At 40.7% G+C, this 72,089-nt stretch overlaps 1 protein-coding gene across 1 annotated transcript; it reads right to left on the reverse strand.

Moving 5' to 3' along the window:
* Positions 1 to 689: 689 nt before the first annotated feature.
* drd4b (dopamine receptor D4b) lies at positions 690 to 29,335 on the reverse strand. The gene is made up of 4 exons (XM_060940423.1): positions 29,093 to 29,335; positions 14,905 to 15,017; positions 14,068 to 14,666; positions 690 to 934 (listed from the first exon to the last, which is right to left on the reverse strand). Exons 1-4 carry the CDS (start codon positions 29,333 to 29,335, stop codon positions 690 to 692), a joined length of 1,200 nt encoding a protein of 399 aa, XP_060796406.1.
* Between the last annotated feature and the right edge of the window lie 42,754 nt (positions 29,336 to 72,089).

Below are 72,089 nucleotides of genomic sequence, written 5' to 3' on the forward strand. Positions count from 1 at the left end.
TTCAGTTGCTTAGAAGTTACTCTGGGGTCTTTTGTGAGCTTGCAGACTATTCCATGCCTTACTCTTGGAGTGATCTTTGTTGCTTGACCACTCCTGGGGAGGGTAACAATGGTCTTGAATTTCCTCCCTCCATTTGTACACAATCTGTCTGACTGTAGATTGGTGGAGTCCAAACTCTTTAGAGATGGTTTTGTAACCTTTTCCAGCCTGATGAGCATCAATAACGCTTTTCCTGAGGTCCTCAGAAATCTCCTTTGTTCGTGCCATGATACATTTCCACAAACATGTTTTGTGAAGATCAGACTTTGATAGATCCCTGTTCCTTAAATAAAACAGGGTGTCCACTCACACCTGATTGTCATCCCATCGATTGAAAACACCTGACTCTAATTTCACCTTCAAATTAACTGCTAATCCTAGAGGTTCACATACATGTACTTTTGCCACTCACAGATATGTAATATTGGATCATTTTCCTCAATAAATAAAATTTGACCAAGTATAATATTTTTGTCTAATTTGTTTAACTGGTTTCTCTTTATCTATTTTTAGGACTTGTGAAAATCTGATGTTTTAGGTCATATTTGTGCAGAAATGTAGAAAATTCTAAAGGGTTCACTAAATTTCAAGCACCACTGTGAATATGTGTGGTTTTTTTTAAATCCAATATGGTCATTCTTTCCATTAGTTCATGGCATCATTATAGTTTCATCGATTCTTCTAGCCGAGTAACAGCAGGTGCTGTGTAGAAACTTGTGGAAAAACCTGCGGAACTCAGTATTGAAGACGGTGTAGATGATGGGGTTCAATGCACTGTTCACGTAACCCAGCCATGTGACTGTGCTCATTAAGTAGTATGAGATTTCACATGTCTCACACAGGGCCCTCATCGTGTGAACCACGAAGAATGGAGTCCAACAGAAAAGGAAGGCACCTGGAGACAAAGAGAATTAAATGAAACTACTCTAATATTAGAAGACATGATTCAAAATGCAACAGGCTTGTTAAACTTTCAATATTGGTGATATTCCAGCTCAGTGAACACACACTGTTGAATTTATTCTTATTCAGGACACACATAGTGAGGACCTGATACCAAACTTGTGCATGCTGCTCTCAGATTCAGGTCTCAGAAATAACTATGGTGTGCCTCATTTATGCATGATTCTGACCTTGAACCACAATATGTCAGGCTGTAATTTATTTTTAATTAATTTCATTAATTCACTAATTTACTAGCGTTATTCCTTTAAAGTCTAAGAAAGGTGATTTTTTTTCCCTCTCACATGGAGGACATTGGAAGGTATGTGATCTTAAATTGAGACCTTGCTTACCTCAAGGAGCAAATTGATTTTTATGGATAAAACGATGAATGCATGATTACAGTGAGATGAAATCATAACAGATGAATGCTTGGTCAGCTTATCCTTCAAACTGTATTTATGTTTTCTTCACAGGAGAGTGTGTCAGTTTAACAAAAAGTATTGATATCCTTTTTTAATTCGACAACTCAAAAGCAAGATAAAATAACCTACATTATGATTCCATGATGGGCGGCACGGTGGTGTAGTGGTTAGCGCTGTCGCCTCACAGCAAGAAGGTCCGGGTTCGAGCCCCGTGGCCGACGAGGGCCTTTCTGTGCGGAGTTTGCATGTTCTCCCCGTGTCCGTGTGGGTTTCCTCCGGGTGCTCCGGTTTCCCCCACAGTCCAAAGACATGCAGGTTAGGTTAACTGGTGACTCTAAATTGACCGTAGGTGTGAGTGTGAATGGTTGTCTGTGTCTATGTGTCAGCCCTGTGATGACCTGGCGACTTGTCCAGGGTGTACCCCGCCTTCGCCCGTAGTCAGCTGGGATAGGCTCCAGCTTGCCTGCGACCCTGTAGAAGGATAAAGCGGCTAGAGATAATGAGATGATTCCATGACTGTGATTATGTTGAACAACCCCAATTTCAAAAAAGTTGGGACACTGTCAATAAAAACAGAATGCAATAATTTGCAAATTATGGAAACTCTATGTTTCATTGAAAATAGTACAAAGACAACATATTAAATGTTGAAACTGAGACATCTTTTTTTTTAATTCTCATTTTGAATTTGATGTCTGTCACACGTTTAAAAAAAAAATACACTTCATAATGTGCCAAATGTTTGAAATGGGAGACAGGTCTGGACTGCAGGCAGGCCAGTTTAGCACCCAGACTCTTTTACTATGGAGCCATGCAGTTTTAACATGTGCAAAAAGTGGTTTGGCATCGTCTTGCTGAAAGAAGGAAGGCTTTCCCTGAAAAAGATTTTGTATGGATGGCAGCATATTGCTCTGAAACGTGTATATATCATTCAGCATTAATGATGACTTCCCAGATGTACAAGCTACCTGTGTCATGTGCACTAATGCACCGTCATACTATCACAGATGCTGGCTTTTGAACTGTGCACTGATAACAAGCCGGATGGTCCCTCTCCTCTTTAGCCTGGAGGATGTGGTGTCCATGAGTTCTAAAAAGAATTTCTACTTTTGATTTGTCAGACTTCAGGACAATTTTCCACTTTGCCTCAGTCCATCATAAAATAGCTTGGGCCCAGAGAAGATGGCGGTGTTTCTGGATATTGAAATTGAAGTCTACATAAATAGAATTAAATTTGTGTAATTGACTTTTGTGAGATTTGTAAATCATTTATCATATTTACAAATATACTACATATATGTATAGTCAAGAGAATTTGAATTAATAATGATGTAACATGTGATGTAACCTTGTGAATGGCATTTTCGCATGTCTTAAAACCTTCTATATTCAACAGCTTGAATGAAATAGTTTTCTTCAGAGCACCAACTTCATATTTGGTACATATATCAATTAGACCTTGCTCTTTTCACTGATCTAATTTGTTTTCTGGTAGACCTTGTCAGATTTTTGCTATAAGCATTCAAAATACAGATGCGACAAGCTTTTTTTCCATTTTTAGGGGCCTATATATGAGACAAGTATAATTTTTGTCACAGATATAACATGTTTTCCTGATAGTACTATAACATGTCTTATAGATTAAAAAGAATCAGACATCTGATGTCATTAAATCTGGAGATATAGAGAGCCAAAAGTGCTACCATGGACAAATGCGCATTCCAGGAAGCCATATTTGGCATGCCATAAATCTGCAAATAATGTCACATACAAAGGTCTCCTTCTGTGTACAGAGCCTTATTATGTCAAAGAATCATGTGTGCAAATTTGAACCATTTAGTGTGAACAGTTCAAAAGTTATTAGCCATTGAACTATGGATGTTTGATTGTAATACTTGTTTTTATGCTAAATATGGGGCCACGCCCCCTTTTTGAAAGCTTAATATCTCCAAAACTAGTGGAGATATTGGCCTAAAATTTTGCACAGTAATTACTGGTATTAGTTACAAGGGCATCAAAATAAAAAATTATGAGGCAAATCTCAGATGGTAAGTCGGGAGCCTTCTGGTGATTTGGCACAGAATTACCCAGTTAACGTATCATAACTTTTGGACTTAAACCCTAAACTCTGAATACACAGTGTTCATTTGTGTTCAGTTGAAATTATGTAATGACTTGAGGTATTCCTTTAACAATTGCTGTAGTCAGACATCTGGAAAGAGATATATTACATCATTTTTAAATCCTGGAACAAACCGTGAAAAGGCAGCATGCTCTGACCGCAGCATGCCCCCCCCCCCCCCCCCCCCCCCCTTCTTATAAAGGATGAGAAGTCTGAGTTTTAGAATTAGCCAGCATTACAGCACAGTTTGCACAAAAAGCTTTGGATAATTCAGTAATGCCAACGGCGACACACATATTTATTCTGCATTATGCAACTGTGACACATTGTGAAAATGACCTTACTGTCCAAATTCAAATAACGCCATGAAAAGCATGGCCTGAATGCATAAATTGGATTTATGAATGAGTTTTCTGTATGTCATGCTAAATTATTCAAAAAACGACGATGATGGGATTTCTATATATATCCACTAATGGAGTTGGACTCTGATACAGCAAATGTGACATTGTAATATGACGTATTTTATGTTCTTTTCAAGGTGCAGATATAAATTAATAGCACTTGATTGGTTTCATCTTTATATACAAAGTGGTTGATTAAATTGGGGGGGCAATTTGATTTAATGCATACTATATATATCTGGTTTCGTGTATTATGAGAAATAATTACCTCAGGATTTTAGGGGATAAAAATCCAATAATGGAGGTTAAATAAAAAAAAAAATCAAATGTGTCTTATTTGAATTCATATCTACAAGGCATCTGTAACTACGAAAGGTAAGATAATGTAGCTAAATGTGTTTCATGAAGAAATGTCTTATATATCCGGCCTTCAGTTACATGTTACATGATTTAAAAAAAATAAATAAATAATTTTTAGGTACTGGTATACTGAAAGCAGAGTAAGATTGAAATCTTTATTGCATGGCACTATAGCCTGCACCCACTACACTGTTAGAAACAGGGGTACAGTAGGAGTCCATTTCTGTCCCCCAAGGTACAATCTACACTAATGTACCCCCGAGGGCTCATTGCTAGACCTCAAGGTAACTTTGTGTAGCTTTTTAGGGACAAAAACGTACATATACACTCGTGGTCAGAAGTTTACATACAGTGACATGAATGTCATCTTGGATATGAATGTCAGCAATATTTGGGCTTTCAGTAATTTCTTTGAACTGTTCTTTTTCTGTGGCAGAATGATTGAACAGCATAAATCTTTAATTAAAAAAAACACTAGAATTTGGTACACAGGTTTTAATTTTCCTTGGGTTTTCTGAAATCAACACAGGGTCAGAATTATACATACAGGGTCAAAAATTTACATACGCTCACTTAGATTATTAAATCAGAGGTGCTGAAACTTCCCAAATGTCTCTTACCTTACCAAGGCCAAGGTCTCTTAACTTCCTGTTAGTGATCATGATTGACTACAGATGGTAGCTTCTCTGTGCCTTCATAAAAAGGGTTTGTTTACAGCACTCATTGGACTGACCAACACACAGTAAAATGGGAAGGTCCAAGGAGCTCAGTGCAGATCTGAGAAAGAGGATCGCAGATATACACAACTCCAGAATGTCTCTTGGAGACATTTCTAAAACAACTGCAAATTCCAAGATCAGTTCAAACAATTGTATCCAAGTTACTGTGAGGTGTAGTCACTTTGCCAAGCCACTTTGCTTCAAGAAAACCCAAACTGTCACCCTCAGCTGAAAGGAAATTGTTTTGGATGGTCAGGAACAACCTGGGAACCACCATGGCACATCCCTGCCAGAAACTTGAACATGACTTGGGACCTGGGAGTTACAACAGGGCAGTGAACCCAAACATGCATCAGAGCTGGTTGTGGAGGATAAAGCAGGCTAATATTAAGCTTAAAACAAGTCCTGACTTCAACCCTATTGAAAATATATGGACTGTGCTTACGGAGTCGAGTCCATGCCAAGAAAAAAAAATTAATTGAACTCTACCAATTCTACCATGAAGAATCGTGAAATATCCAACCAGAATTCTGCCAGAAGCTTGTTCATGGTAAACAAAAATGTTTGGTCAAGGTGAATCTTGTGAAGAGACATTTTACCCAAATATTAGGTGTGCTGTATGACACTGTATGTATAATTTTTGACACTGTATGTATAATTTTGATCCTGTGTTAATTTCAGAAAACCCAAAGAAAATTAAAACTTGTGCACCAAATTCTAGTGTGTTTTTTTTTAATTAAAGATGTACGCTTTCATTCTGATCATTCTGCCACAGAAAAAGAACAGTTCATAGAAATTACTGAAAGCCCAAATATTGCCATGACATTCATATCCAAGATAACATTCATGTCACTGTATATAAACTTTTGACCATAACTGTATGTTCCCAAGCAGTATATAAAGGGTACAAATAATTACCTTAGAGGACACTACCCCAGCAACAAGCCATCATTCTCCTAAAGGTACAATAACGTACTTTATTTTCTGAGAGTGTATAATGCGTATCAAGACTCCAGGGCTTGTGTAGAGGGAGAAGTTAATCATCTCAGGCCCAGGTATTAATTTTTCATTTTAATAAACTCCATAATTACAATGTACACGAAAAAGCAATACCGGATTTATGAACCGTTAGATACAATCAGTTAATTTACTCACTGAAAAGGTGACAAACAAGCCATGTAATGACAACGCACGCATGAAAATGTCCAGGATGAAAACAGCTTGTTGAGACACCATGAAAACCTGACAGACATTAGGTAGAAAATGGATTTAGGTAGAAAATCATGAGGAGTGTGAATGCAGAAGATGCCATGTGAGAGCTTTGATATTTTTTGGGGGTGGGTGGGTCTATGTTTCATTTAGAGGTGTCACCTCCAGCATAAGTGTGATTAAAATTATTTTTCATTCTGAATCATGAGATGGTTTGACCCCTGGCAAGACATGGGCCAGGAGAAAAACTAATATGAATCTCACAAGCAAGGATTGGTTTGATATAAAGAAAATTTCAGGAAGAAACTACAGTGGAGATAGATTTTTTTTTTCACCTAAGTATAAAAACAGGACAAGTTATCTATATTAAGCATTTAATTTTATTTATTTATTTTTTAATTTTATCAAATGTGAAGGGGCGGCACGGTGGTGTAGTGGTTAGCGCTGTCGCCTCACAGCAAGAAGGTCCAGGTTCGAGCCCCGTGGCCGGGGAGGGCCTTTCTGTGCGGAGTTTGCATGTTCTTCCCGTGTCCGTGTGGGTTTCCTCCGGGTGCTCCGGTTTCCCCCACAGTCCAAAGGCATGCAGGTTAGGTTAACTGGTGACTCTAAATTGACCATAGATGTGAATGGTTGTCTGTGTCTATGTGTCAGCCCTGTGATGACCTGGCGACTTGTCCAGGGTGTACCCCGCCTTTCGCCCGTAGTCAGCTGAGATAGGCTCCAGCTTGCCTGCGACCCTGTAGAAGGATAAAGCGGCTAGAGATAATGAGATGAGATCAAATGTGAACATGGATGAATGAATCCTTGTGTATGAGTCCATGTTTTTCTGGTACTGGTCAATATATTGATACCAAACAGAGTAACCTACTTAATCAATTACGTGCATCATGGAACATGTTATCAAAAATTGCTACTCCTCACTGAGTTTTCAATGGGTTTTGATTCTGATTGTTTTGTTTGGAAGATCTAATCAGTCTGCACACAAGTTACTCCCTGGTTTTGTGATTTCTCATTAACAAATTGCTAATTAGGCTGATTAATTAACTTTCAGGAAAATCGCCACTCCACCCTGAGTTTTCAATGGGTTTTGATTCTGATTGTTTTGTTTTGAAGATCAAAAATTGTTCTAATTTTTCCCATGAAGAGCAACATAGTTAATTATAAAAGAGTCTGGTTTCTCCTGGTACGGCCACGTGAGCTACTGGGTCGCTGACGCTCTGGTTTAACTCTATTTATGCTGGTTGATCTTGTGTGTTGCGAGCAATTAGCTTGGAAAACAGGGTTTTGAATGCAAGTCTGGTTAAAGCCAAACAAAACCCCAAAAATAAACTCTGTTTGCCAATCACGCCAAGTGCCCTGATGTGCCAAACTCTCCCCCTGCACATTTTAATTAAAAATAAAACTTTATAACAACTACTTATCCATTTTAAAAGTTGCAATATTGCTAAAAATAGGTTTACCTGGGCGTGGCCATTTGCACTGAAAGTGGATATCCGCTTGTGATGTAGCTTGCACACTAGTACACTGTCTACATTAGTAACACAGAGCCATTGACTCAGATATTTCCCGTAATTTTTTTGTAGCTTTGCTGTGCAGACATGGAAAATGTTCCTGAACAAAAAGCAATTCAATCGTATATGTCTGAACCAGAATATCAGCCTGGGGAGGAAGAAACAAACAGTGAAAGTGATTCCAGCGAAACCAGAAGCGATGAAATGCGGACATTTCTACACTTGGTCCTTCAAAGTAATAGCCTTTCTAGGATTGGGGATGGCAAACCCCCCCCCCCCCCCCAATGATTTCCCTTCACAACATTCAAGCTTATTTTTACATCCAAACTCTTGACACTCGGGCATCTTCAGGGTTGTTGACAACAATTTAGAAGCGATGTATCCACTAGATCTCAGCCTCGGTAAATCATGCAGTGTGTGAGTGATGTCACAATCTCGGATTCACTCCCATAGTTTGCACTCAAAGTGTGATATTTGAACCTCGGAGAAAGCAAGATTGCAGTGCTCAGGGAAGTTTTATTTAAAAAGAAAAATAATCTGTACACAGTATACAGGTACAAATATGAACAAATGAATAATCGAACATGTCTTGTAGGGATATTATCTGTCAGTATAAAGGAGTTTATTTTTTTGGGTTTTGTGCTTGATGCTTGTGTCACACATTGGCGTTTCAGCCTTGCGTATGTACGGTGTATCAGGATATGTGGCAGTAAGAAAGGAACGTCACAGCATCGCCAGCTTACGTAACTAATACTCTAGGATGCGTAACACGATCTCCTTGTATGCTAGGGTGTGGCATATTTTTAAGTCCGCGCTTAAAAATCCATAGTAGCTTTGATACATCATGTGTACACCATAAAAACGAAAGCTATGCAGCAGTGACGAGGCGGGAACGTTGCTTGAACACCTATTATGCCGTGCAAACGCTTTAGTTGACATATGTCTGATGAAGGTGGCTCCGGGGCTAGCTGGGTGGATGCGGCAATGTCTTCCCTCTTCCTTTGCCCTTCTTGGGTCCTGACTTCTTCACTGGCATGATGCTTTCTTGACTGTGACAAATGACAACGAACACAGCATGGGGCCCCCTTTTATACCCACCTGTGAATGCCGCAGATACACCGCAGGTACGCAGCAGCAACATCAAACGTCAGAACGAAACGCCACGCCAATTAAACGGTTACGCAGCGGTAACGCATCATACGCCATGCATATGCCTCAGTAGGCCATAACTGTACATCCCTTGAACCCCATACAAACCCCAGATATGCCACAGTAACACCACATATACACGGTATACGTCACAGGACTTTAATTTTGGACAAAATACGCCTCATTTCTTGGCGTTTGACCCACACGCCGCTTATGTGGCAAGATACGAGACAGTGTGACACAAGCATTAAGGATGGTCTGAATATAAAACTTTTACACCCAGTAAATATAATGAAGCAAACTGGTAAGGTTATGGTGTGGATTTACAAAAGTGAGAATTTAACATTGCAGGTAATTTAATCCAGTTAGCACTGGGAGTAAAGACATATTAAACATATCTGAGTTCGGAGTCAGAAATGTTGTGTTTCATAAGCATCAAAAAAATATGTGCACCTTTCAGTATGCCAGAATTGTTGTTTCTATAAATATATATATTTTTTGTGAAAGACTAATATGCCTGTACACAAAACCTACTCAAAGAAGTATTCATGAAAAATGTAATCTGTCTGGCCGACATGAGTCACAAAATGACTCAAATTATTTATGCAGAGAGTTTTGGAGTTTTTATCCTTCACATTTTCTGAGATCACATTAGACAACAATGACACATTGCCTCTGGTAGTTTCTCAAGAAACTGAAAAATATTATTTTCGCTGATTTTCAGCTGCTATGATATTCTTTAAAAAGTTAGATTTGCTGTTCAAAAATCCTGTTGTATGTCAACATCATTCTCCATACCACTTTGGAGTGGCACAGTCCAAAGAAAAAGTGAAAGAAAAACATCTCTCTGCACACTATATATCTTTTTGGATACATCTTTTTGTCCATATATGGATATCTTCTAGTCGAAAAACATTGTTGTTATATTTATTTTCCACATATTTTGTTACCAGCTAGCCAACATGAGCTACCGTAATCTGACAGGATTTTCAATTATATTCCCTTCTGGGAGTCTCTATTTGCACCCAGGTGAGACTAGTCTTATGGGAGCTGTTTGGCTATTTCCAACTGGTTAGAGTTAGAGTGTAAATAGCATTGTTGGCTTGTTAGCTACAGTCACCTGGGTGCTTGTCTTGTCTCTGGTTGGTGCTATACAGGCTGTTTCACAATCAGGGTTTACTTTTCAGGTCCACAATAGTCCAAAAATCAAACATTACATTTTGTGTTTGTCTGCTACCAAAAATGACCTTTTGAGATGGAAATGAACTGCGCAGAATTTCAGAGCTACAGGTCATATACTGGGCGGCATATAGTGTATTGCGAAAACTGACCACTTTTTCATAGTCCACAAGAGTAAGAGATACAAAGTGAAAAACTGTTGAAATGGATGTGATTTTAAATACAAATTTTCAACTACTGTGCAGCAATGTGTGTACATGGTGGTAATTGTAATAATAACTGAAATGGGGCTGATCCCTGTGGTTTTCCAGAAAGGACACTTTTTGATGGACTCACACTTCAACCACATGTGAAGCTCCGCTGCAAATGTGTCTTGCATCTGTTTCAAGTCCTGATTTTTACTGTGCAAGAACAGAGTATTCTGCTTCAAAAGAGACAAATATTTTCTTCAAAAATCATTTACAACCTCATCATATTGTATGGTGAGTGATTTCCAGAGAGGACTTTTTTGACGGACAAAGGATCCTGTCAGAGGTGCTCAGTTTATTTTAAAAAAAAAAAGTAACTTGCACTTAAATATCTTTCTATTGTGAATGAAAGTACTGTATACATCCCAAAATAAAACCTAGGTAGTGCTAAAAAATGTGATTATTAATTTAACCAGTAAAATATAAGTGTAATAATGAAAGTAGAATTAAATGAAATGATCACAAGGTCAAAACTGAGCCCGCATTAATCTTCTTAAATGCATTAAACTTCAAGTAAACTTCTATAGGTATTGAACTCAACCAAAACAAAGGAGGTCGTTGTGGACTTCAGGAGAACCAGGAAAACAATCCTGTGTTGTTTTTGTCTGTGCAGTCTTAACTATACGTTCCAAATCTCTCTGGTTCTCTACAGTACAGCTGGTGTACAAAACTGTGACACAATAACAAAGCAAGCCCTCTATTCTTGGGTTTCACGTGATGTCACATCTGCCTCATTAGTTATTCAAAACTTTAGCTGGTGGTCTACCAAAGCTCAGTTGACAAAGCGTTTGTATAGAGAAGGTGCATTGATTGCATGAAAAATGCCTTACGCTTGCATTGTTTTAGGTTGTTCGAATCGATCAAACTGTGAAACTGATAAAAGTTTCTTCAGGGTTCCTCATGAATTAATAAAAAAGGGTGAACGAACACAGGATTTCACAAAAAGAGGTTGAGAAAGGTGGCTTTTGAACCTCTGACTGAAATCGAAGAGAGCCAAGTCGAAGCATGCTTGAGTTTGCAGTGATCACTTGAAGATAGGTTTGTATCTCCCTCTCAGCTATGGCCTTCGTGTTTTCCAAGTACTTTTCTTGCTATGTGTCATTATTTTAAAGTACTTTTTTTTGTCACGAAGCGCTAAAGTCCCCAGCTGTTTCTTTGTTTCCTCCTCACAAAGTCCATATGCATGAAGGTCGCGACAAAATTCTTACCCAGCCATACAGTTACAATGCGCTGTGATCACTTCACTTTCCGTCTTGTTTATCTAAGATCCAGATCTTTAAAGGGGTTTCTGATGATCTTTGTGAACGATTTACCTGAGAGATAAGAGCCAACACAAGTGAAAATCAAGTAAACTGTTGTTTGTTTACACTTCAACTTGCAGTGCTTCATTGTAAAGATGCGAATGAAAAGCTTAAAAAAAAAAACATACTTACATGGGCAAAAACAATACAGGATTCATTCGGCAGTGACTTGATACCAAGGTCCTTTACCCAGCCACATACAGTACAAAAAAGTTGCAACCCTCCATATTATTCCACGCTGTCATCTGTTTTGCGGTGTAGAAGGACATCTGCAACACCAGATAGTTCGAGATGTCGGGGAACTCGACTGAAGGGTAGTTTTCGAGATCGTATGACAAATCCTTCTTTCCCAGACTGTAGGGGTCGATTCCATTGCACATAGCAATCTTCTGAATATATCTAAAGCGAGCAATGGCTTCTAGATTATGAGCATACTCTGATAAGTTATTGATAGTTGTTTGCACTACGGCAGCCGTTTTGGTTTGCTAGACCACCAGCAATTTTACCAGAAGTGAAATCGCTAAGAAAAGTCACATGACTGAAACCCAAGAATACTGGACCTAGTTACAGGAGTTGGTGTTATTCAAAAAGACAACCACAATTGTGAAACAGCCCGTATACACTCGTGTAAATAGCCACACTGCCTCTCCACCCTGGGTACAAATAGCTTTGTTGGCTACTAACATCTCAGGTGCATCTGCCTTCCTTTATTTATTCATTCATTCAGAAATGTTCACAATTTTCATTACTAAGCTTGTCAGCTAGGTAACCTCAGCTAGCTGCTACCTGACAGGATTGTTGTCATATTCATAAATGTTGATAATCATCACTGCTAATCCTAGCCATCTAGCTAAAATCTCATCTCATCTCATTATCTCTAGCCGCTTTATCCTTCTACAGGGTCGCAGGCAAGCTGGAGCCTATCCCAGCTGACTACGGGTGAAAGGCGGGGTACACCCTGGACAAGTCGCCAGGTCATCACAGGGCTGACACATAGACACAGACAACCATTCACACTCACATTCACACCTACGGTCAATTTAGAGTCACCAGTTAACCTAACCTGCATGTCTTTGGACTGTGGGGGAAACCGGAGCACCCGGAGGAAACCCACACGGACAACATGCAAACTCTGCACAGAAAGGCCCTCGCCGACCACGGGGCTCGAACCCAGACCTTCTTGCTGTAAGGCGACAGCGCTAACCACTACACCACCGTGCCGCCCTCTAGCTAAAATGAGCTAACCATACAGGATTTCTAAGAAGATTTTAAGTCATTCATAAATGTTTACGATCTTCAAATATTTTGACGGGCGGCACGGTGGTGTAGTGGTTAGCGCTGTCGCCTCACAGCAAGAAGGTCCGGGTTCGAACCCGGTGGCTGGCGAGGGCCTTTCTGTGTGGAGTTTGCATGTTCTCCCCGTGTCCGCGTGGGTTTCCTCCGGGTGCTCCGGTTTCCCCCACAGTCCAAAGACATGCAGGTTAGGTTAACTGGTGACTCTAAATTGACCGTAGGTGTGAATGTGAGTGTGAATGGTTGTCTGTGTCTATGTGTCAGCCCTGTGATGACCTGGCGACTTGTCCAGGGTGTACCCCGCCTTTCGCCCATAGTCAGCTGGGATAGGCTCCAGCTTGCCTGCGACCCTGTAGAACAGGATAAAGCGGCTACAGATAATGAGATGAGAGATAATATTTTGACCTGGTCTTTACTGCTATAGTTAACATGAACTAACTACAAACCTGATTTTTTGAGAGGATTTTTTAAGTCATCATACATTTTCATAATCTTCACTGCTATAAATAAATAAATAAATAAATAAATATACTCAGCTAGCTAAAATGAACTGCTAAACAGCATGAGGCAACCTGACAGGACTTCCAAGACAATTTTAAGTCATGTTCACAGCTTTAGTGCTAGCACTGTTGAATATGAACTAACTACTACAACCTGACAGGATTTTTAAACTTATAAATATGTTCATAATATTCACTATGAAAAATAACGAACTATAACAAAACTGAGCTAACTAATCAGACTGGATTTTAAGTCATATTTATAAATATTGAGGCTAACACATCCAGCTAGCTAGCATGAGCTAACATGGTGGGTTTTCTGAGTGGAATTTTAAGTCATATTCATAAATATATATCATGTTTATAATTACTGTATAGTGTTTGACTCATGAGTTATGCTAGCTGGATGTTTACGATAAGCTAACATGGCTTTTCTTGGGAAAAGTGCGATCATAAAACAATGACTACTTAGAAAGGTTTATATGTCTCTGAATCCATGTATGGGTTCTAAGGCAAACCCATCTGTACCACTGAAAGATATGGCCATCAATCGTCCAAAGTAATACCAGTCTAGATCAATAACTAGTGATTGTGTAATAATTCTGTGGTGGGATCTATATTGCCCTTCTATGTATATCTGAAATTATCCTTGATTCAAACACTTACCTACAACGACAGGTAGGACCTTCATGGCTTTCCGCTCCCTGCCATTGATTTTGGCCCTCTTCTTTCTTTGGGCTGTGTTCTGAATCTCAGCATAGGCAACAGTCTGAATGGTACTGTTACTGTACTCTGGTGGTAAGGGGCAGCTGGGCTGCATGTCATCATCAAGTTCGTCCACATTGCACTGTGCCAGGTCTTGCTGGATGACACGAGGCAACACAGGCATAGGAGTTGGCAAGGCTGCCAGTGGTGGAAGAGCAGCAGCAGCAGCAGCATGCTGAAGCCTACGGCAAGCCTGGATGCTCTTCATCAGCTTGGCCTTACGGGCCTCTTCCCAGCGGCGGAGGCCACGGAACATCCCACAGTAAAGCAAGAGCATAATGGGGCAAGGGATGAAAAAAGAGCAGACGGAAGAGTACACTATATAGTTGTCATCCTCCAGCTTGCACACTGTTGGGTCACGGTTTGGGACATTGTTTATGCCAAAAATGATGGGAGAGGCCACAGCTAGAGCAAGGAGCCAGGTGCCTGAGAGTAGGATGAGCTGCCGATGGTCCACATGCCTTCGGTTGTAGTTGAGTGGAATGGACACTGCGATGAACCTGTAAGAGGATGTACAGAAGTAAAACCAGAACAGCATGAACATAAAGTGTCTACACACAGCGCTCTTTGGGGCTATGATAATGAAGTCCAACTTTTTCCATGCAATTCAACTTCTAAACAGTGCTATTTATGTTTATAGACATTTTGCAGAAATGTTCCAGTTAATCTTAATCTATGTTTCATAAACATTAAGAACATATTTTCCATAACTTGTTAGATATGAATAAACATTCGAACCTGTCAACGCTGATCGCACACAGGTTGAATATAGAGGCTGTGCAAAGCATCACGTCCATAGCCATCAGCCCATCACAAACGACCATGTCCAAGGACCAGACACCACCCTGAAACTAGACAGAGTATAGTCTGATATAAAACAGTTCCTTATCCACAAGCTTCTGCCTTAAATACAAATAAATGCATTAATATATACCAGTGGTATTCAATTAAAAGATCCAGTAACATTAGTGATTAGTTCATGGCTTTGATTAAACAATTTGAAGTAGTCTTGTTTTATTTTGACTAGCACCACAATCTCTACACAGATCAGATACACCAATCAGCCATAACATTAAAACTACTGGGAAGGGGCGTGAATAACATTGATTATCTCGTTACAGTAGCATCTATCAAGGGGTGGGATATATTAGGCGGCAAGTGAACAATCAGTGCTTGAATTTGATGTGCTGGAAGCAGGAAAAAAATGGGCAAGTGTAAGGATCTGAATGACTTTGACAAGGGCCAAATTGTGACGACTAGATGACTAGGTTAGAACATCTACAAAACAGCAGGTCTTGTGAGGTGTTCCGGTTATGTAGTTGTTTGTAAATACCAAAGCTGCTCCCAGGAAGGACAACCAATGAACTTGTGACAGGGTCATGGGCACCCAAGGCTCGTTGATGCATACCCGGCTTGCTGCGTACAGTATGGGGCTGCATAGACACTGACCAGTTAGAGTGCCCATGGTGACCCCTGTCCACTGCCAAAAACACCTACAATGGGCACATGGTCATCAGAATTGAACCATGGACCAATAGAAGAAGGTGTTTACGTTTACATCATGTGGGTGGCTGGGTTCATGTTCATCACTTACATGGAGAAGAGATACCACCAGGATGCACTAAGGGCAGAGGTAGTATGATGCTCTGGGCAATGTTCTGCTGGGAAACCTTGGGTCATGACATTCATGTGGATGTTATTTTGACACGTACCACCTACCTACACATTGTTGCAGACCAAATACACCCCTTCATGGCAACAGTATTCCCTTATGGCAGTGGCCTCTTTCAGCAGCACAATGTGCCTTGCCACACTGCAAAAATTGTTCAGGAATGATTTAAGGAACTTGACAAAGACTTCGAGGTGTTGACTTGGTCTCCAAATTCCCAAGATCTCAATCTGATTGTGCTGGGCGAAAAAGTTGGATCCGTGGAGGCCCCATATTGCACCTTGCATCTTGGTGCTGGATAGCACAGCACACCTTCAGGTCTTGAGGTCTTCTGAAGTCCATGCCTTGACAGGTCAGAGCTGTTTTGCCAGCACAAGGAGGACCTACACAATATTAGGCAGGTTGTTTTAATGTGATGGCTGATCGGTATACATTGGTTTTGAAAATGAAGCAGAAAATAAACGTTTACTTCTCTGTACAGTCAGTCATCAAAGAAAACATTGTTTTCATTGTCAACTTATTTTTAACAAGCGATGCTGTCAATTTGCTAATCCCACCAGTGAGGGAGAATAACAATCTCTGAGCTAGACTCTGGTCCAGTGCACTGCCTTCAGATAAATGCATGTGATTAAATTAACTGCAACAGAAGATCTGCTGCGAAAACAGCTGGAACCTTGGAACATTTTCTCATATTTTTATTAACCATGCTACAGGGTGTTTTGTTTTTTTGGGGGGACTTATTTCAATCTGCTAAAATACTTTACGCAGCATGGTGGTGCAGAGGTTAGTGCTGTTGCCTCGCAGCAAGAATGTTCTGGGTGGCTGACGAGGGACTTTCTGTGTGGAATTTACATGTTCTCCCCATGTCTGTGTGAGTTTCTTCCAGGTGCTCCGGTTTCCCCCACAGTTCAAAGACATGCAGTTAGGTTAACTAGGTAGTGAATGTCTGTGAACGATTGTTTGCCTGGGAAGCTGCGACAGGCGTAGCAAGCTGGCGGTGGATGAAGTGTGCTCTTGATAGACATTAATTGTCCTACCAGGGTGTCAGGATAAAATAAAATAAAAAATACTTCACGGAGCAACATCTGGAACATTGTCTGCCAATTAATGACTTCTGATCTACACAGGAAAAACAGTTAATTGGCATAATGCAAACTGCTTCCCAATCGATAGTATATGATTATTTTTATAACACTGTAGAATAAGACTATATTTAAACATATATTATTTATACATATTATACACTCACTAGGGGGCGGCACGGTGGTGTAGTGGTTAGCGCTGTCGGCTCACAGCAAGAAGGTCCTGGGTTCGAGCCCAAGGGCCTTTCTGTGCGGAGTTTGCATGTTCTCCCCGTGTCCACGTGGGTTTCCTCTGGGTGCTCCGGTTTCCCCCACAGTCCAAAGACATGCAGGTTAGGTTAACTGGTGACTCTAAATTGACCGTAGGTGTGAGTGTGAATGGTTGTCTGTGCCTATGTGTCAGCCCTGTGATGACCTGGCGACTTGTCCAGGGTGTACCCCGCCTTTCGCCCGTAGTCAGCTGGGATAGGCTCCAGCTTGCCTGCGACCCTGTAGAAGGATAAAGCGGCTAGAGATAATGAGATGAGATAAGATGAGATATTATACACTCACTGGGGGGCGGCACGGTGGTGTAGTGGTTAGCGCTGTCGCCTCACAGCAAGAAGGTCCGGGTTCGAGCCCAGCGGCTGGCAAGGGCCTTTCTGTGCGGAGTTTGCATGTTCTCCCCGTGTCCACGTGGGTTTCCTCTGGGTGCTCCGGTTTCCCCCACAGTCCAAAGACATGCAGGTTAGGTTAACTGGTGACTCTAAATTGACCGTAGGTGTGAATGTGAGTGTGAATGGTTGTCTGTGCCTATGTATCAGCCCTGTGATGACCTGGCGACTTGTCCAGGGTGTACCCCGCCTTTCGCCTGTAGTCAGTTGGGATAGGCTCCAGCTTGCCTGCGACCCTGTAGAACAGGATAAAGCGGCTAGAGATAATGAGATGAGATGAGATACACTCACTGGCCATTTTATTAGATACCCCCATACACCTGCTGTTTGATGCCGTTATCTAATCAGCCAATCCCTTGACAGCAGCACAGTGCATAAAATCATGTTGATACAAATCAAGAGCTTCAGTTAATGTTCACTTCAAACATCAGAATGGGAAAAATTGTGATCTCAAAATATGACTTTCTTTCACTGTGGCATGGGTGTTGCTTTGAGCTAAATGGACTGGTTTGAGTATTTCAAAAACTGCTGATGTCTTGGGGTTTTCACACATACGGTAAACAACAGTCTCTAGAGTTTACACAGAATGGTGTGGGGGGAAACACAGAGTGAGCAACAGTTCTGTAGGTGGAAACAAACGCCTTGTTGATAAGAGAGGTTGGAGGAAAATGGTCAGATTGGTTTAAGCTGTCAGGAAGGATATAGTAATTCATAGCAACTCTTTACAACTGTGACGAGCAGAAAAGCATCTCAGCATGCAACAGCAGAAGACCATATTGGGTTCCAATCCTGCAGCCAAGAACAGGAATCTTAGAATCAAGAACAAGTTCCTGTTAAAGTGGCCAGTGAGTGCATATAAATCAACTAATTCTGAGTTTAAACTGGGTTTCCGCAACAGGTTTCAACTCAATTATATACTTTTGATTCATTTAGATTTAAAGGAGAACTGAAGTCATTTTTAAACTTGCTTTATTTCTTAATGTGTTATTCAATTATGCTTTCAGTTTTAGTAACCTTATATCGTGACTCGTATTGGCAACTAATTGCAATTAAATATTATACTTATCAGCCTATTCGGTTTTTAGCCATATTGAATTTAGTTCGTTTGGTCCACGGCAGGCGTCACTTATCCGTGCGATCTTCATGAGACTTGGGCGAGACTTCGAAACATGAAGTGTCAGCCAGGTGTCAGTGCCGCCATTTTGAAAATTGTTTTCCAAACGAAATATTGCACAAAAAAAAGAGTTTAAATGCCGATTACTGCCTACTTTTTTCAAACTTTCCTGATTGCTATCAAAACAAAAAAAAACTTCCAGCTTGATTACATCAGCATTTGAAAGAGGGCATGTGCGTCTTTTGACAATGTTGGTAGATGTTGGTCACTTTGATTTCCGCTGTACGTTTTACTTCCGTCCTACGATGTCTCGCACAGGTCTCAACGAATCTCGTTTACAGCTATTGCTTTGACATATGGACTGATATGTTACATAGCATATTTCAAACACTCATAACTTGCTATAACAGTGACAAAATAGCTGTCAGAAATGTATTCCTATATTTAATAAAATGAGATAAATAGAATTTTGATAATAAAAAAAAGTGCTTTCAGTTCCTCTTTAAGATACAGAACACCTCAGCATGGTTTACAGAAAGTGTCTGATCACTTTCCCCTGCAGTTTGTCATATCACTGTTAATGTTAGTATCATAACTTGATTTGGACGCCAAATCAATATGTTTTCATGTCCATATGTCTTCGCTATTTGAATATCCATAAGATAAGTTGCAAAGCTGTGCATTTTATTTCTTTCTGATCCACCTGTTTAAGACGCACAATGTGTTACTAAGTCCTGCAGTGTTTATTTTTCTCACTCTAAGACCTCAGCTGTGTAAAACTTGGCAGTATCGCCGCCACACTGGGGATTTGTCTGTGTACAATCACCAGCTGGGTGAAGGTTAATCTTTTCCTTCATGCCCCGTTTAAGGGATTTTCTCAGTTTTTGTCTGAATCCTTATAATGCATAAAGGTGTGTGGACTGGAAGGAGCCTTGACATACAGTTGGCTTTCATCTTGGTCTGTTAAAGCATCACTAAACTGTTGTCTTACGCAACAGGGCAGACAAATTAAACCTGTGCTAGTGACCCGGGTTTAATGGGATCAGATAAGTGGATTAAATTATAAACACGTAACAGGACAGAGGTATTTCCAAGGCATGCCAAATTTGTTTTTACAGTCTTTCAGACATGCACTGGGATGCTCTAGTAATTTATATAGTTGAATGCTAAAGTTTGAACACATGGATTCTGGACTCTATTATACGATTTATAAGTTAAAAATAAAATGAATGGATATGGTGAAACAAGACAATCCAAATTATCAGGAAATATCAGAAGTAAGTCCAGTGAAAAGTAAAACATTTTGCTATGACCTCCAGATTTGATTTGAAGCTGGAACTGAAACAGTATTATTGTGACCGATACATACATGAACAATTTCACAATTTAAAGGTTTACTTGTAATATTGAAAGAAACATCTGTGAAACTCTACTGAATGTGAAATGTGATCTTGTCATTTGTTCCAAGGGTATGTAAACCTCTGTATCATATATTATAAGCTAATTAGCACTATTTCCATGAATAACAGTCTTTATTCGATCCATGTTCACTGGATATGAGCAATCGCACACTCTGATTGGCTACTCTACTACTAGGCTATCAGCTCATATATTGTGAGTAGAGAAAAACAAAATGGCGGAGCGTTTTGCTGAACCAACCAAGGACAAAATAAAAACTTGACTCGAAAACAAAACACCAAAAAATACAAAAAAAAGCAACAAAATATGGAATAAAAGTATTTGATGGTAAGAACATATCATTTTTTTCAAGAATTATTATTAAAGCATTTTTCACAAATTGCTACTGTCATTTCACCAGTTTGTTTACATTAAGTGGAAATTATTTTGTTGGACATTTTGTATAAGGTTTTATTTATCCAATTTGCAAAAAATTAAAATAAAAATGCTCTGTTTTTCAAAATCCAGTGAATGTGGATAGAATAAAACAGTTATTCCACTCAATCTTGTCGTACACGGCTTCTAGCCAACTTGGTGCGACTTGGTGGAATAATTGTTAAACATGATTTCAATTCAATTCTATTTTATTTCTATACTGATTTTAACAATAGACATGTCACAAAGCAGCTTTACAGAAATATATAAATTCCAGATATACATTTAAACATATGAACTTAAATTTATCTATAAATGAGGAAAGAAAAAGGTATGAGGAAGAAACCTTGAGAGGAACCAGACTCAAAAGGGAACTCATCCTTATTTGGATGATAACAGATAGCCAAGTCAAGTTTATTTGTATCATGCTTTTAACAACAGACATTGTCACAAAGCAGCTTTACAGAAAATTAAAGACTTTACACACAAGCTAATATTATCCCTAATGTATCCCCAATGAGCAAGCCTGTGGCAATGGTGGCAAGGAAAAACTCCCTCAGACGACATGAGTAAGAAACCTTGAGAGTAACCAGACTCAAAAGGGAACTCATCCTCATCTGGGTGACCATAGACAGTGTGATTATAAATAACTCACTTCTATAACTGTGTCTTATACAGTTACAAAGTGTAATTGTGTAACCAGGAAAATCATGATATAGTTTTTGCATGAAGTTGTCACAGTGCAGGCACTTATGGATGTAATCACAGAAGAGTGACGAGGAGTAGACAGTGTCAGAGCCAAAACATGAGACAAGAATCAGAGTCATAGAACTAGCGAGGGTCAGGCGATCAGCAAACAGCGTTAAAGGGAATAGACAAGAGCATAAACAGAAAACAGTGACACAAGAGTCAGAAGAACAAGAGTCAGTCAGAAAATAACAAAGCTTGGCATGAACTGTAGAAGACAGAACAAGGCTTCGCATTGAAGTGGAGTAAGTGAAAAGTTTATATTGGCAGGGGGATTAATTGGAATAATGAGTGACAGCTGATCTCAATAGAGAGCGTGCACGTGACGTCACGAGGTCACGTGATATTTGTTTATCTGCCATCTTGGACGGCATGGCCGCGCATAGAACTTAGACGAACCCGTTCTAATTATCAAGTGTGTAGGAGTAGATCTTTCAAGAATGGTTATATCTTGTTCAGCATTTGGTTGTACCAATAGACAGGGCCAAAAGGAGGGCCTGTCATTTTATAGATTACCCGCAGATGAGGAGACACGCGCAAAATGGGTGTCCGCTGTGCGAAGAGAAAACTGGTACCCCAGTTCTACCAGCCGAATTTGTAGTGAACACTTCATATCAGGTAGGTGTAATCTTCTAATTCAATACTCCTAGTACATCTGTTAAGTTGATTTTCGGATTGAATGATAACTGCATAGTCGGTGATTTGTGATTTTTTTTTTCAGACAAAAACATACATATTTACAACCCTGTCATTATCTGGAACTGAGTTTAGATTTCGAACATTCTTACGATAAAACGTCCTGCATAGTCTCTTTATGATAAACGTCTTAATGCCACTTACCCGTGAGGTTATCAAGTAGACATTCTTCTTCGGAACCTTCCAGAGGTATAGTTGGGATACCCATCCCGCAACAAAATATTTATAAGCTTCCAGGCTCTTGTAAGCTTTGAGGGCTTTGCCAGTGTAACACGATTCACGATTAACAAGAAAATTGTAAATGTCGTGGTAGGCCAGATCGGGCAAATCGCCGGCACCGCAGCTCCGAATTTCCCTGAACAAGGATTGCGGCAAGTTGTACGGATCTGCAATCCCCAACCTGGAACGCTTTTCCGCGTAACGCTGCCTCACGTCACCTTCAAGATGCTGAACAAACTTAGACAAGTTATCGCGCGATGTAGATGGGGTATTTTCCGAATTTTCTTGGGGATTACTCCCTGGATCCATTACGCTCGCGCAAGGTAAACAATCCTGAAGCCGTCCAATATGGCGGAGTAAACACGGACGGGTCACGTGACTGCACATCCTCTATAGTCGGGAGACAGAGGGCGCTGAGAGTTGTGGGAAGTGTAGTCCATGGTATCCATGTTTGTAGTTTGGACAGGCTCAGTGGGTTTACTGACAGAAGTCTGGTTTGTTGACGTTATCAGCTATTCGCTGATGGAGACTTGAGTGCGAAACTCTTCATGGCAATTATTGTCCTCAACCATCATAGCAAAACTATTTCGATTAATTGTCCAAAACGGTCTTCTAAATGTATCTTTAGGCTGTCCATATGGGGCCATCCTCCACAGGAGCAAAGTGATAAGGACTCCATTTGTGGTATATACTCTCTTATTTATTTATTTATTTATTTATTTATTTATAAAATGTTCCATTTTGCGCCCTTAACTGTTCTTGGATTGGTGCCTCTTGGGGAAACTATTTAAGGTTCAATGTAGAAACTTATAACAGAGTGTTCGCTGTTCACAGACTTTTCCATGTAGACTATGCTTAGGTTGCTAAGAAGCCTGTTCTTGGCCCTCTTTCAAAAAAAAATGTAGGCTATGCAATCCAGTTTTAGGAAAAAAATTAATTCTTTCTTACTTGTGATACTGAACTTCATGAAAATACAATACAATAAAAATGAAATCATAACATTATTGTACAATTGTAACCTTTATCACTCTAAACGTTTTGCATGAGATCGTTCAGGTGAATTTATCATATCGCCGTGTTGGTTTTATAATTAACACTTCTCAGGTAATTGAGAATGAGATTATCTCGGAATCTGGTGAATACAACAAATTAAACTGGACTGAATGTTCCAGAGTGAGGAATGGTGGTGTTGTGGGAAGTGTTTTTGCCTCACAGCTCCAGGGTTCGAGTCTGAGCTCAGGTTACTGTCTGTATGGAGTTCTGCATGTTCATCCCATATCCAAGCCCAAATACATGGACGTAGATATTCTAAATTGCCATTATGTGAATGAGTGTGCAGATGTGTGTGTGTGTGTGTGTGTGTATGGTGTTATGTGATAGACTGCCATCCTGGAATAAGCTCTCTTGATCCTGACCAGGATTAAATGGTGACTGAAAAAGCATGAGTAAATGAAGCTTCCAGCTGTTCAATAGTGGAAGAATTCATTCAATATTTTAATACAGAATTGATTCAATATTTCATGTTTTATAGTGTGTATATGTGTTTATTTGTATTATTTTTTGGTACTGTGGATTTTAACTTATTACTGGAAGAGTTCAGTTAAGAAAAAGCAATACATTGCATTACTGGCATTTAGCAGATGTTCTTATCCCAAGCAATGTACAACATACCCAGAGCAGCCTGGGGAACAGTTAGGGGTTAGGGGCCTTGTTCAAGGGCACTTCAGCATTCCTGCTGGTCCAGAGAATCAAACCAGCAACCTTTTGATCCCAAAGCTGCATCTCTAACCATTAAAGGTAGACTGCCTTTCTGATTTTTCAAGTGTAGGTCATAAAAAGAATTTTCCCCGACACCCAATTATTTTTGTTTAGTGGACCGGAAGCTACTGAATTCAAATCACAGACTTCCAATTTTATGAGTTGTTTTTTTTTAAATAGAACAATTAATGAATTTAGAGCCAGGTGGCCCTAAATTCTCCGCTATTTTTTCCTGCTTCACCATGACCCAATTCAAGATATTGTGCCATGCATCACGTGGTAGGCTTTCCCTGTTTGTGCAAGGCATTTTGGGATACAAATTTGAAACAGGAGAGAAAAACAGAGGACGCGAGTATGCGAATGAAACGTGGAAGACCGACTACAGTAACGTAAAGTGAGAAAAGACATTATGTTGCGAAGGAAAGGAAACGCAGGACCAAACTAATAAATACCAGTGGTCAGCGAGCACCTCAGTGTGATCAGCTGTACGTTTATGGCCCTTTTCCACTACCCTTTTTCAGCTCACTTCAGCTCACTTCAGCCCGACACGGCTCGCGTTTCGACTACCAAAAACCGGCACGACTCAGCTCGTTTCAGCCCTGCTTAGCCCCTAAAACTGGCACCGTTTTGGAGTGGGGCTGAAGCAAGCCAAGCCGTGCCGAGTGAGGTTGGGGGCGTGAGCAGACACTCCCCTGTGCACTGATTGGTGAGGAGGAGTGTCCTCACATGCCCACACACGCCCCGCGAGCGCGCTGGGATCTGTAAACACCGCAAACCCGGAAGAATAATAATTACGAATTACGAGAATTTCTGAAGCCTTATGCGCCTCGCCTCATCTATACGCTCTTGCCAGTATCTGTTGGCGTTGTCGGTGACAACAAGCCACAGCACCAAGACCAGCAACACTAACGACTCCATGTCCTCCATGTTTATTGTTTACTATTCGGGTCGTGAGACTACCGCTTAAAAGCTCACTGAATCAGTGACATACAGAGCATCGTGGACGAGTTCGCGGAGCGCAAGGCTCGTCGTATGCCCTTCAAATAATGCGCGCAGTAGGCTATTGATGTTTTATTATGAGCCATGTACAGTATGTCACCTAATGTTTTTTTGTTTCTGAGTTACATGTTCGTTTGAAGGACTTAATGTACAAAATAACATAGTTGCACCCGGTAGTGTTGAAATTGGTAAACACAGTGCATTCAGTGAGGTTTGCACCGCCCTCCTTTTATTTCTGACTCTTCCTGTCACCGTTGCAACCTCTGAGCGCTCATTCGTATGCCCTTCAAATAATGTGCGCAGTATAGGCTATTGATGTTTTATTATGAGCCATGTACAGTATCCTAATGTTTTTTGTTTCTGAGTTACATGTTCGTTTGAAGGATTTGATGTACTAAATAACATAGTTGCACCCGGTAGTGTTGAAATTGGTAAACACCGCAGTTGCGGACATTTTGTAGCCTAAAATGATGTTATGATAAGCTTTAATAAAGGGCCCGGTCATTTGCCCCGCCCCCGGCCCGGCTCTGACTTGTTCCGCCACTGTCACTGATGTCACTGTTTGCGCTGCTTAACGACATCACGTGACGTCCACCCACTTTCGCTAACTCCACCCAATGTGTCCACCCACTTCCAGCCAGCACGGTTCAGCGCGGTTGTAGTCGAAATGCAACTCCAACAGCCCCGCTCAGCTCGACTCGGCTCGACTCGGCACGGCACGGCTCAGCCGCGTTTGTAGTGGAAAAGCGGCATATGTGACAGAATGATGTAACTGTCAGTGCACGGTCAAAGGTAAACTTGTAGATGGCAGTAATGCAACATTGTGGATGCCAACTGCCGTAAAATCCAAAAGAAGAAGGAAAAGAAGAAGAAGGTAAACCTGCGCATGCACACAGGGACTTCCTCTGTCTGCTTGACTACGCAAAGTGAGCGATTTCATGCACAATATTTGCTCGGGAATGATCTCAGATTAAATAGCTTCCCAGCCACAGAATGGCCTGTTTTTTGAGATATTGCAAAAATAAACATCTCATCTCATTATCTCTAGCCGCTTTATCCGTCTACAGGGTCACAGGCAAGCTGGAGCCTATCCCAGCTGACTACGGGCGAAAGGCAGGGTACACCCTGGACAAGTTGCCAGGTCATCACAGGGCTGACACATAGACACAGACAACCATTCACACTCACATTCACACCTACAGTCAATTTAGAGTCACCAGTTAACCTAACCTGCATGTCTTTGGACTGTGGGGGAAACCGGAGCACCCGGAGGAAACCCACGCGGACACGGGGAGAACATGCAAACTCCACACAGAAAGGCCCTCGCCGGCCACGGGGCTCGAACCCGGACCTTCTTGCTGTGAGGCGACAGCGCTAACCATTACACCACCGTATGTTTCAGCCCTGGCTTTTCCCATTTAATTTGTAAAGTGAAATGGGATAAAATGCAGTAAAGTAAGATTTCACATGGCAGTGCTGTGGGTAGTGTTGCTGCCTCACAGCTCCATGGTCCCCAGTTTGAGCCTATGCTCTGGTTTCTGCCTGCGTGGAGTTTTGAATGTTCCTGCTGTTTCTGTGTGGGTTTCATTCGGGTTCTATGGTTTCTTTCCACCTTCCAAACCCATGCAATTAGCCTAGGTGTGTGTGTGTGTGTGTGTGTGTGTGTGTGCGCGCGCGGTGGTCAGGAATGAACTGGCACCCCATTCAGAGTGTCACCACCACATGCCCTGTGTTCTTTGGGTAGGCTACAGGTCCACCTTGACTCTCATTCACCTATAAATGCCTGATAAATATTGACTGACTATGACTATAAAGTTTAAACTGGAAATATTGACATGTATACATAATCTGCAGCATGAAACCTGCACGCTGTTCTGAGACACACAATATCTACTCTGTGCACTCAAACATTTGCATTTATTCACCTGACTAGCATTTTATAATACAGGTGGGAGAGGATACAACCCACGCAAGAGCCCAACACTGACTCCTTGGCAGTTACTAGGAACATGAAACCAGCAGAGGACGAATCCCCTTCATGCACATGTTCAAGGTCTCATAATCAGGCCGGATATGACGGTCACTGATGTTTCAGGGTAGAGCATACCAAAGAACTTTCTTTCCATTCTCAAAATGTTCAATACTCCAAATGTAGGCTATACATATAGAGGATGGAATGAATTTATTTGGAAAATGATAGGACAGGATTTGATCTGTAAGTGCATTACAGTTTAATGAATGATCACTCAAGTGTGAAACCACACTCTTGGAGAAAAAAAAGGTGCAATCGAGGATCCTTGAGAGTTCAGTTTTATTTTTTGTGAAGCTTGAAATCCTATCATTTTAGTGCTTGTGCTTAAAATGGCAGCAGGTCTGAGCACATAAAATGCAATCAGTCGATCAATCAATCAATCAATCAATCAATCAATCAATCAATGTATATTTCCCACACTCTCTGGAGTCTCATTGAAATCGGGGTTTGAATAAACATTAATGTTTGAAGAAGTTTATAAGGTTGCATTTAATGCTTCTGAAGGTAATCTGAAGATTTTGTAAAATAAAATAAAAAATATAATAATAATAATAATAATAATAATAATAATAATAATAATCGTCTTCTCCCTTATCTAGCACTGTTGCCAGGTCGGGGTCCACGCGGGCCCTATTGATCCACATATCATATTAATTAGAGCATAGTTTTACACCGGATGCCCTTCCTGCCGCAACCCTCCCATTTCTGGGCTTGGGAAACAACCATTCACACCTCTGGACAATTTAGAGTAGCCAGTTAACTTAACTGCATGTCTTTGAACTGTGGGGGAAACCGGAGCACCCAGAGGAAACCCATGCAGACACAGGGGGGAACATGCAAACTCCACACAGAAAGGCCCCCATCGGCCACTGGGCTTGAACCCAGAACCTTCTTGCTGTGAGGTGACAGTGCTAACCACTACACCACCGAATAATAATAATAAAAATAATAATCCATTTTGGCATATCACTACAGGGACATGGCCACTCTGACAGCTTCAGCCATCAAAGTGTCCAGGGAACATTACAGTAGTGGTTTCCCGTTGCCTTCTACTGGATTATTATAGAGGTCTTCTCCTCTCAGCCATTCACACACACACACACACACACACACACACCTATGGACAATTTAGAGTAGCCAGTTAACCTAACTGTAGGTCTTTGGACTGTGAGGGAAACCGGAGCACCTGGAGAAAACCCACACAGTCACGGGGAGAACATACAAACTCCACACAGAAAGGCCCCCATCGGCCGCTGGGCTCAAACCCGGAAGAAGAAGTATGCCTTTATTGTCACTGCACAAATGTACAACGAAATTTAGTTCATCATAGGAGAGCAAAGCCGCTGCGTACGTGTGCACTGCCACTCTTGGGCACTTCAGTCCATGGCCGTCCCATGTTAACCTAACTGCATGTTTTGGACTGTGGGGGAAACCGGAGCACCCAGAGGAAACCCACGCAGATGCGGGGAGAACATGCAAACTCCACACAGAAAGGCCCTCGCCGGCTGCTGGGCTCAAACCCAGGACCTTCTTGCTGTGAGGCGACAGTGCTAACCACTACACCACTGTGCTGCTGAATAATAATAATAATACAGGAATATTTTGCTTTTAGAGTGCTCTAATGGGCTAATGTACCTGACACAACAATCTGGGAAAGAAATGGAGATTTATCAGGTTTGACATTCTGTATTTAAAATAGAGAGGGGGGGTGGAGGGAGAGATGGAGAGAGAGAGAGAGAGAGAGAAGGAGCGAGGGAGAGAGAGACAGAGAGAGAAGGAGAAGGGGGGAGAAGGAGAGAGAGAGGGAGAGATGGAGAGAAAGGGAGAGGGAGAAAGAGGGAGAAGGAGAGAGGAGGAGAAGGGGAGAGAGGGAGAGAGAGAGATGGAGAGAAGGAGAGAGAGAGAGAGAGGGGGGAGAAGGAGAGAGAGAGAGAGGGGGGGAGAAGGGGAAAGAGAGAGAGACTACTTTGCTTCAAAATAATTGAAGGATGATGCACTTTTATCTACCCAAATTTTTCCTGACTTTATTCTAAGAATCTCAGGTTCACATACATAGCTATATTCTCTATACATACATTTTCTTTTCTTTTTTCTTTTCCTTTTTTTGGCACCCTATCCTCTTACCTCGGCGTAAACGACCAGCGGCAACACCAGAACAGCCAGCAGAAGATCAGCCGCAGCCAGACTCACAATAAAGTAATTGGTGGTGGTTTTTAAAGCCTTCTCCCTCCACACACTCAGACACACCAGGACATTCCCGCAGATGATGACTATGATGAGGAAAATGCCGAAGATGAGCGCAGGGAAGTTGTGCCCGGGGATGAGCGGCGGCGGCGCGGTGCTGTTCAGCTCGCTCAGGTTCTTCATCCTGAAACCTCGTCGACATGGGCAACTTTTCTGCGCGTCTCTTCTCTTCTTCACCCAAACATCAGGTGCAGTTAAGTTAATTCGGTAGATCCGCATCCAGTCTGTGGATGGACTCGGCTACCCCATGTCTGTCGGAGCAGCTCAGCTCGGATCGGATCTCCGGCTCCTGACGCGCGGCTGCGAATCCCGCAAAGTCACAAAGGTGCCTCTCACGTGTGTATTTTTAATTTAATTTAATTTTTTAATACTGATCTTCCTTGATGCTGGTCCAGTGGGAGTGAAGGGATTTGATGCTTGATGATCCGTGGAGAAGCTTCACACTGACAGCCAGAGAGACTGTGCGCTCTCACATCAAGTTGTGAGTGCTGTCGGTGCGCCGCGTGGGAGGAACCGCTTTACATCATTTAACGGCTCCATGTGATCCGGTTATGACGATGCTGTGATGATGATGATGATGATGAAGAAGAAGATATTGAGTCCCGAAATATATATTTTTTTAAATCTTGTGTACACAAGATAATAACTTGTGCAAACAATTTAAATAAATATCACCTTCCAGAGGTCCTGGGTTCGAGCCCCGGGGCCGGCGAGGGCCTTTCTGTGTGGAGTTTGCATGTTCTCCCTGTGTCCGCGTGGGTTTCCTCCGGGTGCTCCGGTTTCCCCCACAGTCCAAAGACATGCAGGTTAGGTTAACTGGTGACTCTAAATTGACCGTAGGTGTGAATGTGAGTGTGAATGGTTGTCTGTGTCTATGTGTCAGCCCTGTGATGACCTGGCGACTTGTCCAGGGTGTACCCCGCCTTTCGCCCGTAGTCAGCTGGGATAGGCTCCAGCTTGCCTGCGACCCTGTAGAAGGATAAAGCGGCTAAAGATAATGAGATGAGATGAGATGAGATCACCTTCCAGGGGGTGGCACGGTGGTGTAGTGGTTAGCGCTGTCGCCTCACAGCAAGAAGGTCCTGGGTTCGAGCCCCGGGGCCGGCGAGGGCCTTTCTGTGTGGAGTTTGCATGTTGTCCGCGTGGGTTTCCTCCGGGTGCTCCGGTTTCCCCCACAGTCCAAAGACATGCAGGTTAGGTTAACTGGTGACTCTAAATTGAGCGTAGGTGTGAATGTGACTGTGAATGGTTGCCTGTGTCAGCCCTGTGATGACCTGGCGACTTGTCCAGGGTGTACCCTGCCTTTCGCCCGTATAGGCTCCAGCTTGCCTGCGACCCTGTAGAAGGATAAAGCGGCTAGAGATAATGAGATGAGATGAGATCACCTTTCAGGACTTTAAGGGCTCCAGATGAAGAAGAAGATATCGAGTCCCGAAAGAGGTTTTTTTTTTTAAATCTTGTGTGCACAAGATAATAACTTGTGCAAACAATTTAAATAAATATCACCTTTCAGGACTTTAAGGGCTCCATATGATGATGATGATGAAGAAGAAGAAAAAGAAGATATTGAGTCCCGAAAGATTTTTTTTTTTAATCTTGTGTGCACAAGATAATAACTTGTGCATACAATTTAAATAAATATCACCTTTCGGGGGTGGCACAGTAGTGTAATGGTTAGCGCTGTCGCCTCACAGCAAGAAGGTCCGGGTTCGAGCCCCGTGGCTGGCGAGGGCCTTTCTGTGCGGAGTTTGCATGTTCTCCCCGTGTCCGCGTGGGTTTCCTCCGGGTGCTCTGGTTTCCCCCATAGTCCAAAGACATGCAGGTTAGGTTAACTGGTGTCTGTAAATTGACCGTGAGTGTGAATGGTTGTCTGTGTCTATGTGTCAGCCCTGTGATGACCTGGCGACTTGTCCAGGGTGTACCCTGCCTTTCGCCCGTAGTCGGCTGGGATAGGCTCCAGCTTGCCTGCAACCCTGTAGAACAGGATAAAGCGGCTAGAGATGATGAGATGAGATGAGATCACCTTTCGGGACTTTAAAGGTTCCAGATGATAATGATGAAGAAGAAGATATTGAATCCTGGTGCCTGCTTAAGGGACTGAAAAGGCATGGTGTGCATGCCAAAATGGCTGCCATGTTCTTGAGCGCACTTGTACTTTTTTGTCTTTTAATAATTTTTTTTCAACTTTAACAGGAGGGAATTTCTGCCTTGGAGGACACCTAGCGAGCTACTACAACAGCTGGACTACTAAAATTGAAATTGTACGCAGTCGTGTTTATATACATCAGCTAAAGAGATATGTGGTTCGTTGGGAAGCTCATGGCTTAATGTATCTAGCAGCTCCAGAAGAGTTTGTTTTCCTTGATATGACTGTTCTCATGCTGGATATCCACCCTAATCCAGGTCCTGAGAGCACAAAGAACTTGCAGAAGGGAAACCATGCTGAGTCTTACATGGGAGACTCTGTCTGTGGTAAGATGGGAGTATTGGTTTTAGATCAGAATCAATTGTTATTGCTTTGGAAGCTCATGGGTAGACCTCCCACACTCGTCATGAATACTTTGAAAAACCTTGGGATTCTTAAGTACAGAGGTGGATACAGATCAAAAGGCAGAAGGACTGGTTTCAATCGTTTCTATACTCCTAGGACTGTTAATGATCTCGCCGCCCAGTGAAACCTCTTTGTACAAGGCAAGTGGTGGCGAAGAGATGTCTTATTCCTATACCTCGGGAGCTGGTTATTCAAGGAACATCTAGTTCTTTGTGTTTTCTGTACCAAACTGTATGTTTATTAACATATGTAGTCTCTCTAAGACCAAAAATAAACTGAGAGCATCTGTAGCTTTAGAGGTGGATCTGCGACACAATGATATCGACATATGTGTTGTGACAGAAACCCATCTAAAACCGGCGCAACCTGATGCTATGGTCAACATTGCGGACTATTCTATCTTCCGAAGGGATAGGCATTGGGGTGGGAAGGATGTGCAAAATAAAGGCGGTGTGGCAATTTATGTTAGAAGTAGCCTGACGGTGGTTGATGTTTATCGATCAAGCAATTATGAAGTAATTTATGTAACTTTACTCCTTCCTATGGGACACTGTTTTTTAATATGCAGTGTTTATAATCCACCAAAGCACAGCTACTACGAAGGTGATTTAATGAACCATCTTTTGAACTGTTGTTGTTGACAACACCTTGGACAATCATCCAGGAACTGTTGTTGTTTGTGGTGGTGACTTGAATCAGCTAAATATCAATCATTTTGAAGGATTGTCTGGCTGGAATGCTTTGGTTGATTTTCCTACATGTAGAGATTCAAAGTTGGAAAATTGTTTAATGAACCGCTCAGACCTTTTTGGAAGGTGTGGTCCTTTTCGAACGCTAACAAAGACTGATCATACTGGTGTGATATTGCCGGCAGGAATAAAGCTTCGCCCAGTTAGCCGCAAAGTTAAAATCCGTGACCAAAGGGAACACAGGAAGCGTGATTTGTACTTGGCGTTAGCTGAGCAGGATTGGGGAGAGGTTTACCGGGCCACGGGGGTAGATCAAGCTGTAAGTCGGATGGAGGCGATTATTCTTGGTCATTTGGACAAGTGTATGCCTATAAGAACAGTGACAATGTCATCACGTGATCCAGTCTGGATGACCCCACTTGTTAAGTCCATGCTTCGGGCGAAATCGTGCATTTCCGCTGGTAAAGAGGATCGTTTAAAGGCACTGAATAAGAGAATCTTGGAAGTTATCTGTGAGAACAGAAAAGATTTTGTTGCGGCTATTGGGACCCGTGACTGGTGGAAAAAGGTCGATAATATTTCCCAGCGTCGTCGGCCAGCGGCCTCACCATCTCTTGATGAGAGTTCCCTTTGGGAGTTGAATGAATAACCTGTGTACAGATGAAACGTATACTGCACCAGCACTCATGGAAATTAGCGAAGATGTAGATATCCCTGTCGTCACAGAGCGCCAAGTGTGGAATGCTCTTCAAGGGATTAAGACAGCCACAGGTCCCAAATCAATTCCTTACACCATCTGGAAGGATCACGCTGAAGTATTAACTCTGGTGATCACTAGGGTCTGGAACTTATGTTTAAAAACGCATACTTGGCCGCAGTCATGGAAGAGATCTAACATTAATCCACTGCCAAAAGTTGAAGTACCACTGGAGAACAATGATTATCGAGGTATTAACGTGACACCCGTTATAGCTAGAGCGTTTGAGAAAGTGGTCTTGCTTGCTCATGCGTGGGATATAATAGAAGAACATCTCAGCGCTTCCCAATTTGCATATAGGCATGGGGGTAGCTGCACAGATGCCTTGATCGCCATCCAAAATATGGTTAATCAATTCCTCGATAATCCGAAGTGTAAGGCAGTTTGCCTGTTTGCAATGGATTTTAGTAAGGCCTTTGAGACTGTTAAACATGCTTTGTTGCCGGTAAAGTTGAAGCAGCTCGGCCTCAATCCATATATTGTTAACTGGCATTTAAGCTTTTTGGAAGGTAGACAGCAGACAATTGTTTACAATGATTTTGTGGGGAAATGGAAAGACTTTAATAAGGGGACCACACAAGGTAGCGTTAGTGGACCGCATTTGTTCACAATTTTTCTCAATGATCTAGAGATAAGCATAGATAGTAAGCCTGTATTGTTTAAATATGCAGACGATACCAGTATTGTATCACCTGTGTGGAAAGGTAGAGACAATTCTGAGGCCTTAGTGAATCAGTTTAAGCAGTGGTCTAGTTATAATAGTATGTCTAGCAACCCGACTAAGTGTAAGGAATTGATTTTTCGGAAGAGAGGTTGTACAGAGGAATTCCCAGTGGTATCAGGCATACCGCAGACCAGTAAGCTTTCCATCTTGGGTGTAATGTTTCAAGATAATAGTAGATTTGATATTCATATTCATGAAAAGCTTGTTAAGGCCAACAAGTGCCTTTTTATCTTAAGATCATTACATAAGGAAGGATATAATCAGTTAGAGATTGATCACCTTTTCACTAGTATCGTCCTTCCCAATATCACTTATGGCCTTCCTATTTATGGCGCATCCGATGCTGAATTAACAACTGTACAATGTTTCTTAGACAGATGCTATAAATGTAAATATACATCAAGAGCTTTTAATGTGCATGAATTATTAGAAAGGCAGGACAAGAGAATTTTTAAGCAAGTAATGTATTTAAGCCAACACCCTCTAAGGGAATTGATGCCAAAGAAAAAGAGAATAAAGTACAATTGTAGAAAGAACTTCAGCTGCTGCCCAAAAGTTAACACTGATCGTTTTAAGAAGTCTTATATAAATTGTGTAATTTTTAGATATAATCTTGCACGATAAGATTAATTTTCTTTCAGTTTTATTATTTGATATATAGTACATTGTATTAATTTTTTATTGCAGTTATATTTTGTAACATAAGATATGTATATTTTATCTTGTGATGAAATAATAAAGATAAAGAAGATAAAGATAGAGAAAGATTTTTTTTTAAATCTTGTGTGCACAAGATAATAACTTATGCGTACAATTTAAATAAATATCACCTTTCAGGACTTTAAGGGCTCCAGATGATGATGATGATGATGATGATGATGATGATACAGAGCCCATAAAGTCCCGAAAGGTGATTTAAAAAAAATATATATTTTGCACACAAGATAAGTTGTTCCCACAAGTTATTAATCCTGTGCTTACAAGTAATTTAATTAGGAATAGGTGAAAAGTTATTATCTTGTACGCACAATTTAAATAAATATCACCTTTCAGGACTTTAGGGGCTCCATATAATGACTACGATGATGATGATGGTGATACAAACATGCAAACTCCACACAGAAAGGCCCCCATCAGCCACTGGGCTCGAACCCAGGACCTTCTGGGTGACAGTGATAACCACTACACCACTGTGTCGCCTCCATAAGGTACCTATTTTTTAAATCTTTTGTACACAAGATAATTAAGATAAGTTGTTCTCACAAGTAATTAATCTTGTGCACATAAGATAATAATTTATGTGTACAATTTAAATAAATGTAACTTTCAATTAAAATAAGTCACCTTTTGGGACTTAATGGGGGGCCATATGATGATGATGATACAGAGCCCATAAAGTCCCAAAAGGTGATTTTTAAAATCTTTTGCACACAAGATAGCGCACAAGATAATAAGTTGTCCCCAGAAGTTATTATTCCTGTGCTTACAAGTAATTTAAATAGGAATAGGGAAAAAGTTATTATCTTGTACACACAATTTAAATAAATATCACTTTTCAGGACTTTAGGGGCTCCATATAATGATTACGATGATGATGATACAGAGTCCTTAAAGTCCCGAAAGGTGATTTTTGTGGTTACTGCCTCATAGAGGTGGAGCCACAATGTCACTGTGTTGTAAGAATGTAAGAATGAGTGTAGCAATAGCTTGCTGCGCATGCGTATACGCATACGCATAAGCATTACGATCACCACAACAGTGAATCGAGATCTCGCAAGCAAAATGTGCTCATTAGTACTAAATAGGATGGCACAATGGTGTAGTGGTTAGCACTGTTGCCTCACAGCAAGACGGTCCTGGGTTTGAACCCAGCAGCCGGCGAGGGCCCTTCTGTGTGGAGTTTGTACAACCCCGATTCCAAAAAAGTTGGGACAAAGTACAAATTGTAAATAAAAATGGAATGCAATAATTTACAAATCTCAAAAACTGATATTGTATTCACAATAGAACATAGACAACATATCAGATGTCGAAAGTGAGACATTTTGAAATTTCATGCCAAATATTGGCTCATTTGAAATTTCATGACAGCAACACATCTCAAAAAAGTTGGGACGGGGCAATAAGAGGCTGGAAAAGTTAAAGGTACAAAAAAGGAACAGCTGGAGGACCAAATTGCAACTCATTAGGTCAATTGGCAATAGATCATTAACATGACTGGGTATAAAAAGAGCATCTTGGAGTGGCAGCGGCTCTCAGAAGTAAAGATGAGAAGAGGATCACCAATCCCCCTAATTCTGCACCGACAAATAGTGGAGCAATATCGGAAAGGAGTTCGACAGTGTAAAATTGCAGAGTTTGAACATATCATCATCTACAGTGCATATCATCATCAAAAGATTCAGAGAATCTGGCAGAATCTCTGTGCGTAAGGGTCAAGGCCGGAAAACCATACTGGGTGCCCGTGATCTTCGGGCCCTTAGACGGTACTGCATCACATACAGGCATGCTTCTGTATTGGAAATCACAAAATGGGCTCAGGAATATTTCCAGAGAACATTATCTGTGAACACAATTCACCGTGCCATCCGCCGTTGCCAGCTAAAACTCTATAGTTCAAAGAAGAAGCCGTATCTAAACACGATCCAGAAGCGCAGACATCTTCTCGGGCCAAGGCTCATTTAAAATGGACTGTGGCAAAATGTAAAACTGTTCTGTGGTCAGACAAATCAAAATTTGAAGTTCTTTATGGAAATCAGGGACGCCGTGTCATTCGGACTAAAGAGGAGAAGGACGACCCAAGTTGCTATCAGCGCTCAGTTCAGAAGCCTGCATCTCTGATGGTATGGGGTTGCATTAGTGCGTATGGCATGGGCAGCTTACACATCTGGAAAGACACCATCAATGCTGAAAGGTATATCCAGGTTCTATAGCAACATGTGCTCCCATCCAGACGACGTCTCTTTCAGGGAAGACCTTGCATTTTCCAACATGACAATGCCAAACCACATACTGCATCAATTACAGCATCATGGCTGCGTAGAAGAAGGGTCCGGGTACTGGACTGGCCAGCCTGCAGTCCAGATCTTTCACCCATAGAAAACATTTGGCGCATCATAAAACGGAAGATACGACAAAAAAGACCTACGACAGTTGAGCAACTAGAATCCTACATTAGACAAGAATGGGTTAACATTCCTATCCCTAAACTTGAGCAACTTGTCTCCTCAGTCCCCAGACGTTTACAGACTGTTGTAAAGAGAAAAGGGGATGTCTCACAGTGGTAAACATGGCCTTGTCCCAACTTTTTTGAGATGTGTTGTTGTCATGAAATTTAAAATCACCTAATTTTTCTCTTTAAATGATACATTTTCTCAGTTTAAACATTTGATATGTCATCTATGTTCTATTCTGAATAAAATATGGAATTTTGAAACTTCCACATCATTGCATTCCGTTTTTATTTACAATTTGTACTTTGTCCCAACTTTTTTGGAATCGGGGTTGTATGTTCTCCCCATGTCTGCGTGGGTTTCCTCCGGGTGCTCCGGTTTCCCCCACGGTCCAGAGACATGCAGGTTAGGTTAATTGGTGGCTCGAGAGTGACCATAGGTGTGAATGTGAGTGTGAACGGTTGCTTGTCTCTGTGTCAGCCCTGTGATGACCTGGCAACTTGTCCGGGGTGTGCCCCGCCTCTCGCCCATAGTCAGCTGGAATAGGCTCCAGCTTGCCTGCGGCCCTGTGGAACAGGATGGGCAGCTACAGATAATGAATGGATGGATAATACTAAATAATGCTTCTAAGACAATTCATGAATAAATGCTTTCTTACTATTTAGAAAATAGATAAAGTTCACAGCACTGTATTTTGAACAAAACACAGTAACCAAAATCAATAATCAAAATACTATAAGCCCTGATGCTGCTCACAGCTTGGTGATGCTTGCAAAAGATGAGGTGAGTATAACTGATAGCATGTATATATACTATCTTTACATAGGGTCAGAAAACAATTTTATTTATAAGCAGTAGTCACATGTACCCATAGGGTACCTCCATCCATCCCATCCATGATCTGTAACCACTTATCCTGTGCAGGGTCACAGGCAAGCTGGAGCCTATCCCAGCTGATTAACCTGCTATCAATTAACCTAACCTGCATGTCTTTGGACTGTGGGGGAAACCAGAGCACCCAGAGGAAACCCATACAGACATGGGGAGAACATGCAAACTCCACACAGAAAGGCCACCATTGGCCACTGGGCTCAAACCCAGGACCTTCTTGCTGTGAAGTGACAGTGCTAACCACTACACCACTGTGCCGCCTCCATAGGGTACCTATTTTTTTAGTCTTTTGTGCACAAGATAATAACTTGTTCTATCAAGATAAGTTGTTCCCACAAGTTATTAATCTTGTGCACACAAGATAATAATGTATGTGTACAATTTAAGTAAATCTAACTTTCAATTGAAATAAGTCACCTTTTGGGACTTTAGGGGGGGCATATGATGATGATGATGATGATGATGATGATGATGATGATGATGATACAGGGTCCCCTAAAGTCCTGAAAGGTGTTTATTTTAATCTTGGGTACACAAGTTATTATCTCATGTACACAAGATAAAAAATTGTTCCAACAAGTTATTAATTTTGTGTGTACAAGATAATAATTTATATGTACAATTTAAATAAATGTATATTTAAATAAGTCACCTTTCGGGACTTTAAGGGCTCTATATGATGATGAGGAGGAGGAGAAGGAGGAGGATACAGAGTCCCTGAAGTCCCAAAAGGTGATTTTGTTTTTAATCTTTTGTGCACAAGATAATAATCTTATGTACACAAGATAATAACTTGTTCCATTAAGATAAGTTGCTCCCACAAGTTATTAATCTTGTGCACACAAGATAATAATTTATGTGTACAATTTAAATAAATGTAACTTTCAATTTAAATAAGTCACCTTTTGGGACTTAACGGGGGGCCATATGATGATGATGATGATGATACAGAGTCCCTGAAGTCCCAAAAGGTGTTTTTTTTTTTTTTTTTTAATCTTGTGTGCACAAATTACACTGTAAAATTTTTTTGTTGTTTTAACTTAAAGTTAGTGCAAGGGCTACCTTAAAATTTTGAGTTCACTGAAATTAATATAGTAAGTTCACAGCAATTTAACTTATGTGAATTTCAATGAACTTAAAATTTTAAGGCAGCCCTTGCACTAACTTTAAGTTAAAACAACAAAAAAATTTTTTATAGTGTATTATCTCATGTACATAAGATAAAAACTTGTTCCAACAAGTTATTAATTTTGTGTGTACAAGATAATAATTTATATATACAATTTAAATACATTTAAATTTAAATAGGTCACCTTTTGGGACTTTAAGGGCTCTATATGGTGATGATGATGATGATGATGATGATGATGATGATACAGAGTCCCTAAAGTCCTGAAAGGTGATTTAAAAAAAAATCTTTTGCACAAAAGATAATTATCTTGTGTGTACAAGAGAATAACTTGCTCTCACAAGATAAGTTGTTCCCGCAAGTTATTAATCTTATGCTTACACGAAAATAATTTATGCGTACAATTTAAATAAATGTAAATTTAAATAGGCCACCTTTTGGGACTTTAAGGGCTCCATATTATGATGATGATGATGATGATGATGATGATGATACAGAATCCCCTAAAGTCCTGACAGTTTTTTTTTTATCTTGTATGCACAAGTTATTATCTCATGTACAAGTAATTTAAAGAGTTACAGGGAACAAGTTATTATCTCGTATGCACAATTTAATAAAGGTGATGTTTTATTAAATTGTGCGCACAAGATAATAACTTGTGCATGTGATTTAAATAAATATTACCTTTTGGGACTTTAGGGGCTCCAGATGTTGATAATGATGATGATGATAATACAGAATCCCTAAAGTCCCAGAAGGTGATTTTTTTTCTTTTATCTTGAGCGCACAAGTTATTATCATGTCAGAACAAGTTATAATCTTGTGCACAGAAGATAACAACTTATGCGTACAATTTAAATAAATATCATGTTTCAAGAGTTTAAGGGCTGCATATGATGATGATGATGATAATGATGATGATGGCTGTCATGTGAAGTGGGTAGAGATCCCTTTGAGGGGAAGCCGATGTCTATATGCATTATAGCGAATGTCCTGGCACTGCAGTGGTAACAGAGATTAAGTATTAAGACTAGTAGCCTACATCCTGTATGTGAGTAATTATTTCTGTAAAGGTCAGACAAAAAAATGTCACAGGCTTGACAGAGTTACTTTATAGCTGGGGTGCCATGGTAACGGCCCGCGGGCCGGATACGGCCCGATTGATCATCACATCCGGCCCGGTGGTTCATGAGACTTTTTTTATTTAATAATAAATTAATAAAAATCGAATGTTGTGTTTTTTTTCGTAATGATTTTAAATATAATGTTTCAATTTGATTCCATTTCCGTGTAATCGGTTCGTTTTTAGCTGCTCTCTGCTTGCTGCAGCACGCGCAATGACCCGGATTTAATGTAGAGTAGGCTAGTTGTTGCTCGTTCACAAGCAACAACAGTCTAAAAAGAGAAAAGTTGATTCTGAGGGTCGCATCTTTCAGGAAAAATGGAGAGAGAAATACTTTTTCTGGGAAGTAGGGGGAAAACCTGTTTGTCTGATTTGTTCGCAACAAGTGGCTGTACCGAAGGAATACAATGTCAAAAGACATTACGAGACCCACGCCGACAAATACAGCCAATTCACCGGGCAACGCAGGACTGAAAAGCTAAATGAGCTTGCCTCAAACCTTCAAAAACAGCAAGCAGCTTTCTCAAAGTCTCGAGAGCAGGGTCGGTTCTGCCCTAATCTGGACCCGGGTGCAACATCGCGCAACCCCCCCCCAAAAAAAAAAGTGTTTATTATAGCCAATTTAGTTAAAATAGTTGATGTAAAATGTTTATAGTTATAGTTATAGTTATGTGATGGTTGTCCTAACTATAAACATTTTACATCAACTATTTTAACTAAATTGGCTATAATAAATAAGCCTGCAGCCACGGCGGGCTGCCTTAAAAAGTAACCATTAGTAATGCACTTATTCAGGAACAGAGAGAACTCTTTATTTTTTATTTTATCTTATTTTTTGGGGCCCCTCTCCACACCAGTCCCGGGTGCAAATGCTACCGTTGCTACCCCTCCAGAACCGGCCCTGCTCGAGAGACACATGAAGGTTCGTTTTAATATCATCAGTGGCGGTTCTAGACCAAAATTACTAGGGGGGCCGAGGTGGGGCCAGTGTTTTTTCAGGGGGGCACATATGAGCAAAACATGGCAATATTTAAGCGTTCAAAATGTTTTGTTTAGTTTATTTAAAACCAAAACAAAATACATTGAGCATAAATACAATGAGAAACATTCTGTCTCAATAGCCTAAACATAAATTGTGCTCAGTAAATCTTAAAACCATGTTTCTCTTTTTTGTAAAATAAGATTTCTATTTTTGCATACAATGAACCTTTTCTTCAGACGTGGCTGCACTGGAGTGTCGTCCAAGCACTTGCTGATATCTGGAGAAAGATGAATACAGTAAATATGAGAGTGCGACTGAGAACAACATTTATTTATCATTATTCATTTATTAATTTATTATTATATCTATTATTTGTATTTTATATTTATTAATTATTATTCAGACTTCACACTTTCAGGGTAGGCTATATGAATTGTAGGTCGACACTGCTCACACACATACATTTGTTCAACATCACAAACCTGATGGTGCTGTACTTGATATGCATGGTGAATCTGGTTGTCCCAATGACTCGTTGGGTTGTCCCTCATTCTGTCCCTCAATCTGATCCTGAATGTCTTCATCCTCACTCTCAGATTGCCTTTCAGATGCTTCACTTTCCACCTCTCCAACCACCACCTCTGGCTCTCTCTCCACCTCTGGCTCTCTCTCCTCTTTCATAATCTTCATCTTCCTTACTCTCTCTATGTTGCTTTTGCCAACAGGGGCAAAAAAGGACATAATGTCCTTCTTGCTCCTTTCCATGATGATAGCCTACAGTAGGCCTATACTAAAAAGTAAACGGAGAGGAATGTAGCCTCTACATATCAAAAGGCCATTAAAGTTTTACAAGAAGGTTAAACACTGTCGGTTATTTTACCCATTTCCCAAAAATATTAAGTTAGGCTACTTATTGCTGTGCAACGCACTTTTAAGAAAGCGCAATAAAACGGATTTATTATTGTAGTGAACAACAACAGTAAAACACGGATATGTGCAAACACTGACGTTACGAAATTGAATAATTTTCCTTACCTTCGCCTCTTTGCAGTAGGTAGCCTAGTCCTTGCAGGGCTGCAGCTGTTATCTCTCACATCCGAAGTTTACAATTCACGCTGCTGCGGGTCTTTCTGCTGCAGGTAACAGTGTGCGTGTAGCGCTTTAAGGAGTCCGTGTAGAACACTCCGTCATGTCAGTTCCGATCTTCGAGCCAGCGCACGTCAAAATTAATAAATCTTGTTACCTGTTCAGCACAGGGGCCACAACAGGGGCCAGGAGCAATTTTACAGGGGCACTGGCCCCCCCTGGCCCCCGTTTAAAACCGCCTATGAATATCATACATCATCTTCAGTTCTCCTTTAATGTTAAATGCGGCTGTTTTCAAAGAGGGGTGTCTCAATATCTTTGTTGTACATTTTATTTCATGTTAGGGGCAGTGAAGGCGAGCTACATCATCGCGTGGGAGATCGCAAAAGTGTCCAAGCCATTTTCGGAGGGTGCATTCGTCAAGGATAAATACACATCTGTTGGAATCCAATCTTTCTATCAGTCATTGCCACCAGAGTACCCAATTATCACGGCCTTTGCCGGTAAAATACTCTGTATGTTCGGGACAACATATTTATGTGAACAGGCATTTTCAGTAATGAATATTAATAAATCGAAACTGCGTAGTCGTCTGACCCATGGACATCTCAACGATGTCATGAAAATAGCAACTGCCCAGAGTCTGTCCCCCAATGTCGACAAGCTGGTAAAAAGTAAAAGACTTCTGGCTTCCACATGTAAAATGTAGCTGGTATTTCTCCCCCATGTAACCTTGTGCTGTATGCTTGAGGGGGAATAAACAGGATGGGTGTGTGGAAATATATGTGGGACTTGACCAGCAAAGTTAATGTGCCATCTGTAGTTTGTTTTTATTGGTATGTTCAGTCATATTTGACTCTTTTAAACTAATGCTACTGGATATTTAGTCACTTGACCTATTGGTGGAATTATTTACCCTGGCACTTCTTTCTTTTGACTCCTTTAGGCCTACTTGCCAATCGTTTTAATTGGCCTAATTAGACCTATGCATTGACATGTTTTTGATGTGCAAGATCAATAAATCTGATCTGTCATTTACAGTTTACACTTGTGTTATTTGTGTCTTAGTCCATTTCTGTAGCATTTTTTTTTTATAAATGTAGGCTACTTGCATGCTTAGACTGTTACATTTTCAGAGGGTAAATTGCTTTTGTCTGCCATGTTATCGTGCGCCTCATTTTGAGGCTATAGCTTTACAGTTCCTTTTGGGCGTATAGGCCTTCAAAAATCATATAAAATAATGTCCTTTTGTTGAGTTAGTGTCTGGTCTTTTCAGGCCAAAAGTGTAATTCGGCCCCCAAGGTCCCACGTGAAAAAAATCTGGCCCCCTTACCAATTTCACCCTGGCACCCCTGCTTTATAGTAACCTACTGAACCATGTCTCCACGCACTGAATTAACACCTAGTTCCAGTGTGTATTAAATAGGATCGATATATTGCACAGAGACGATATTGAAGACGATACATGATGTGGCATGGTGATGCAGTGGTTAGCACTGTCATCTCACAGCAAGAAGGTTGTGGGTTTGAGCCTGCTGGTTGACTGGGGCCTTTCTGTGTGGAGTTTCTATGTTCTCCATGTGCCTGTGTGGGTTTTATCAGCGTGCTCCAGTTTCCTCCTACAGTCAAAAGATATGTGGATTCGGTCACTTAAAGGCTTACTTGAAATTGCCCAGAGGTCTGAATGGTTGTCTGTTTCTCTGCATTAGTCTGACGGATTGTTGGGTGAACCCTGTCTCTCACCAAGTGTCAGCAGGGATTGTCCACAACCAATGGATAAGCGGTATAGAAAAGGAATGAACACATTTGTTACGTACCACCACACCTAATTTCTTGTAAATGTTTAAATTTGACTTTGTACTGCTGATTTATCTGCTATTATCATATTCTCCTTTGTCTATAGATGACTGCTCAGACACTACACATTGCACACAGCTACTACTGTATTTATTTTACTATCTTTTGCACTCTTGTTCACATAGTAGGCATACATACAACTTCCCAAATGTATTCTGCTTATTTTGTACATAATCCCCTTCACACACATTTTCTTCTTTGCCTTCCCCTTTATCATCTTATGCATATATTTCACACTGCACAGTTAAAGACAGACTGCCTTTCAGATTTTTCAAACATAGTTCATAAAAATAATTTCCCCCGACACCCATTTATTTTTGTTTAGTGAACTGAAAGCTACTGAATTTGAATCACAGACTTAAAATTTTATTAGCTTTTTATTAAATAGAACAATTAATGAATTTAGAGCCACATGGCCCTAAATTCTCCGCTATTTTTTCCTGCTTCACCATGACCCAATACAAGATACTACATCATGCATCACATGATGGGCTTTCCCCGTTCGTGCAAGGCATTGTGGGATACAAATTTGAAACAGGAGAGAAAAATAGAGGACATGAGCATGCGAATGAAACTTGGAAGACTACGGTAACGGAAAGCGAGAAGAAAAGGCTTTATGTTATATACGAAGGAAAGGAAACGCAGGACCAAACTAATAAATATCGGCGGTCAGCGAGCACCTCGGTGTGATCAGCTGTTCGTTTAGTGACAGAATGATGTAACTGTCAGTGCACGGTCAAAGGTAAACCTGCGCACACGGACTTCCTCTGTCTGCATGACTGCACGAAATGAGCGATTTCATGCACATTATTTGCTCAGGAATCCCCTGAAATTAAATCATTTCCCAGCCATAGAATATATATATATTAGATATTACAGAAGTAAACGTATGTCACAATGACCAAATTTCAGAGGGAACTAAATCTCACCGATTTTATGAAATCGAAAGGACGTCTAACTTTAAGTACCGAAATCTCACAACAAGCATTTCAATATCCCTGACTGTCAGGGACCAAACAGCAAGGCAAGAGGACACAGAAGTTTTTGGCTCAAAAGGCTGGGTTTTATATCCCGGAAATGTTAAAAAAGTTTACAAAGACCAAACTTAATAATAATTAGGCCTATAAAAGAGGTCAACAAACTATAACTTGACTTGAGACATAGCCATCTGACATGACGTTAACTGAACAAAACTGACCTGACACAGTGAAAGAAAAGGGACATATACAGTGGCTTGGCCAAACCAAATAACACAGAAGGGGTAAATAAAAATAAACACTGATTATAAACAGATACAAAGCCAAAACGATAAACTAACTAAAGCCAAAATTTCCCTCAGGCACATGGTGAGACGTGGTACGGCCTAATGAGCACGCGCCAAGATTTAGATCTCCTCAGCCACGTCTTTTGCCCAACCAGGAAGGGACCACCCCCAACGCTCAAGGTAACTCAAAAAAAAAAGCTCCAACAAAGGAATACATGATTTGTGACAAACAAACAAACAAACATAGCTTTAGCAACCCGACAGTGTTAAAATGTGTGCACTCCATATAAAACAATGTGAGGTGAAAGCAAATAAACTATAAATCAAACAGACCGTGTTGTGTCAATTATTTGAGTATGATCGTATACTGTAGATGAGTATAAATGATAGACTGTGCTGCAAACTAAAAAAGTACAAAGGTAGAATGTGGGATGATATTACCCTGTGTGGCTGTGGCCGTCACACTGTGGCCATTTTATGCATATAATAAATAAATCTGAAACTTGAACGATTTCTCCAAGCATTGAATTAACACCTACAGTACGCTAGGTTACTTCTTCCACTGTTGTATTCATAGTCTACAATGTTGCCTCTTACAGTCTTCAAATTAACACATTACTGAAAGAACTCTTCCAGCATTTGATGACTGACTCGACTCTTTCATTACTGAGAACACAATCACAGAATGAAATGAGCTCAGAGTCCTGTATTATCTTTTCCAGCATTTAATTAATGCACACAAGACTGAATTAGTTCTGAATTCGGAGCAGTTTTAATTAACACCTACAGTACTGAGTTACTTCTTCCAGTGTTGAATCTAATCTCTTTTATTCTATCCACATTCACTGGATATGAGCAATTGCACGCTCTGATTGGCTACTCTACTACTAGACTATCAGCTCATATTGATGAGTTGATCAAAATGTGCTACATCATGAGCATCTGGCATGATGGTGGATATACAAAGCAACAAGGATGGCAGCCACTGAAAGCGTGTCCGTAAACAATGCTGAATTTTCTCAGTATTATGATGATTTGAACACTCGAGTGAAGATTCGATACAAAGAGAAGATAGATACTATGTGTGGTTTTGACCCATGTTATTTAAAAAAGTCAGACTTTTCTGAAGATAAGACGCTTCTACCGACCATCGAGTACCCAGATATCACGTTCTATCTGGTTTGGCTGCCGAAGAATCAAATCCGACCTTGGACGAAACATGGCCCATTTTCTGACTGGGAGCCCAGTCTGGATTGTTTCTATCGTATAATTTTGCTGGCGCTCCTAGAAGCGAAATGGTAATACACGTGTTAAAATGATAACAACGACTGAGTGAACCACAACAAAAGAACACTCATTTTATAGTAAAATTCTAGCAACACGAAATAAAATTCTTCCATGATATTATCAAGAAAGCTTTTGAATCTCACCTGAGATAAAGTGATCACTGCAAACACGAGCTGTTTTGGTTTTCGCCTCTGTTAGATCAGCCCTGCGGATGTTGTTCAGCCGTGCTCGTCTCCTCTCCGTACTAAGCCTCAGAGTTTCCTCGCCCTCTTTCCGAATCACGGACGGAATTCTAAAAAATCAGAACATGCCACAGTCATGAGTACTGTTGTGACCACAACCATACAGCACAAAGATATGGCAGAGCTAAAAGAATGCTTAAAGCAGTGGAAAAACAAAGAGTTGCACACACGTGACTATGTTTTGTATGGAATGTCGCTTGACGCCGCATTTGTATATCCACCAACATGGCCGACATCCGGGTTTCTATTTTGCTTTGATGTTACTTGCAAGTCAAGGATACCATGAGAAGAGAAAAGCAAAATGGCGGAACGTGTTGCAGAACCAGCCGAGGACGAAATAAAAACTCTACTGGAAAACAAAACCCCAAAAAATACAAAAAAAAAACAACAACAAAATGTGACACCTCTCCGAATCCAGGGACACATGTCGGCCGAAACGAATCCGAGATAATCGCAAAAGAAGCATTTTTTTTTTCGAAATTTGTGATTTTCGTTTTTTTCCATAATGTGCAAGTTGAGATCTTGAAGAATACAATCAGTATTTCAGATAATAGATTGTTTTGTTGGAAAAGCATACATTTTTTGTTGCAAATTGTCTCGTTTTTGTCAGGACTGTAGCCTGCTGGGGGGTGTGGGTAAATTACCATATGGGCCATTCACATGATGATTTAAGTCTTGTGGGTTTTTTTTTTTCGCCAATCAGCTGTATGATACGAGCTGAGCTCGTGGCTACTTAAGCTGCATACAGGCATGTAGTTTCACTATGGAATGAGCAAGCTAAACAGAGCGCAGAGGAGCTGAAACACCGCGAAGCAAACAGACGCACGGTAGTTACATCGGAGATAACCATTTCTAGCAAAAAAAATGCAACCAAAAGGAAGTGTTCTAGGACTACATTCCATCGGAGGCATTGGTGTGTGCAAGGTGACGTTTCTCTTTCTGATGGGGTAAGTTTATTAATCTAAGGCTGTGTGGTTATTTTTGCATGTAACGGAGAGTGTTGTGGTTTGGTTACATGAAACTAGCATTGTGTTAGTTGTGTTATCATCGTGCTATCTTTCTTTCTTACGGTGTGAGTATTTTGTTATTTTTGCATGTAACGGAGAGTGTTGTGGCTTGGTTACATGAAACTAGCATTGTGTTAGTTGTGTTATCATTGTGCTATCTTTCTTTCTTACGGTGTGAGTAATTTTTCAACCACAAAACGTTAAAGTATACTTATTTTTGTACTTCATAATTGTTTTGGGCATACACAATTTTCCTTCCATGCAGGAAGGAAAATTGACGTGGTGATCTTTGTTTACATGAAAGTAGCATCGCGCTAGCTAGTAGGGGGTAGGGCTTTCCTTAATGTCATGCAAATGAGCACCATTATGTGCCCGCCCTGCACCCAGAGTAGCTGAGATGGAAAACTTTGAGGGCGATTTTCTCCCTTTTCTGTTTTAAGAGGTATGCACTTTCAAAAGGCCACACATTCTTCAAATATTGTCAGATCTCCACATGGAAGGCATCATTGGAAAGCTTAGAAACTGTACTTTCTGAATCTGTCAATAACTCAAAATGCCCCCGGGCGGACATGTGTCCCTGGATCCCGTTATCTGACACAAATATGGAATGAAAGTATTTGATGGTAAGAAATTAGATTTTTATTTTTCAAAGATTATTATTATCGCATTTTTCACAAATTGCTACTGTCATTTCACCGGTTTATATTTTAAGCAGAAATTATTTTGTTGGACGTTTTGTATAAAGTTTTTATTATCGAATTTGCAAAAAATAAAAATGCTCTGTTTCTCAAAATCCAGTGAATGTGGATAGAATAAAACAGTTATTCCACTCAATCTCATCATACATGGCTTATAGCGCCTCGTCAGCTATCAGCTCATGAACGACTCGATTTCGTGGAATAACTTTTCAATTACTTTCAATTAACGCATTACTGTACTAAATTATCCAGCACTCTCTTTCCACATACAGTACAGCTACTGAATGACCTTTGCCCATCTGAATTAAAACGCATTGTACCAAATTAATTGTTCACGTATTCAAAACCTACATTAATGGAGCCCTGACTGAAGATCAGGACTGAATGAACCCTTCCTTTATTGAATATGTGATCATGGAATTAAATTTACACATAGTACTGAACAGTACAGCAATCACATTAAAGGTGGAAAAGATCTCACATGATTTATCTTGGCTTCATTTGTTTTGTTTTGTTTTGATTTTTTAACATTTAAAAAACCCCTGAAATTTGAACAGTGTTGTGTAGAAATGTATGTCCACTGTACCTATTAAAAAAATGGAAAGCAAGAAAGATTTTTATCATCAAACGTTTTGTATTTAAGGGTGCAGCAATATCTGCCATGAGTTCATATCTTTTGACCTAATTTACAGTGGACAAGGTCACAAAATATTGTATGCATATGATGAATCAAATACCTTCTTCTTCTTCTTCTTCTTCTTTTGGCTGCCCCCATTAGGGGTTGCCACAGTGGATCATCCATTTCCATTTCATACTGTCCAACTAACCCGGCATGGAAATCCGACCCGTGATCTGCATATTTGATTTGGCATTGGTTTTACACCGGATGCCCTTCCTGATGCAACCCTCCCCAATCTATCCAGGCTTGGGATCGGCACTAAATATGCACTGGCTTGTGCAACCCCAGTGGCTGGGTTATAGGATGAATCAGATATAGAGGATATTACACGGTTGTGTGAAGATATGAAGTTTATCTTCGAGTGGTGAATGAATATATTCACGAGTGGAGTGAACAACTGATATATTTTTCAACACGAGAAGATAAACTTCATATCTTTGCACCACTGTGTGATGTTCTTCATATGATATGGACACGTCCATAAAAACAAAATACACAAGTTAATCAAAATAATTTTAATTCTGAACCGGTTCGCCATTTTGACAACGTGCATCTAGTCAGTGGGAAAACACTGGGAGTGACATCATCAGAGTGAAATATTGGTAATTATTATCCATACAGGACACTTTTTCCATGGAATAAAGACGTGTTCTATTCCCTTCTAGCGGGTTGCATTCATTTGTTTCGATAGCACGCAATATTGTTAGCATATCGCTTATCCTACCGGGACGTGTACTATGTCACTCTACCCAATGGAGAATGAGCGTTGAATATGGTTTACAATATTGCATGGTTGTCAAGACAACATGACATCACACGTCGGAGATGTAAAACTTCCGCACTAGCGAGCGACTGTGAAAATTTGTAAACAAGCATGGCTGCCAGGTTTGCTTCGTTAAATACAGAAGATTTTGAGAGAATTTTGAAAGAGAACGATGCATTGAACACCTGAAAAGAATATGTATGAATAATAAAAATAATATTGGCTGGCTTTTTTTCATGGTATCTCAGATATATTCCATTCAGCTACTCGTCTTTGCTTCATTCAGTATCATGCTAGCTGAATGGAATATATCTGATATACCACTCAATGGTATATCAGTGTCTTTACACGGTAGGGTATACCGCAGCCACCGCACCTGGCAGGCATTAAGGTCTGCTCCTTTGTGGTGGCTAGTATAGAAGTCGCTCCCCTCAGACGTCTTCAACTAAAAGCAGAGCTGCACGACGAAGACCTGTAGACTTCACAGGGTTTTCAAGTGGGCACCCCACCTCACCGGTGTTTTGTCAACAAGCCCATGACACCTCAGTGGGGCTTGACAGCAGAACCAGCGTCCTGGAACTGCTCCCTCTGTCATTCAGGAACCTGCCATGCAACTCTGTCCCCCCTCTTCTCTGCCAGCCTGGCTTAGCCACCAGTCACTTCTTTTTAGCCACAGCCACCTGGATGCCTGTTCCGCCTGCTTTGAGATGCTGTTCACCAAGTTCTTACGGGTCACACCCCTAACCCCAAGCCGTCCTAGTGCTCTCCAAAGGGATTGTCCTGGGAACCCCCTGCAACCCACCTCCACTGGTAGGTTCCAGGTTCTCCACCCCCTCTGCTGGCTCTCTACAAGGAGGGGATGGTACTTCCCCAGCTTGCGTTTGTGTGCCTCCTCAATCCTCTCCTCCCAGGGTACCGTTAGCTCTATCAAGGCCACCTGTTTTGTTGCATGGGACCAGAGCACGATATCTGGTCGGAGGCTGGTGACAGCAATCTCTTCAGGAAACCTGAGTTGCCTACCCAGGTCAACTCTCATTTCCCAGTCCTCTGCCGTGCCAAGAATACCTGCACACCTGTCCTCCCTACCTGCCTTCTCCCCAGGCCTGAGAAAGCTGATGAAGCAGGGCCCTTTGTTGTGGGCCTTGATTCTTTTCCGCTTCCTCGCCTTCTCCAGGCCATCGGCCAGTTGCGCCAGCACTTTATCATGGCGCCACCTAAACCTTCCCTCGGTCAGGCTTGCTTTGCAGGATGACAAGATGTGCTCCAGGTTTGCTGGTCTCTTACACTGTGCGCAGAAGGGATCCTCTGTCAGCCTCCACCTTTGCAGGTTAGTTGGTGTTTGCATAACATCATACACAGAAGTCAGAAGAAACTTCAACCGATGCCCCTCCATGTTCCAGATGTCCTTCCAACTGAGGTATCTTCCCCGAACACTGTCCCACCGGGTCCAGCTGCCTTGCTGCTTCATCAGATATATTCCATTTAAATACGTCACTCAGAGGGTGGCACGGTGGTGTAGTGGTTAGCACTGTCGCCTCACAGCAAGAAGGTCTGGGTTCGATCCCTGTGGCTGGCGAAGGCCTTTCTGTGCGGAGTTTGCATGTTCTCCCCGTGTCCGCGTGGGTTTCCTCTGGCCGCTCTGGTTTCCCCCACAGTCCAAAGACATGCAGGTTAGGTTAACTGGTGACTCTAAATTGACCATGAGTGTGAATGGTTGTCTGTGTCTATGTGTCAGCCCTGTGATGACCTGGCAACTTGTCCAGGGTGCCTTTCGCCCGTAGTCAGCTGAGATAGGTTCCAGCTTGCCTGCGACCCTGTAGAGCAGGATAAAGTGGCTAGAGATAATGAGAATGAGACCTACGGTATGGCACCTGTTTGCAGCCCAAGTTATGAACAATGTAAAATGACTTTACCTATGTCTAAAGAATTATTTCTACTAGACCTCCAAGATCACGTGATCTGAAATGGGTAAACACAAATCCATATGGCTGTGGAATATTCTCTTTGGACAATCTTGAAACTGTATTTTCACTGCCTGTTAGCTCAAAACCCCTTCCAAGGCGGTTTATGTCTCTTCATCTTTCAGCAAGGCTTTCAATTTATGGATTTCCTCTAGCTTTGCGGGACGTGACCTTTTTCTTGTAACCTTTTGTTCAAGGCTCCGTAGAGCATCAGGTTTTAATCTCCTTACTTTGCTTTCGGTATTAATAAAATCCTCCATGCTAAAATGTGCCGAACACACTTTTGTTGAAATCAATAGCTTGAAATCTTTTCTTTTATCTCTTTTAATTCTTGTAACCCAAACATAAAAGAAATACAAATGAAACTGGCTCAGCAAGATGAAGGTTTCAATGCTCCAGTGCACACAACTACCAAACAACGTGAATTTGTCTGTAAACTTCATAATTTCTTACCTCCTGAAGTATTTTATCAATCGGAAAATAATGAAATGATAGATTACCATGAGTTGAATTGTTATTGCAGTCATAAGCTGAGCAATAAAGTACCATTTTGAGCAACATCTCAGACTTTGTAGTTCATGAATACATATAATCTCCACAAAGCCATAAGGCATGTAGGAAATTGGTTACCCATTTCAAACCACATGACCACAGCACTCCAATGGAGTTGAGGAGGTCTATTACAATTGTGGTCAGAAGTTTACATACAGTGACATGAATGTCATCTTGGATATGAATGTGATGGCAATATTTGGGCTTTCAGTAATTTCTTTGAACTGTTCTTTTTCTGTGGCAGAATGTACAGCATACATCTTTAATTTAAAAAAAACACTAGAATTTGGTGCACAAGTTTTAATTTTCTTTGGGTTTTCTGAAATCGACATAGGGTCAAAATTATACATATAGCGTCAAAAATATACATACAGCACACCTAATATTTGGGTAAAATGTCTCTTCACAAGATTCACCTTGACCAAACATTTTTGTTTACCATGAACAAGCTTCTGGCAGAATTCTGGTTGGATATTTCATGACTCTTCATGGTAGAATTGGTAGAGTTCAATTATTTTTTTTTTCTTGGCATGGACTCGACTTATAAGTATGGTCCATATATTTTCAACAGGGTTGAAGTCAGGACTTCTTTTAAGCTTCAAGTTAGCCTGCTTTATCCTCCATAACCAGCTCTGGTTCATTGTCCTGTTGTAACTCCCAAGTACCAAGTCGTGTTCAAGTTTCTGATGGTTTATGCTGAAGAATTCTGAGGTAGTCCTCCTTCTTCATTATTCCATCCACTTTGTGCAATGAACTGGTTCCACTGGCAGCTAAACAGCCCCAGAGCATAATGATCCAACCACCACCACCAGCTGGTACAGTGTCCCTCTGTACATGGTGGTCATTGTGGCCAAACAACTCAATCTTTGTCTCATCTGACCATACAGCTATCCTCCAGAAGGCTTTTTCTTTGTCCGTGTGGTCAGCTTCAAACTTGAGTTAAGCTTGAAGGTGTCAATTTTGGAGCAGGGGATAGCAGCCTCTTAGTCCATGGTGATCTGAACTGTAGACAGTGATCCATCAGCTTCCAGTTCATGGCAGGGCTGTGCCATGGTGGTTCCCAGGTTATTCCTGACCATCTAAACCAATTTCCTTTCAGCTGAGGGTGACAGTTTGGATTTTCTTGAAGCAAAGTGGCTTGGCAAAGTGACTACAAGGAAGTGAAAAGACCTTGGCCTTGGCAAGATAAGAGACATTTTGGAAATTTCAGTACCTCTGATTTAATAATCTAAGTGAGCGTATGTAAATTTTTAACCTTGTATGTATAATTTTGACCCTGTGTTGATTTCAGAAAACCCAAAGAAAATTAAAACCTGTGCACCAAATTCTAGTGTTTTTTTTTTTATTAAAGATGTATGCTGTACATTCTGCCACAGAAAAAGAACAGTTCAAAGAAATTACTTAAAGCCCAAATATTGCCATGACATTCATATCCAAGATGACATTCATGTCACTGTATGTAAACTTCTGACCACAACTGTATATACTTTAAATGACTTTTAAAGGTTACTTTCTCAGATGAAAGATACTTTATGTTCTTCAAGAGGTAACTACCCCAGTCAATTTTATATTAACTTCTTTTACATTAAAAATACACCTTTTACAGCTTATTAAAAAGTCAACTACTTCCTTGGCATTCATTTCACTCTAAACAGATCTCATGCAGAAAATTCATCTCAATTTCTCAATGTCACATGTGAATAAAAATATGATTCACGTGAAATTTACATACAAGTGGATTTTCCAAATGCACCTCATTTTTTTCATGATTTGTTTATTTTCACATGTAGGGAATTTGGTTTTGCTTTGATTTGCCACAGTTTGCATGATTCGTTTTTCATAATGAATTTATTTTCACAAGATGGTTTTTCAAGATCCTTCATTTATTTCCATGTCTATGTTTCAAAGGTTTTACCATTGTCTCACTGATTTGGTCATCTATCATATGACAGATGCCAAATGGAGAGGGTAAAAGCTAACACAGGCTTCCTCTGAGATATATTTAACAATTATTCCACAAAATCAAGTCGTACATGAGCTGATAGCCGAGGAGACGTGTAGCACCGAGTTGTCTATAAGCCATGTATGATGAGATTGAGTGGAATAACTATTTTATTCTATCCACATTCACTGGATTTTGAGAAACAGAGCATTTTTATCTTCATTTTTTGCAAATTTAATAAATAAAAACTTCATACAAAACGTGTGACAAAATAATTTCCACTCAGAATGTAAACAAACCGGCGAAATGACAGTAGTAATTTGGGGAAAATGCTACCGTATGATAACAATTACTGAAAAATAAAAAAAAAGATACGTTCTTACCATCAAATACTTTTATTCCGTATTTTGTTGTTTTATTGTTTTGTTTTGGGATTTTTTTGTATTTTGGGGGATTTTCTTCTTCTTCTTTAGGGTTTTTTTTTTTTGGCAGTTGGCAAACCAACTTAAAAGTGCATTACCGTCACCAACTGGGCTGGAGTATGAAACAGGAGATATTGGTGAGAAAAAAACAAACAAACAATAACTATATTCTTTTAGCTATTTCTGTTTCTTTTAAATACTTAATAATAATTTTGGGGGTTTTGTTTGTGAGTAGAGTTTTTATTTCGTCCTCAGTTGGTTCAGCAACACGCTCCGCCATTTTGTTTTTCTCTCCTCATGGTATTGCTGGGTTTCATGTAACGTCATATCTGCCTCATTCATTATTCAAAACTGCAGCTGGTGGTCTACCAAAGCTCAGTTGACAAAGCGTTTGTATGGAGAAGGTGCATTGCTCGCATGAAAAATGCCTTACGCTTGCGTTGTTTTAGGTTGTTCGAATCAATCAAACCATGAAACTGATAAAAGTTTCTTCAGGGTTCCCCGTGAACTAATAAAAAAGGGTGAATGAACACAGGATTTCACAAAAAGACGTTAAAGGTGGCTTTTGAACCTCTCACTGAAATCGAAGGGAGCTGAGTCGAACCATGCTCGGGTTTACAATGATCACTTGGTGAAAGGTTTGTATCTCCCTCTCAGCTATGTCCTTAGTGTTTTCCAAGTACTTTTCTTGCTATGTGTCGTTATTTTATGCTACTTTTTTTAGTCACGAAGTGCTAAAGTCCCCAGCTGTTTCTTTGTTTCCTCCTCACTCCTCACAAAGTCCACATGCATGAAGGTCGCGACAAAATTCTTCCCCAGCTGTACAGTTACAATGCACCATGATAACTTCTCCGTCTTGTTGAACTAAGATCCAGGTCTTTAAAGGGGTTTCTGATGATCTTTGTGAATGAGTCACCTGAGAGATAAGAGCCAACACAACTGAGAATCAAGCCAACTGTTTGTTTACACTTCAACTTGCAGTGCTTCATTGGAAAGATGCGAATGAAAAGCTTAAAAAAAATCCTTACATGGGCAAAAATAATACAGGCTTCATTCAGCAGTGACTTGATAGCGAGGTCTTTTACCCAGCCACATACAAAAAAGTTGTAAGCCTCCATACTCTTCCATGCTTTCATCTGTTTTGCGGTGTAGAAGGACGTCTGCAACACCAGATAGTTTGAGATGTCGGGGAACCCGACTGAAGGGTAGTTTTCAAGATCGTATGACAAATCCTTCTTTCCCAGTTTGTAGGGGTCGATTCCATTGCACATAACAATCTTCTGAATAGATCAAAAGCGAGCAGTGACTTCTAAATTACGAGCATACTCTGATAAGTTATCGCTAGTTGTTTGCACTACGGCTGCCTTTAGACCACCAGCTATTTCACTTCCAGTAAAACCACTAAGAAAAATCATGTGACTGAAACCCAGCAATATAAGCTGATAGCCTAGTAGTAGAATAGCCAATCAGAGCATGCGGTTGCTCATATCCAGTGAATGTGGATAGAATAAAAAGCCATATCTTATCTTTTTGTACTGCTGCATCACAAGTCAGTGTAACACACTGAAAGGAATGCACTGTCTGAAAGACGCCAACAATTGGGAACTGTGATTGACAAGGGACTGAAGTATGCCATCCCTTACACCAGCTACAGATGGCTGTGGCATCATCGGGATTCAAACTCTCAATCACTTTTCTGGAGCCTATTTCATGTCCATTTTTCACATGGAGTGCAAATGGTTTCATTTTTCAAATGTTACTTTCTCACCTGACTAATTTATGTTCACATGTAGTGCTTATGGCTTCTTAGAAGAATATTTCACATATGAAAATATGTGAAAATGTAGTCACGTGATCATATACTGTACGAGTCACTTAATCGCATACAAAAAATGTTATGATCACATACTCCAGAGTTTTCCTGTTATGACCTGACAAAATCAGTCAATTGCATTCTTAAATTGCTGTTTGACCAATAGTTGCATTATTAACATCCAATGGTTCCACTTCCAAAAAACCCAGTACACTGTCACAATCATGTACAGCTGTCATGAGGGATGAGGCTGATTGGGTTTATAAATCTATACAGGAAAAGCACATGATTTATATGTTCCAACCTGACACTCAAACACAGTTCTCATTTACCCAGATACGCCTGCCTGTGAGAGCTTTGCCAGCTGAACATCTGCGCTATTGTTCATTTGCATTTGTCATTCTCCTCTGTTTGCTTCAGGACCCCAGATGCTTCTTTCCAACCACCTCGCCTGGGGCCTGCAGGAGACTGATTGCTACTAATGTCATTGTAATCATATACATGCCAATAGTACACAAGCAAAACATGCTGACATTTGTTTTAAGATTTAAAAGATGGTGTGAAGCATGTTCATGGGCATAAGTGTTGTTCACCATCTATGCTGTGCTAAGTTTGATTTAAAAAGCAAAATAATTATGCAGAATAGTGATTGTTCAACAGGAAAACATATTTTAGTCTGCTGAAGTCAACATGTTTTTACTTATTTGTGATACTAAGATTATGTTAATTAATAAGCATGTGATGTTGCATACTCAAAAGGCAATACTTTGTTTTCTATAATAGCTGTAATTATAACAGCTGGCAGTTGCTGTTGCAAGCCAAACCTTGGGTTTTGGCTTACATAATCATTTCTGTAGTAACAACTAGGGTAGTGGGCATGTGCCATCATTGACCCCCATGCAATAGAGTAGTAAGGAATCTCCTTCCCTCCACTAGCCTGTTGTGGTGCCTTAAGCAAGCACTAGCAACCCCTCGATCCCTCTGCTCAGGGTTACGACCGAAGACTGAACTCGGCAGACTGTGCTGAGGAGACCACCACCTGATGGGCTCACCAGTGGCGCACATGCAGCAGAGATGAAACGCATCATGGAGGCACAGAAGAAACAAGCTGCACAGATGGCTTGAACTATCACCACCCCCACTAAAGCACCTACCCACACGTGCTCGACATGTGGGCATACCTTCAAAGCCTGGACCCACAACCGCCACCCACCAAACTGAAGTCATGGTCATCTTTGACCCCGAAGGATGAACATCATCATAGTAACAGCTTATACAGGAAGTGATATGGTGAACACTCCATATGAACATCCATCCATAACATTTATTTGTCAGTGTATATCTTGGACAAGCTACCAATCTTTCGCAGAACTGACACAGACACAACCAACCCATTCAGAGCAATTTAGAGTTGACTTGACCTACATGTCTTCGGACTGTCGGAGGAAACCCACACAGGCACAGGGAGAACAAGCAAACTCCATACGGAAAGGTCCCAGTTGACCTCAAGGTTTGAACCCAAAACCTTCTTGCAGTGAAGCGACAGTACTAACCACTGCGCCACAATGTCACCTTTCCATATGAACAAACATTTAAAATGCATGCATAATTGTTGAGATGGTGACGTGTAATGGTATGTTCACACTAAACTTAACAAGAGCGTTAAAATTTGTTCCAGCAGCCCTGCCAACGACGCTGTTGAAGTTCATGGACGCTCTGTGATGTAGATGAAATAGATGGCTCGTTCATTCTGAATGCGTCATCTTGCAAACTTTATTTAAAAGGGCCGCAAAGCAAACACACACATCAACTGGTATCTTTGTGCTGACGAACCTTATGAAATCTTTTAAATGTCATGGTAAGAAATCGATTTTTGAAAGAAAATAATGAACAATTAGGATTACATGTTTGGTTAGAAAACGAGTCCGTCAATGCCGGCGTAGCTCACTCCAGCCCTGTCTAGTCCAGAAAGAACAATCTAAAGTGGGCCACCTTGTGCAATAAATGTTGCAAGCTATATACACTATATACAAGCTAGAAGCTATATCCACCCTAGGAATACTAACCTATTTGCTAGAAAGAATCCAAAACGGTGAGGAATTGACCAAGAAGAAGCAAATTTTGTTGAACTGCTCATTAAAGCTTAATTAGTCCATAACTTCATTAATAATTGTAATTAAGCAAATCTGAGTAGAAGTTATATGCACCCTAGGTACCCCTACATTCATGCCAGAAAGAATCAAAATCGATGAAGAATTGAGGGAGAAGAAGCGATTTGTGTGGAAATTGCTCGTTAGGGCTTAATTACTCCATATCTTCATTATTAATTGCAATTATGCAAATTTGGGTAGAAGTTATATGCACCCCAGGCAGACCTACCTTCCTGCCAAAAAGAATAAAAATCAGTGAAGAAGCCATTTACGTGAAATGTGAACGACGCCGGACGGACGATGGACAACACAGGCTGGCATAAACTCATCGCCTGTCGGCTGGATGAGCTAATAAACTAACCACACAAACCAGCTAATTAAAAGCCATTTGTGTTGTGTGTTTTTTGTGGTGATGCTAAGTGCTAAGTCAAATTTCAACATGCAGTTTGTTTATTTCTTTCTTTATTTTTAAATTGATGTCCCTGGATGGAAACAGGGACACATAATAAATAATGGGAAAATGCACCACTACAATTAATAATTTCTCCTCCATTGTACTTGGGAAGTGTTTGAACAAAACCAAAATTTAGACGACTGTGTTCTCTCGTATTCTTTAGAGCGGAGCACTTCGAAATTCTAATTTGTTGCAGCCAAATTGAATCATAGCTCATTACCATAAAGATGCCCGGACTTCAACTTTATTCTGATGCCCCCACCACCCAAGATGTGCTGTCAACCATCATGCCACATACTGGGTCTCGTAGAAACTGAATGATTTCCGGTCATTTTGACGTTCTCACCATGTTTGGTATGAATGTAGGATTAGTGTTGTCAAACTATTGTGGCATAAGAGAAATAAAACACTTGTGGGCTTGCAGTTATCAGACAATAATTAACTGCAGGGTGGTAACAGGACCTCTTCTTTGTGTCAGACCACATAACACCATGTGATTCTTGATTTTTTTTTTTTAAACAGCATGTGTCATTGTGTTTTATTCTTTATTTTATAATAGTTAAATTAAAATTAGCGTTAAAAGGTAATCAAACTATTTTCCTGTTTCCCACCTGTATATGCAGATCAGATCACATAATGATTAGCTGTAGCATCTCTTCAGCAATCTTTATGACATTGATGGAGAAGAGCAAAAAAAAGACTACGCTTATGTTTTCCACAGTGCTTTTTGCATGTCATCAGAAGCCTGGTATATTTAGTTGGAAGCTCATTTGTTTATGCTGGGTTTATTAGTGTATTGTTGACATGTTGTGGCATCGATCAGGCAAATGGCCAGTTCCTATGAAAACATGGTTCTTGGCTACGTTTAAAAATATACCAGACTTTCTAGTAAAATTAGCTGTGAGCAAGATTAATCTGTCTGGAGCCACTAGTGGTTAGCAAGAGCAGTCTATTTTCACAAGAAGAGGACATTGAACTAATCTTTCTCAGAGTATATCAATAAACATGCTAGGATTTACCCAACAAATTTATGGGTTTCAAAGTGAACTTTTGAATAATTTTTAAAGACAGGACAATATTAACCTTTTTTCAATCCAGTGACTATATCTGGCGGCACGGTGGTGTAGTGGTTAGCGCTGTCGCCTCACAGCAAGAAGGTCCTGGGTTCGAGCCCCAGGGCTGGCGAGGGCCTTTCTGTGTGGAGTTTGCATGTTCTCCCCGTGTCCGCGTGGGTTTCCTCCGGGTGCTCCGGTTTCCCCCACAGTCCAAAGACATGCAGGTTAGGTTAACTGGTGACTCTAAATTGACCGTAGGTGTGAATGTGAGTGTGAATGGTTGTCTGTGTCTATGTGTCAGCCCTGTGATGACCTGGCGACTTGTCCAGGGTGTACCCCGCCTTTCGCCCGTGGTCAGCTGGGATAGGCTCCAGCTTGCTTGCGACCCTGTAGAAGGATGAAGCGGCTAGAGATAATGAGATGAGATGAGGTGACTATATCTGGCTCGAAAAAATTCACTGTATCATGAGTTTTATTTTATATTGCAAACTGCTGTATAGTACATACAGTATATACATACAGACAAAGAGCCAATCAAATTGCAGCCATCAAGATCCTGAGGCTTGTGGCCAGAAAAGTGTACAGAAACGTTTGAGACTACAGGCTCAATAACCTGAGGGTTACAACGCTACTGATGAAAATCATGATCATCTCTGTGTCGTCTAGTCACTCTTGTGAATCCTGCTTCTTTCGCAGTTTTTAAGGTACTCACCATAACCACACATAACTAAAAATACAACATTAAAAATCATGTATCTGCTAGTAAATGAAAAAAAAAAGGAAAGGAAAGTCACATCAGATTTTGGGTTTAGGATAAAGCAGGTAGATGATATATGTGTGTTTGTAATATTTTTATAGCTCATTTATAACTCTATTTAGTATAAATACACAGGTGATTATAGAAACTCACACACATTGGTTGAGAAATTTCTTGATAATCATCTCGAGTGACTCGGCAAAATGGTGTCCAATTGCTTCGTCACTGTAAGTGAGGAAGAACTACACATGATGAAAGAAAATGCTGTTCCTTAAAGCACTAAAGATGCTACGAAGTTTGGTCTAAAACTATTCAAAGGTAAGGTGGGACTGTGATTTATTTGATCAATTTCAAAACAAAGTATTTTATGTGACTTGGCATAGATAAGTGATGCAAGTCTGCGTTGTGCTGTTATTACATTTGCATGTCGCTTTTGAAGTTTGAAATACAACCCTGATTCCAAAAAAGTTGGGACAAAGTACAAATTGTAAATAAAAACGGAATGCAATGATGTGGAAGTTTCAAAATTCCATATTTTATTCAGAATAGAACACAGATGACATATCAAATGTTTAAACTGAGAAAATGTATCATTTAAAGAGAAAAATTAGGTGATTTTAAATTTCATGACAACAACACATCTCAAAAAAGTTGGGACAAGGCCATGTTTACCACTGTGAGACATCCCCTTTTCTCTTTACAACAGTCTGTAAACGTCTGGGGACTGAGGAGACAAGTTGCTCAAGTTTAGGGATAGGAATGTTAACCCATTCTTGTCTAATGTAGGATTCTAGTTGCTCAACTGTCTTACGTCTTTTTTGTCGTATCTTCCATTTTATGATGCGCCAAATGTTTTGTATGGGTGAAAGATCTGGACTGCAGGCTGGCCAGTTCAGTACCCGGACCCTTCTTCTACGCAGCCATGATGCTGTAATTGATGCAGTATGTGGTTTGGCATTGTCATGTTGGAAAATGCAAGGTCTTCCCTGAAAGAGATGTCGTCTGGATGGGAGCATATGTTGCTCTAGAACCTGGATATACCTTTCAGCATTGATGGTGTCTTTCCAGATGTGTAAGCTGCCCATGCTACACGCACTAATGCAACCCCATACCATCAGAGATGCAGGCTTCTGAACTGAGCGCTGATAACAACTTGGGTCGTCCTTCTCCTCTTTAGTCCGAATGACACGGCGTCCCTGATTTCCATAAAGAACTTCAAATTTTGATTCGTCTGAGCACAGAACAGTTTTCCACTTTGCCACAGTCCATTTTAAATGAGCCTTGGCCCAGAGAAGACGTCTGCGCTTCTGGATCATGTTTAGATACGGCTTCTTCTTTGAACTATAGAGTTTTAGCTGGCAACGGCGGATGGCACGGTGAATTGTGTTCACAGATAATGTTCTCTGGAAATATTCCTGAGCCCATTTTGCGATTTCCAATACAGAAGCATGCCTGTATGTGATGCAGTGCCGTCTAAGGGCCCGAAGATCACAGGCACCCAGTATGGTTTTCCGGCCTTGACCCTTACGCACAGAGATTCTTCCAGATTCTCTGAATCTTTTGATGATATTATGCACTGTAGATGATGATATGTTCAAACTCTTTGCAATTTTACACTGTCGAACTCCTTTCTGATATTGCACCACTATTTGTCAGCGCAGAATTAGGGGGATTGGTGATCCTCTTCCCATCTTTACTTCTGAGAGCTGCTGCCACTCCAAGATACTCTTTTTATACCCAGTCATGTTAATGACCTATTGCCAATTGACGTAATGAGTTGCAATTTGGTCCTCCAGCTGTTCCTTTTTCGTACCTTTAACTTTTCCAGCCTCTTATTGCCCCTGTCCCAACTTTTTTGAGATGTGTTGCTGTCATGAAATTTCAAATGAGCCAATATTTGGCATGAAATTTCAAAATGTCTCACTTTCGACATTTGATATGTTGCCTATGTTCTATTGTGAATACAATATCAGTTTTTGAGATTTATAAATTATTGCATTCCGTTTTTATTTACAATTTGTACTTTGTCCCAACTTTTTTGGAATCGGGGTTGTAAATAATTTTTTAAATATTATTTCAAAAATTTTTAAATACCCACCTGTGTGTTTATACTAAAACAATTATCTGCCTCAGGCTCAATGAATATCAGTGAATAATAACCTCGAATTCATCTCGGTTATTATTCACCGATATTCACTTCACTTTCAGCAAATAATTGTCACACACACACACACACACACACATGCTGGTCACTTTATTAGGAGCACCCATACACCTGCTGTTTTATGCAGCTATCTAATCAGCTGATCCCTTGACAGCAGCACAATGCATAAAATTATGCAGATACAAATCAAGAGCTTCAGCTTATTAATGTTCACTTCAAACATCAGAATGGGAAAAATTATGATCTGAAAGTGTGACTTTCTTTCACTGTGGCATGGGTGCTGGTTTGAGCCAGACAGACTGGTTTGAGTATTTCAGAAACTGTTGATCTCCTGGGGTTTTCACACACAACCATCTCTAGAGTTTACACAGAATGGTGCAAAAAACAAAAAAACATTGAGTGAGCAACAGTTCTGTGGGTGGAAACAAACGCCTTGCTGATAAGAGAGGTCAGACAAAAATGTAGATTGGTTCGAGCTGCCAGGAAGGATATAGTAACTCATAGCAACTCTTTGCAACCGTGGTGAGCAGAAAAGCATCTCAGCATGCAACAGCAGAAGAACACATTGGGTTCCACTCCTGCTTCCAAGAACAGGTATCTTAGAATCAAATCAAATCAAATCAAATCAAGTTTATTTGTATAGCGCTTTTAACAATAAACATTGTCGCAAAGCAGCTTTACAGAATTTGAACGACTTAAAACATGAGCTAATTTTATCCCTAATCTATCCCCAATGAGCAAGCCTGTGGTGACGGTGGCAAGGAAAAACTCCCTCAGACGACATGAGGAAGAAACCTTGAGAGGAACCAGACTCAAAAGGGAACCCATCCTCATTTGGGCAACAACAGACAGCCTGACTATAATATTAACAGTTTTAACAGGTATAACCCTCAACTGTCCTCATGGGGCCGTCCTTCACAGGAGCGGTGCGATAAAACTCCGACCAGACACAGGGCACCAGGATGGATCAAGCAGGTCCGAGGGGCAGAAGAGGCCAGCATCTCAATCCCAGGATCAACATGTAACTCAGAGGGACAGATTGGGGGGGGGAGAGAGAGAGAGAGAGAGAGAGAGAGAGAGAAAACACAGGTTGTTAGGTATGCCCTAAAAATGACAAGTATTAAATCTGTGTGGTAGGCTCGCAGAGACGAGAGTCTTTACATCAGGCATAACACACAACAATGGCATGTTAATATGGTAAAATATATCATGACCTGCTCTGGCTGGATGCTTGATTGGGTGACGGGAGCACACTCCTCAGCAATGATGAGATGCAGATGGGACCCTTAGGGCTGGCCAAGACAATTCAGTTACATTTCACCGGGTCTGGGACATGCGACAGAATGTCTGACGGCCGATTCCCTGCAGGCTACGATAGCCAGTCGAGGTCTCCACCCTCTCCACCAAAAGATTTCCTGTTGACTCCATGTAACTCAGAGGGACAGATTTGGGGTGGGGGGGGAGGGAAAGAAAACACAGGTTGTTAGGTATGCCCAATGTCACCTGAATAAGTAGGAGCAGTATACATATTGCACCGAGTACAAGCAGGGACTCCGGCAACTAACTATGACAGCATAACTAAAAGGAGAGAGCCAGAAGGTAACACAGGCATGAGGGAGCCCCGGGACATAAAGCAGCCAGCCACTACACCGTCAACAAACTCGAGTGAGCAAGCGAGTGGGGACTGACAGCATCCATACATCCCAGTTTACCAAAACACTCTATGTCTGAGGACCCTCCAGATCTACACCTTTACCTCATAAACACCATTAACAAAAGGCTTGACTAAACAGACATGTTTTCAGCCTAGACTTAAATGCTGAGACTGGAATCAAGAACAAGTTCCTATTGAAATGGCCGGTGAGTGTATATAATAACTTGTCTCTAATTTTTATAGCTTTTATTTTATAATTATAGCTAGTTGTTCTTCATACATGAGCTTATGGACATCCATAATAGTCTTGTGTTGCTCTAACTGACAGAAGACAGAATGGCCAATTTTCTCTCTCAGGCATCAATTCTGTTGCGCAGATGACTATTTCCAATTCCTAATTCTTACATGGTATTACCTGATGTCACCTACTTACAACAAAGTCTCATCGAATCCAAACTGTGAAATATTTATTTTCCTTGTTCGTTCCACATACTAATTCTTCTGGCATAAGCTGAAAAAAAAATAGTGATGATTTCTCTTTCTGTTCACCGCAGGAGCAAGATAACTAAGAAGCTAATCATGAAAATAAGTTGAGAGGGGTCTACTGTAAATGCATATTAATATAGGATGCATTTTATATAAACCACGATTAAGCTGACAATTTACAGATCATATGGCTTGAAAGTCTATGAAGTGATTCCAGCACTGCATAAGAAATGGCACTCTCAGGAAATCAGTATAATTCTCCAATTTATTTACTTTCTTTCAGCAGTCATGATACACACTCTACAACTGGTCAGCATGTTCCGTGTACAGAACCAAAATGTTATTTAGTATTCTTTAGAACGGAGTACTTCTAAATTCTGATTGGTTGCAGCTGAACTGAGTCATAGCTCATTAACATAACGTTGCCCGGACTTCAACTTTTTCTGATGCCTCCACCACCCAAGACACGATGCCAACCATCTCACCACAGCTCACCACCAAGAGACACTGGCTCTCATAGAAACTGAATGAGTTCCGGTCGTTTTGATATTCTCACTGTGTTCGGTATGATTGTAGGGTTAGTGTTGGCAAATTGTTTTGGTATAAGAGAAATAAAACACTTGTGGACTTGCAGTTATAGGACAATAATTAACTGCAGGGTGGTAACAGGACCTCTTCTTTGTGTCAGACCACATAACACCATGTGATTCTTGATTTTCTTTTTTAAACAGCATGTGCTGTTTTGTTTTATTCATTATTTTATTATAGTTAAATTACAAATAAAATTAGAGTTAAAAGGTAATCAAACTATTTTCCTGTTTCCCACCTGTATGGGCACATCAGATCACATAATGTTTGGCGGTAGTGTCTCTTCAGCAATCTTTGCAAATTTATGACATTGATGGAAGAGAGCAAAAAAAGACAAAGCTTATGTTTTCCGCAGTGCTTTTTGCATGTCATCAGAAGCCTGGTATACAGTGGTGCTTGAAAGTTTATGAACCCTTTAGAATTTTCTATATTTCTGCATAAATATGACCTAAAACATCATCATATTTTCACACAAGTCCTAAAAGTAGATAAAGAGAACCCAGTTAAACAAATGAGACAAAAATATTATACTTGGTCATTTATTTATTGAGGAAAAGGATCCAATATTACATATCTGTGAGTGGCAAAAGTATGTGAACCTCTAGGATTAGCAGTTAATTTGAAGGTGAAATTAGAGTCAGGTGTTTTCAATCAATGGCATGACAATCAGGTGTGAGTGGGCACCCTGTTTTATTTAAAGAACAGGGATCTATCAAAGTCTGATCTTCACAACACATGTTTGTGGAAGTGTATCATGGCACGAACAAAGGAGATTTCTGAGGACCTCAGAAAAAGCGTTGTTAATGCTCATCAGGCTGGAAAAGGTTACAAAACCATCTCTAAAGAGTTTGGACTCCACCAATCCACAGTCAGACAGATTGTGTACAAATGGAGGAAATTCAAGACCATTGTTAGCCTCCCCAGGAGTGGTCGACCAACAAAGATCACTCCAAGAGCAAGGCATGTAATAGTCGGCAAGGTCACAAAGGACCCCAGGGTAACTTCTCAGCAACTGAAGGCCTCTCTCACATTTGCTAATGTGAATGTTCATGAGTCCACCATCAAGAGAACACTGAGCAACAATGGTGTGCATGGCAGGGTTGCAAGGAGAAAGCCACTGCTCTCCAAAAAGAACATTGCTGCTCGTCTGAAGTTTGCTAAAGATTATGCCAGAAGGCTATTGGAAAAATGTTTTGTGGACAGATGAGACCAAAATAGAACTTTTTGGTTTAAATGAGAAGCATTATGTTTGGAGAAAGGAAAACACTGCATTCCAGCATAAGAACCTTATCCCATCTGTGAAATATAGTGGTGGTAGTATCATGGTTTGGGCCTGTTTTGCTGCATCTGGGCCAGGACGGCTTGCCATCATTGATGGAACAATGAATTTTGAATTATACCAGCAAATTCTAAAGGAAAATGTCAGGACATCTGTCCATGAACTGAATCTCAAGGGAAGGTGGGTCATGCACCAAGACAACAACCCTAAGCACACAAGTCGTTCTACCAAAGAATGGTTAAAGAAGAATAAAGTTAATGTTTTGGAATGGCCAAGTCAAAGTCCTGACCTTCATCCAATCGAAATGTTGTGGAAGGACCTGAAGCGAGCAATTCATGTGAGGAAACCCACCAACATCCCAGAGTTGAAGCTGTTCTGTACGGAGGAATGGGCTAAAATTCCTCCAAGCCGGTGTGCAGGACTGATCAGCAGCTACCGGAAATGTTTAGTTGCAGTTATTGCCGCACAAGGGGATCACACCAGATACTGAAAGCAAAGGTTCACATATTTTTTCCACTCACAGATATGTAATATTGGATCATTTTCCTCAATAAATAAATGACCAAGTATAATATTTTGTCTCATTTCTTTAACTGGGTTCTCTTTATCTACTTTTAGGACTTGTGTGAAAATCTGATGATGTTTTAGGTCATATTTATGCAGAAATATAGAAAATTCTAAAGGGTTCACAAACTTTCAAGCACCACTGTATTTAGTTTGAAACTCATTTGTTTTTGCTGGGTTTACTAGTGTATTGTTGACATGTTGTGGCATCGATCAGGCAAATGGCCAGTTCCTATGAAAACATGGTTCTTGGCTACGTTTAAAAATAGGTAACCTATGGGTACATGTGGTTACTGCTTATAAATAAAATAGTTTTCTGATCCCATGCCCATACAGTAAATATAGCATATATACATGTTATCAATTATACTCGCCTCATCTCTTGCAAGCATCACCAAGCTGTGAGCAGCATCAGGGCTTGTAGTATTTGGGTTACCAATTTTGTTTACTGTGTTTTGTTCAAAATACAGTGCTGTGAACTAGATCTATGAAAGAAAGAAAGAAAGAAAGAAAGAAAGAAAGAAAGAAAGAAAGAAAGAAAGCACAACTTTATTCATCACACACGTGAAATTCCTCTCTGCATTTAACCCATCTGAAGCAGTGAACACACACATGCGCACACACACGTAAGCAATGAGCACACACACATACCCAGAGCAGTGGGCAGCCATGCTAACAGCACCCAGGGAGCAGTTGGGAGTTAGGTGCCTCGCTCAAGGGCACCTCAGCCCAGGGCCATCCCATATTAACCTAACCGCATGTCTTTGAACTGTAGGGGAAACCGGAGACATGGGGAGAACATGCAAACTCCACACAGAAAGGCCTCTGGCGGCCGCTGGCTCGAACCCAGAACCTTCTTGCTGTGAGGCGACCATGCTAACCACTTACACCACTGTGCCGCCCAAAATGCCACTATTTTCAAAATAGTAAGAAAGCACTTGTTCATGAATTGTCTTAGAAGCATTATTTAGTACTAATGAGCACATTTTGTTTCACAAGTGTAGTGTAAAGACTCTAAAGTAAAAAATAAAATAAAATTTAAAAATTAAAGCGAAAAGCAGAAGTTTGATATCTGCTTCTCAATATATCTGCCAAAAAGCTAAAAAAAAAACTACAAAACCTTTCATTTGACCTTTCAGAAGGACCAAGCAAAAGCTATGATAATCAAAAGGTAAATTTTCTTAAAATAAACACCACTTACTTGAGATCGAACCAGTAGCCTTGGTGAACCACAAGGTCAAGTCAAGTCAAGTCAACTTTATTGTCAAATATGCTATACATGCTTGACATACAGCACAGATGAAATATCAGTCCTCTCTGACCCACAGTGCAAACAGGCAATGCAATAAATAAAAATAGAATAATTGAAAAAAACAAACAATATAAACAGTATAAACACTCTAGATAGGAACTAGACATAGATTAAACACTCAAACAATATAAACAGTATAAATAAACAGTATAAACACTAGATAAGAACAAGACATAGACTAAGCACTCAGACAATATAAACAGTGTAAACACTAGATAAGAACTACACACAGACTAAACACTCAAACAGACAATATAAACAGTATAAACACTCTAGATATGAACTAGACGTAGACTAAACACTCATATATATACATACTATATACACACAAACACACACACACATAAATTGGTTCAAATAACCAAACAGTCAAGGGCACTTGAGGTATAGTAGGTAAACATGAAAGATGAAATAAGCAGAATAAACAAACTAGCAGCTGTTAAGATGAGGTAGTGCGGAATAGTGCAAATGAGCGAGGTAAAGTGAGATGTGCAGTCCCTGAGTTCAGTGTGTTAATGAACGATGAGATGTATGCAGGGGTTAAATTGGGATTGGTTATGTGGGGGGGCTCTGCCTCATACCCGCCCCTGCCCCCGCCGCCCTGCCCCAATATACTTTTTGGAAAATAACCCTCTAATTTGATAACCATATCATATTGCACAGAGATATACACCTTATCTGTGTGTTGTAGGCCTATGTGTGTCTTGTAGTGCCCCCCTACACATTATGGCAGTTTGAATGTAGATTGGTTGGCCAATGTAACAGATTGTACAGGTTGTTGTACATTGGTTTGAAGGAAATGATTAGTGGGGGGTCTGGGGGTCCTCCCCCAGAAGTTTTTTATTATCATACATGTTATTTGCTGAATTCTGGTGCATTTTAATAAGTTGTTAGCTGACTTTACAGAGGTAGGTTGAGCAATATCATGTTAAATCTTGTCACATGCCTACAGGTGAAAAATGTGAAGGAGAAATGTTCAGTGAGAAAATTTGAAGGCTTGCACAATCTTAAACCAAAACAGTTGATTTATTTTCGAGGATAAATGTTAAATATGCCAAAACACTGTCAGTCAAATTGTCAATCAAATATATTCATGCAGTGAATGCAACCAAATACAAACAACACTATAACATTGGAAGCATTTTTTGTTATTATTATGTATTCAATTATTTATTTGGCATGTGGTGCTTTTTGTATTGTCTAGAACATACATAAGATGAGCATATTATAGCAGCAAAATAGAAGCACAATCATTTGAATGCAGCAAAAGTTTTGCTGCATTCAAATGATTGTGCTTCTATTTTGCTGCTATAATATGCTCATCTTATGTATGTTCTAGACAATACAAAAAGCACCACATGCCAAATAAATAATTGAATACATAATAATAACAAGGATCGTATGCAGGTAAAAGGGGAGACGGTGTACGGAGAAAATTATAAACAAGTCACAACGCTGAAACACAAGCCCAAAAACCCGCAAACCACAACTTCTGATTTTTTTTTAAAGCGAGCTCACAAAAAAAGAAACCCCAAAGTCGCTTATAAAAAGCGGAATTGGCAACCCACGCAGTGTTCCAGAAACCAGAATCTCTGATTGCAAGTTCTGTTCTAAATAGCTTTGACAGGTCGTCTTGTTATCAGGAAAACTATGATCTATCTCATAAAAGTCATGGGTTTATTGATTAATAAAACGATATTTAATTATTCAGAACTGAAAATCGTGAAAAGGGTTTGTTGCTTTTGATGTGTGCGTGATCATATGCCATCCGCTCCGAGCTTATGTGCCGGGGCTCAGCCCCGGATAGCCCCGGCCCAATTTAACCCCTGGATGTATGTGTGTGTGTGTGTGTGTGTTGGGGGGGAAACTGTGAGGATGACATGTCAGATGCTGAAGGGGGGTGTGCGAGCAGAATCTGTGGCAGGGGGCAGAGGGGGGAGGAGGGGCAGAACAGGGAGGGAGTTGAGCCTCCTGACTGCCTGGTGAAAGAAACTGTTCTTGAGCCTGCTGGTTTTGGCCCGGAGACTCCGCAGTCTCCTCCCCGATGGCAGCAGGCTGAAGAGGCTGTGAGATGGGTGGGTGGGGTCACCTGCAATCCTGATGGCTTTGCGGGTGAGGCGGGAGTTATAAATATCCGTTAGAGAAGGGAGAGAGACACCAATGATCCTCTCAGCTGCTCTCACGATGCGCTGCAAAGACTTGCAGCAGGACACGGTGCAGGCGCCGTACCACACGGTGATGCAGCTAGTCAGGATGTTCTCAATGGTGCCTCTGTAGAAAGTGTGCATGATGGGGGCCGGGGCTCTTGCTCTCCTCAGTTTGCGGAGGAAGTACAGACGCTGTTGGGCTTTTTTGGCCAGTGATGCGGTGTTGTTGCTCCAGGACAGGTCTTCAGAGATGTGCACACCCAGAAACTTGGTGCTGCTCACCCTCTCCACTGCAGCACCGTCGATAGATAGTGGAGCATGCTGGGTGTGCTCTCTCCTGAAGTCCACAACAATCTCCTTCGTCTTCTCCACGTTCAGATGGAGATTGTTGCCCTTGCACCACATGGCCAAGCGGCTCACCTCACTCCTGTAGATTGTCTCATCGCCATTGTTGATGAGACCCACCACAGTCATGTCATCTGCAAACTTAATGAAGAGATTTGAGCTGGATGTTGGTGTGCAGTTGTGGGTCAGCAGAATGAAGAGGAGGGGGCTTAGCACACATCCTTGGTGAATTTCATTTATCTTTTTATCTGCCGATTATCTTCCGACACTCCAAAGTTATAACGAGGTTTCTCTTATTTCATTTCTGGTTCTGATTGGATCCAAAGTTTA

Source organism: Neoarius graeffei, chromosome 15, assembly GCF_027579695.1.
Source record: "Neoarius graeffei isolate fNeoGra1 chromosome 15, fNeoGra1.pri, whole genome shotgun sequence".
NCBI lineage: Eukaryota > Metazoa > Chordata > Actinopteri > Siluriformes > Ariidae > Neoarius > Neoarius graeffei.

Bases quoted from the DNA above. Each gene is read 5' to 3' on its own strand.
- drd4b (XM_060940423.1), bottom strand. From the start codon at position 29,335: ATGAAGAACCTGAGCGAGCTGAACAGCACCGCGCCGCCGCCGCTCATC. The intron at 14,667-14,904 runs GTTCGAATGTTT...ATCCTCTTACAG, and splicing joins TGTGCGATCAGCGTTGACAG to GTTCATCGCAGTGTCCATTC. The intron at 935-14,067 runs GTAAGTGTTTGA...CTTTGTCTCCAG, and splicing joins GGTCCTACCTGTCGTTGTAG to GTGCCTTCCTTTTCTGTTGG.